The sequence below is a fragment of the Caloenas nicobarica genome, chromosome 3 (genome assembly GCF_036013445.1).
Source record: "Caloenas nicobarica isolate bCalNic1 chromosome 3, bCalNic1.hap1, whole genome shotgun sequence".
Classification (NCBI taxonomy): Eukaryota; Metazoa; Chordata; class Aves; order Columbiformes; family Columbidae; genus Caloenas; species Caloenas nicobarica.
This window is the reverse complement of record NC_088247.1, coordinates 86,712,816-86,784,904: the sequence shown is the minus strand read 5'-3', so window position 1 is coordinate 86,784,904 and position 72,089 is coordinate 86,712,816. Positions and strand designations below refer to the sequence as shown.

Here is a 72,089-nt window from a genome sequence, read left to right as displayed (position 1 = left end):
TAGATCCTGCACTCCAACTTGAGCTTGCTCTAATGATCTTATCTATAAATGATTAGCAGGTTTGTGGGATAGGAAAAAGTGGAATTTTCTCTGGTTTTCAGTACAACTTATGCCGAGAACATGTTATTTAGCATCCTGAAAAGCAAAATAGAACAGGAATGCATTTCTTAATATGAAATATTAATCTAAATTGAAGTATGTTTACCCTCTGGGGATTCTATTATGATTTTTAGTGATTGCCAAGTATCTTTACAGATGACTGATTTGGTGAGTGCTCTACCCAGCATTCAGCCATATAAGCACTAGAAATTAGTAATTGCATAACATCACAGACCTGGAATTTTGCCAATGAGACGCGAACATAAATTGCAAATAAGAAAAAAGATGTTTTTACCTTGTCCTCTGAAGAGTGTAACTTATTATGAGCCTGCCCTACACCATGTGCTATCCTACAGATGGGGAAACTTAAATCTAGAGTAAAGTCAGACACAGTTTTATCTAGTGTAAAAGGTGTAAATCTGGAGCAACTCTCATTATTGCCTTTTCCGGGTATTTCTTTATGATTTTAGAAATGGAAAACCGAGAGATTTACACAGTTGAACAACTGTCCACAAAGCCTGAGACATGTAGCTCATTAAAGCACTAAACACACTGACCATATCTCACAAGGCAGTTGCTTGGAAAAAACATCCACAGGTATAGAGACAAAACGATTTTAAAAGAAGCAGATTTGGGCCAAGAAATGGTACTATTAAAGAAACTGGTGCTACTTTGTACTCAGATATTAAGAGTTTGACTGCTAGTGGCGTCAACAGTCTTAGACCACAGCCAGTAAGAAAAGGTAAAATTTATGTCCATCTTAGAGGTCTACTCTGTAAAATGTATGTAAAATATGTTAGATGCTTATTCACAAATTTGGGGTGATGCTTCTCATAATCCTTTTGTTTTGGGGAGCTATTAGCAATAGCCCTTCTTAGGACTTGTGAGATCCTATTTTATGGCACTGAGAAGGGGAGCAGTTTACGTACTTTTTTTTAAGATACTATGACAAGACAGTGATTTTCATATATTAAATTTTAAAAGCAGAGCCACTTTCTTACCTGAGATGAGGTACATGTTATTTAAAGGGAATTTATATTACAATTACTAAGTAAAATCAATGACAGAAGTCTCAGTAAGTACTAAGCTTTATAGGCTTTGTAAAATTATGAGACATAGAAATGTTAAGAGGCTACTACAGAACAAAAATACATTATAATTTTAGCATTTCATTATGCTTTAATTTAAAAAAGCAAAACAAAAAAGCAACATGTTACTGTCTGTCAGTTTATATCTCCAATTGTAGTTACTCTAAGGTCTGGCAGAAAGGAGGGGTTTTTTGAAAGCTAGTCCAAAAAATATTCCTTATGGTTAGAAATAATGAAAAAAGAACACAGTATGTATGTATGCAGATGAGAACACAGATGCCTTTATCTTTCCTAAATTGAGCGGGGAAAGGCTCAAATGAAGAGTGAAGTAATTTTGGCAATTTGATGAAAGCTTGCAGTACACAGACAGACATGCCCTCTTCAGAAATAATACTGGAGAGATAATTGATAAGAAATGGATATCCACAAAATGCTGGAAAAGACCAGCAGAGCAAACAAAGAATTGAAATCCTGCCATCTCTGTATCATTGCCTTAAATATGGATTGAATCTATTCAGTGACAAAGTGATTAGGTCTACATGTTGCAGAGGAGCAGAGACTACTTTACTTTCATGTTATAACTATGATTCCATTTTAACTTACTAAAAATACCCATCAGGATACCACTTCAATATGTGTAAAATAAAGTACTAACAGCAGGACTTTACAGTTTGGAGTCCTGCAGTTTGCAGGCTCCATTAATTTCTTTGTGGGTTGAGAGTGGTGTGGCATAACATCTAAGAACAGGGAATCTCCTCGGACTCCATTCTGTCACTATTCTTACCAACCAACCAGTGCCTTTCATTCATGTCACTTATTTGTTTAAAGCCAACTGCGATTTTAATGTTAAACAAAGCACAAATTAGTTTTCAGAGACAGTCGTTGATACGGAATGCTAAAGAACATTTCTTTCCCTGTTTCTGCTGGCAGGACATACAATAGCATTTCATGATTGTCTTGTATTTCTCATTGCTAAAAGAAAAAAAAAAGCTTAATTTTGAAGCCATAGGAAATACTGGTGCTACACAATAATACTTGTTTGTAAATGGCATCAGAAAAGAAGACAAAAATTGACCTGTATGAACAGCTGTTAACATTTTCCTTCTGGCTTCGGAGGGTTATCATTTTCAGTTCCTCAGGGAAAAAGGTCATCTCATAGTCTGGACTTTTCATTACCCTCACACACCATCCCTAAAAGTTTTCTGTGGCATGAGTTGTACACTGAGCTTGCTGCAGTGATGCCATCTGCCTATAAGATGATACCTCCACAAGTGAATGTGTAGCCCTGCACATTGGGCACTGATTGACACTACGGACAATTTCTGCTGCACGTGATGAGGCTTTTCACCACTCACATCTTTGTGACTAAAGGTGCTAGACGTTGTGGACTAAGCTTTTTCAACTCACTTTCCTGCAGTTGCTGCATATAAAATGCTAGGAATAGAATTTTCTTACTGGGGGAAAAAAAATTGACTGAATTGAAAAAATGCTGCAGAGGAATTTGCTCCAAATTTCTTCCCTCACAGTATACATACAGAGAATTAATCTTCAGGCAGGCGAAGGATGATAACTAGTGTGAGCAGGCATGCACTACAATCAACAATGATTTAAATCCATTCCAGTTCTAGCATTTAAAAACATGATCCCTTCCAAGTATCATCAATCAAGTCCTTGTTTAGGAAATACCAAATTAGTTGCTGCTGCTAAAAGGCCATCGATAGATTTTTATATTTAGGGGGAATATTCCACTGGGTTTTTTTGTTCAGATTTTGTTGTTGGCTATTAACTTTTCAATAGGAATGTTACAAAAGGCTTGTTCAGCACATCTCTATCTTCAGACTTGAGATGGAAGAGAACCATCTGCAGAGTGAAAAGTATCCTTGGCACGGCCGTCCATCTTACAGGCAGCTGCTCTCCCATCCGCGAGAGAGGGAGCTGCTTTCAGTGCCTGTGATTTCCTTCCAAATTATTTGAAGTTAATGTCGTTCACGCAAGTGACTGGGGTTATTTTGGCATGTAAGTAATCTAATTAAGGTTTGATCACTAACTGGATAATTCTGTGGTTTACTAAACAGTCTAGTGGGAACAATAAATGTGTTCCATGCCTAGAAAGAACGAATAACAATGATAAGATTCTTCAGTTAGGAACTAAATTATTTAAATCTACCTAGAGATACCTCACTGAGTTCAGTTTAGCTTTGTAAGGAGTGGAGGGGGAAATTTGAGCCTGTTTGCCCTCTAACCTAATTTATAGTTCATCTACTTACACTCAGTTTATAGTAATTTTCTCTGATTTGTCATTTTACAGCTTACTTTTTATAAATAATACTACTGTGTTTGGACAGACTAGGTTCCAGGCAATTTTGCTGCACATTTAGTGGCCTCCTACACAGTAAGTATCCTGCAATGAGCGTCACATGTTTGCTCAGCTGAAAGGAGAATGGATTAAATACAGACAAAGCACGACCATTTGAAAGTGTGACTCCGTGTACGAGTAGTAGAAAACTCTATGAATATTTGAACTATTTTGTTAAGATAAGTGAAATAGGCATGTGTGAACAGCTGGTTAACTGCTTTATGAAAGGGCTGCCCCATCAAACTGATTTGAAATTGTACCAATTTTCTCCAAAAATGTCTGACAGCTGTTTCAAGCTCCAATTTTTGTGGCCCTGTCACAATGTCAAGATGCAGTGGTCCCCAGATTTCATCGTATTTTTCTAACTGAACACTTCAATCAGGCTTTAACTTTCGGTCTGATTCAATGCCTGTTAAAATCAAGAGAGAGTGTGAGAGATTTGAATAGGCAGTGAATATACAGAAGCCTTAAAGAGTTCTTCATAGAAACACTCCCTCTAACATTACTCTTAGTTAAGTTTAAACTTGCATTTTCTTATCTTGTTCCAGGATAAAACTACTATTATGGAAAGATTTGCAGGATTCCTATAAAATACATGGAAATCAAAATATACCCACTAATATGAAATGCAAAGTAACTTTCCTGGGGAATTCAGTTGATGGCAAAATCATTATCAGAAGTAGTACAGACATCTGCCTCAATCTCCAGGCTACAATAAAACACCTTTATCCCCATTAGCCTAAGTCAGCTTTTTCATCTGTAACACTGAGCATTACATTACACAGCAAGGATTATGTTGTGCTTATGTCTCTCTTACTTCATACGAACACGCCAATTAATACTGGTGTGTGCTCAGGTAAGTTTGGTTTCCCGGAGGAGTGGTTTACTGTGGAAAGGTTCAGAAAATGCAAGTGTCATTCACTATAATTACAGGACCAATCTAAAGGTTATTAGAAGGATAAACTGAAATTTTCTGATACATTTGGATACATTTATATTGATTCTTCAATGTAGTTGCGCATGACAATATCATCTCTGGAGGAATTAACAAGGGCATCCAGAAGAGGATCAGCTTTGCACCAGCAAGCACTGTAGTAGCAGAAGTTACTCTGCTATTTCTGTAATTTGCGAGCAGTGTACAGTCTTTTGCAAAAGGAAAGAATATGTGAATAGTGGATCCCCTCATCTTTTTCTCCTACTTTGATGGCTTAAGACAAGGAAGTTGTTGGTGGTTTGGTTTTGTTGTGGTTTTTGTTTGTTTGTTTGTGTATGTGGTTTTGTTGTTGTTGTTTTGTTTGTTTTGCTTATTTTGGGTCTGGAACTTTTTATTTTTGCCTATGCTCCTCATCTGCCTTCGAGTATCCTTTCTTGTAGACTCTTCTTCCCTGTGCCGCAATGTCTTCACATTCCTTCTTTTCCTTATCATTCCCCAAACGTTCTCATCTCTGTTTTATTTACTTTTGCTGTTATCAATAGTTAATTCAAGTCTCAAGTAAACTCTCCCTTCCTTACCCATTCCTCATATTTAGTGATGTTTGCCTCAGTCTCTAACCTAAACAGCTGTATACTTCCTCTGTAGTAATTTTCTATTATACCATTTCTAACTTCACTTCCATAACCCTCTCACTCTCCTGTCTTCCTGTTTCTACTGTCTTTGAACCCCTCCTTCCTACCCTAAATATAAGGAATAGTTTCTATTCCCTGTTTTCAGTTTCCTACTCCTTGTCTGACATAGTTTCCATGCCTTTCCTCCCTTCTTTCAAGCTATCTGCAGGCTGTCACATCTGCTCTTCCCTGCTCTCGCTGCTGGCCCTCCATTCCTCTTTCCAAACTCACACTTCTGTCAGTGCGGCTGTCGTTACCTGTCAATTCTGGTTATGGATCGTGTGCTCCCACGATCGGCACATGTGGGAAATGAGGCATTTTGAAGAGATTGCTGCAATTCGATTCTGAGGACAGGCACTGGAAAGGGAGAACACAGCTCCTCCAGCAGGGAAGAGACCAGTGCTGGATGTGACAGTTTGATTTAATAACCAAGACAAACATGAACACATCCCATGAATGCATCCTTTTCTATTAAAGACTACAATGTACCAACCAATCACAGAATCACAGAATGTTAGGGATTGGAAGGGACCTCAAAAGATCTAGTCCAACCCCCATGCCAGAGCAGGAACACCCAGATGAGGTTACACAGGAAGGTGTCCAGGCGGGTTTTGAATGTCTCCAGAGAAGGAGACTCCACAGCCCCTCTGGGCAGCCTGTTCCAGTGTTCTGTCACCCTCACTGAGAAGAAGTTTCTTCTCAAATTTAAATGGAACCTCCTGTGTTCCAGTTTATACCCATTGCCCCTCATCCTATCATTGGTTGTCACCAAGGAGAGCCTGGCTCCATCCTCATGACACTCACCCTTTATATATTTATAAACATTGATGAGGTCACCCCTCAGTCTCCTCTTCTCCAAGCTAAAGAGACCCAGCTCCCTCAGCCTTTCCTCATAAGGGAGATGCTCCACTCCATCATCTTTGTTGCCATGCGCTGGACTCTCTCCAGCAGTTCCCTGTCCTTCTTGAACTGAGGGGCCCAGAACTGGACACAATATTCCAGATGAGGTCTCACCAGGGCAGAGTAGAGGGGAAGGAGAACCTCTCTCGACCTACTAACCACCCCCCTTCTAATACAGCCCAGGATGCCATTGGCCTTCTTGGCCGCAAGGGCACAGTGCTGGCTCATGGTCATCCTGCTGTCCACCAGGACCCCCAGGTCCCTTTCCTCTACACTGCTCTCTAATAGGTCATTCCCCAACCTATACTGGAACCTGGGGTTGTTCCTGCCCAGATGCAAGACTCTACACTTGCCCTTGTTAGATTTCATTAAATTTTTCCCCACCCAACTCTCCAGCCTGTCCAGGTCTCGCTGGATGGCAGCACAGCCTTCTGGCGTGTCAGCCACTCCTCCCAGTTTGGTGTCATCAATACATCAAATTCTGCACATTGATAAGCCAGCCTCAACCTGTGAAGGTTCCTGCCTTATGGCAGGAGTCTTTGCCTGCGGAAGACATGCTTAAATACAATATACCTAATTTTGAATTACTGTATTGAAAGAATAATTCTGTTTCTCTCCTTTGAGGAAGGTATTTCCCCAGTGACAGATCACTGGAGCTCCCATAAAGAGAAATGCAAAAGTGTGTGTTGGTTAAGCTAAAGATTTCCTTTTATCAGTTCATGAGGACAAGATATTGTGACACATATAGCAGAAAGCTGAAATTGCCACACCAAGGCCTGGAAACACCGTCATCACTGGGTGGAATTAGGCATGTTCTGCAGTTGGTGAAACAGTTACTCATTTTCTGTGTGCTCAAAATATAAACATAACCTGCCACTTGAAAAAATTGGATTTCAGTTATCCTAATAAGGGAGAGCTTTTTCAGCTGAAGGGAGCTTCAAAATGTGAAGCATTTCCCTGCTGTGTTCTGGCATGACTGCCAGAACTGTTCCTCCCTGAAGCTGCTGCTGGCTGAAGTTCCTGTTGTAACAGATCTGTGGACCATATTATGGGAAGAAAGGTCAGAGAAGCACTGATACATTTTTCTAGTCTGCTTGAATATATCAGTAATAACCATGAGATTGTAACCTGGTGAGCTAGACTTTGTGCAGTTGCCAGATGCAGGAAAGTTTGTTCTGTTCAACTTTTGTTTCATTTAATTCTTCTCTCTAGTTTTTCATACAATCAACATTGCTTTCTTTAACATAATCTTGTTTTACAAATTGTTACTGAAGCAGGCTGCTCCAAAGTGATGTAAATGAACTTCTGACCTCTGGGGTGAAAGAAGGGAGGTAAAAGATAACTTGACCTGTGGCATTCTGTAGAAGATACGAAGGCAGAATGTTGCCAAGATGCTGGCAAGAGTTAGCACATAAAGCGAGTCAAAAAAGGGGGGACATGTCAGCCACAGGACCAAATACTGACAGGTGTCAAGAAGAAGTTTCTTTTACAGTGTCAATATTTTTGTTGTACTTTGTAAAAACATTTGTCTTTTGCTGTCCTGCAAACAGCATTATTAGAAACACATTTTTAAATTATATAAAGAATCATAACTGGAGGTGGTGATTTCAATAAAATGCATTTCACTTAATCTGGACACACTTAATTGGGACAGATGCTTTATTGAAAAAACTTCTAGAGAATCAATTAATGATAATACATAGAAAAGTCTGAGACTTAATTAGGACAGTAGTCACAAGTTTTCCTTAATGAGGTATATTTGGCCGCTGCCATGGGTTTACATGGTGCTTAATCAGGTGTTAAATACATGTGAAACACTAAACATCAGTCTTTTCATAGAAACATTGCCAAACAAATATTTAAAGAAGAACAATAAATTAAATTCAAGATTATTATTTTTATTTCCTTTAGCACTTCATTTCATTCTGAGCCCACTGCTCCCTTTTGTGTGGGTTTTAGTGTCAGGTCCGGGAAACACTACAGATTTCCACTTGTGTGTGTGAACGTCAACATCATAAAAAAGATAATTTCCTGAATAAGCTTGGGACCTGAAGGGCAGCAGGCTTCCAGAGCCTGGAAGGTCACACGTGTCATTCCATTTATGTTATTTTAGCTCTAATGTCCCAGTTCCAAGCCTCAAATTGCTCTTCAGTCCAGATAACTGTGCAGGCCTGAATTATTCAAAATTACTGAAACACCATTCAAACAGCTTTTTCTAGCAGTGTGAGGATTGGGAGTGCAGCTCTAGGTGAAGGAAAGTCAGCCCATAAATTCTTCCCCTGGTACCCGAAGGGCAAGGATGCATTTATTTCTTTCCATGGGTCTTCCACCAAAAACTACAGAGAGTGCTACTCAGGAAAGTTCAAGGCCTTTAACCATCTTCAGTGAGGTTTCCCCAAACTGTGAGATTTTAAAAGTAAAATACACTTTTTATCATTGCTTGATATTAACATTCAGAGGTCATATCTACACAAACTTCTGTACAGCCTGAGATGTGAATTCGAACTGATGTAAAGACAACTTGTGCTTTCTGAGCAAATAATTTGGTTTATTTTTAATATGTTATTTGATTTAGTTTGCTCATTTTGAGAACAGCTAACTGAAAAGTTGTTCTAAAATTTAATGTGCATAAGGAAAGTCCACAATTAGACTGGTGTCACTAGGGAAAATGATCCTTTGTTTTCAGCCTCATAAAGGATAGCACAATAAGTTAAAACTGGAGTTCTTATATGCCCTGTGGCAAAAGGGGTCAAAGAAGGATGGAAGGTTTGAGAAAATAAAGCACTTTTAAATAGGAGATGCTTCTTCAGTTTTCTGCTAAAGTACCTAAAGTTTTAAATCTTCTGCTCTCTTTATTCAGTGCAAGTTCTTTTCAAGGCATTTGGGTGACTAAACACAGGGGGTAGGTGTTGTGAACTCACAGCTAAATCCGTCCTTGGAAAACATGAGAGACAGCTAGAAATAATCTTTTCAAAAATCAACACAATACTGAAGTGTGTGATCACATTTACTAGTGAGAAACTGGGCTTTTCCCTTTTTGCTTTTCTTGGGGAAAACAGAGAACTTCGATGTCAACTTCTTTTTTCTCCTCGCTTTGATGCTCTCAGCTCCATAGACTGCTTGACCCTGCTCCAGTGATTCAGAAGAGTGCTGGAAAGAGGAACTCCAGTTGCTTTGCAGAGCAAGGGCCCTAAGAAGAAATGTTTTCCTATTCAGCTGTGAGCAAAACTCAGGAAACAGGAGGACAGAGCCATTCATCATGAGATGCTTTGATATTCATCCTGCTTTGCACAGTCTGGAAAATCTGCTTGCAATAGAAGAAGAGAGAAAGAAGGAGCAAGCTTGTGTGAGTTATTATGGATTTGAGCTGTCTTCACACGCTTTTCTAGGGACTGAAGGAGACATTACCACTATTCCGGCATGCTTTGCGCCCACCTGGAACTGAAATATTTTTTGGGATAACTAGAGTAATCTACTGAGGCATTAGGCAGTAAAAGGAGGAAAAGTAGGAAGCAGCTCAAGACATCAAAAGAGACAGAGATTTGATCTCTACCAATCCCCCATGTAAAGCCAGCTGTCCCTACAGCCATCGTGGTATACTCATAGAAGAGTTTTCCATACACATGAGCAGGAGACATACTCTTGAGGCCTCTCATCTTTTTTATTTTTGCAAGTCAAATCTGCAGCACTCATCTCAGTTCACATTTAGCAAACATGACCCTTAATGCCTTTCAAACTAATACACAAAGCAGTTATATTTGGATAGCAGCGTAACTGGAGAAGTGTCTAACAAAGTGTGCCAGTAGAACTCCAGCATATTTCCTATTTTAACAGTCTGTAATTTGAGTGTTTGTTCTCTTGAGTGCCTTCAAATTATGCCAATTTCTAGAGATTAGAGTCTAGGCTAAGTACTCTTCATGAACAGATATACAGTGGATCTCTGTTTTACTTGGAATAAGGTATATATTTGAACTGATTTCTCATTGTCTGAAAAAGCTATTCAGCTGGCTATAAAAATTGTGAGTTTGACATGGGAATGTTCCTGTGGCATTGTTTTACATAGCAGTGGTTGAATCTGAAACTTTAGATTCTCTTTGGACACTTCAGCTGTGATGTGGTTTGAACTGGAGTACCCAAGGCTCTCTTTCATTCCCTACCAAGGGAGAAGTAAAATATTATTGCATGTTTTTGATGTCCAGAGAAGTCTATGTTACTTTTGCTGCAGGATCACTCTGTTATGTTGCAGGTACATTACCTTCCTGGTAAGTAATGACAATTAATTTATTTTTCTGGTTTGGGAAACTGAATTAGAGTCAAGCTTATAAACTTGAACTTAGTCTAAACTACTTACTGGAAAACATTTCTGTTTACAGACAGAGTGGTGACTAAAGCTTAGTAAAAGTCTTTTATTAATCCTGTTTCATATACTGACTCAAAACATAATAATGGGCATAACCCATGACATCATCTACTTCAGGCAATACAGCTAGAAATCAGGTAAAAAAAAAAAGCATTGTGGATGCTGTACTCCATATACAGCCCGAGTGCTCTTTGAAAAAGTTCTTGAAAAATGTAGATTAAATGGGGACGTATTACCAAACAAATTTTGTGTGCATGAGTGGATTACCTCACCCCTTACAAAGTAATGCTGCCTTCTGACAGAAGAAAGAAATTAGGAAAGTCAGCTACTCATTTACATGAACATCTAGAACTAGAAAAAGACTAGGGAAACACATGTAAAAAAAGACTCTGGATTTTATTATTTAATTCTTTTGACAAATGGAGATGTCGCTCATTGAGGAAGACTGATAAAGTACAATTGCTGCAGATTAAGTTCACAAGACAGTGAGCATTTTTCAGACCATCTTATTCACCAGTCATTGTTAACACAAATTAGCTAAATATTAGCTAATGGGGAATCGTCTATTTACTAGGTTTCATCTCACATATAATTGGAACTTTATATCAAAGGAACTTCTGATGTATAATTTTAGCTGAGTTTTTCCATTCACATTACATTTGAATTAAACATTTTTGAACCATGCATGAGTAGTGGCTGAAAAAACGTGATCTGGATTTTTTAGAGTACACTGTGAGAAATATGGAACTGCTAAACTCCATTTCTGACTGTTCCTAGATGAATTGAGGCAAAATTTCTTTTGGAGTTTTGCCTGAGTAAATCCTATCAAATTTGGCCTAGCTTTGCCTGTTGACAGTAAGAACAACAGTGTCACTGTGGTCTGTTCTGAGTCTGTCACAACGCGAATTGCCTCTTGAAACAATGACCTACAATGTCGACTTCAGTACCCTGTGTGAGTATTGACTTTAACTTTATTTAGTCAAGAACATCATAAAAAGAAAACTGCAGATAGATGGAAAAAAGGCAGAGATTTAGAATGAAAAGATTCAGTTGTTTAAAAATAGGTTGGGTCCCATGTGACCATTTAAAAAAATGAAGCTGTAACAGCCATATTTTTAATAATAAAATAGCTCTACTGTGCAACTTCTGCTTTCTTCCAACAGAATGGTGGTGTGTTGAATTTCAAGGCTGACCCTGGGAAGCATCTTAGGTGGCAAAGCAAAGATCGAGGCCAATGTCAAATTTTTCTAATTTATATTTCTCCAATGCTTTCAGAGTCTGGAGGCAAGATGAAGTCTGACTGGACTGAGGGTATTATATTCCCACATATGTCTCATGAAGAAATTTCTTGGGACTAAGAAAATCATAGAAGAAAAAATCCCTTCTTCTCTTTGGCTTAGCATAAGAAGTGCATATGCGAAATGTAACTCAGACAAGGCTTTTCAAAATCTCTTGTTTCAGACTGATATTCATAACTGTGGTGGGTATCTTTGAATAATGAAATTGCTATCAGCAAATGACCCTCTTCTTCAGGATCACATGAATGCTACTGCGCGGTGCTGAAAGAAGAAAATGAGGTCGTATTTTACTCCAGGACAGAAGGAAAGCTGGAACTGGTTTCATATTTTTCCCCATATTTTCTTTTCCACTCTCAGTCAATCTTCGTGGCTGATGGTTAACAGGGTGCTTTGCTTTTATGTGAGGAAGCGTTTGTTATTGCTTGCTCACTATTTTCCATAGCAACACAATGTCTCTGCTTAAGATCCAGCGGAGATGAGCAAACAGTAAAGCCTTTAATAAGCAGTTTGTAAAAGAAGCTAAATTAAACTTAACTCTTTCAGGTTAACTGTGCAGTCTGTATTAATTATCGTATTTTGAAATGTCTTGTTGAGGGCCAGAATACTCTCAGTCTTTAAGCATAAGAATGGCCATATTGAGCCAGATCCACTGTCCCCTTAGCACGGAAAGCCATCTCTGCCAGCACTGGGTAGTGGATTCCTACAGAAGAACACAAAAGCAGGGCAGGCATGAAATGATAGATGTCCTGCTACACCCTTTCCCTTCCCCCAGTTCCTACAAGCTGCGGGTGAGGAACTTTCTTGACCAGAAGAGGTGTCTGTTTTTAAATGCAGGTGTGTACAAAGTGGTTGGATTGCAAATAATTGTATCCTTTATTTACTCCACTAACGGCAAGAGACAAATCATATTCTCTCTGTTTTGTTGCATGCTGCACTCATGGAAGATGTAAGAAAAAACAGGCACAAATCTGAGATGGGAATCAGAGAATACTTGAAAGGTCTAAATCATATACCAAATGCTTCAAAACAAAAGAACGAGTGTAGAAGTACATAGCATTAAAATAATTATGTTGATGACCACATTTTGTTTCCAAAGAATTAGAAGAATAAATTAAGACTCATGTCAGGCTGTGAAAGATGAAGTAACCTAGGGAGCCACTCAGTACATGCAAAAGGCTACAAAAACAACGGTAAGGATGCACACCACAAGCGGTTTGTGCCCCAGCCTGGAAGCTGAAGTATGTGCAGGACTTTGTGTTCAGGTGCTGCTCCTGTAGCAACATTTCTTAGAAGCAGTAGCCATTTACAACCCAAATTTCTTTAGAATCCTTTTCCCTACCATATGCAACATTACCTACCTGGTGATAGCAATAGTAACAGAGAGAGGTAAAGAGCAGGACATGGACAGTTTTTCCTGTCATTGCAAAAGCTTTTGAATTGAACAGACCATTCACCAGCACTGCCAACTATAATAACTTTTATTGTAAGCCCTTCCACACATGAAGTGTGCTTTAAGCCCTAAGTCCTGGAGTCATTTGCTGTATTGTAATATCTGCACTTTCATCTTCCTTTCCCTTATATTTATATCCATCATGATTGCAAACCACATACTCTAAAGCTTGAGAGCATAACTGAACAAATGAAAAGAATTAACAACGTTAGCTTCCACGATTAGCAAGCCAAACCGAGTTCACACGGGCCTTGTTCAGGCAGGCCTGGCAACACCGAACAGAGTTGTTTGACTTGCTACAACAGCCCTGACTCGGCATCAACCTATCCTTTTTTCTTCAGTCTCTGTCCAGGCAAGGCAGCTGTCATTACTTTGGCAATAGAAAATATTGTATTGTAGTCACGTACTTACTCTTCAATTTAGAAAATAAAAAATTGCCACTGCTTTGAAAAGAGTTTCTTTTAAAATAAATGTTAGCTAATCTCTGACTGCTTGCTTGCAGTTCTTGGGTTTATAATGCTCATTTTCTATTTAACAGAGGTAAATTTGGATTTAAAGTATAACGCTCCAGCATTTCTACTGCCTGGGAAAAAGGACACTGAGTACATCTGTGTATAAGGAAGTGTAAAGATTTAATTCTGTAAGCAAAACCATAAATTTTTGTCAGCCTTATCTAAACCAGTATAAGAAGACTATTTTCTCACATTTCTAGTTTTAGCCAACTTTATTTTCATGGTTTGTTTCATCACCAGACCCATATAACTAACATATGACTTAGAGCTACTGTACTGTATCAAAGTATTTATGTAGGATATTATAATTGGGATTTTTCCTCTGCTACAACAGACACTTTTAAATATGATTAAACAATCTTAATATGCCCAATGATAGAATTATGAAAATATCAAGCATCAGTGAATTATATATACTTTTTTACCTCAAAAACATTAAGCAACAGACTGACACAAAATAAGTAACAGCACAAAAAAAGAGTAGGCAGAAAACAAAGAATGCCCAGGAGTGCAGAACCTCACTTCAAGCATGCAAGAGCAACAGAACAAAAGCGAGAAGACACACAGAAAAGCATACTGCAATTTGTGTAAATAATTTCTATTTTCACAATCCAATCTGACAGTCTTTCTGTAATAGCTACAGGTGGGAAGTTTTTTGGAGTCGTAAGTTATACAACTACGTGTTTCTTGTAATAATGGCTTTCTACCCAGCAGGTCAATGTGATAAACATAAGGTAAAAATAACTGCCTAATTGATTTCTAAAATTTCTTTCATGTAGCTGAATCTATCATTAAAATCCAGACATGCTGACAAAGTACTTCAGATTCTGTGTGATATTAGAGCTGTCACCTTACTACTCACAGTCTCAACCAAGCTCATCTTTCAAACATCCATTCACAGACCCAACGCACATAGAATCCGTTGGAAGAAACCCTCAGGATCATCAAGTCCAACCATAACCTGACCTAACTCTGGCACTAAACCATGTCCCTAAGAACCTCGTCTAAATGCCTTTTAAACACCTCCAGGGATGGTGAATCCACCACTTCCCTGGGCAGCCTGTTTCGATGCCTGGACAACCCTTTCCGTGAAGAATTTTTTCCTAATATCCAATCTGAACCTCCCCTGGCTCAACCTGAGGCCATTTCCTCTTGTCCTATCACTTGCTACTTGGGAGAAGAGACCAACCCCCTCCATGCTACAACCTCCTTTCGGGTAGTTGTAGACAGCAGTTTGGGTCAGCCCAGCCCTTCACCCACTGTCTCAGTGGCTGGGGCAGGGGGTGAGGCTCTGCCCAGGGCACTGCACCCTGGGGCCGGCCACCCCTGGCTGGGCTCCCGCAGCTCTGCCTGCCCCTCAGCGGCCTCGGCATGGCTGGGCTGCCTCCCTACCTGGAGCTGCTTCAGAGCGGCCTCTTCTTCGCCTCGGTGAGAGATGCACACAGGGCCCCCACAGAAAGAGCGGGAGCCCTGAGAGACACTGTCTGCTCTCCCCATCTCCTCGCTTCGGGCAGCCCCAGCTTCTCTGGGCTCCCACTGTCCTGCAACAGGCCTCTTCATTTTAAGGTATGAACAAGTATTTATTCTTCTCTGATTAAAACTTGAAGAGTATGTTTTGAAAAGGCACATCCGGCTGTTGTCCTCAAGAAGGGCGTGCGTGGTCACCTGCCTCCTCTCCCCTCCTCACCATCAGGCTGGCGCTGGCGCTTGCCAGAGCCCTTGTTATGTCCCAATTCCATTAGCTAAAATGGCAAAAAAACCCACCCAAAAAACCCACGATGAAAAATTGAAATGGTCTCTGCCATACTAATGAGTTACATTTGGTCACAGAAGGGCACAAAGCGTGCCAGAGCAGATGTGAGGAAAGAGGTGCACAGCCAGCAGCAGGACGAGTGGGGAGAGGAGGGAGGAGAGATTAAGTCTCCTCTCAACCATGTTTGATCAGTTTATTGGATTTCGGTCTTTGTTTTGTTTTAACTCTGAAAACCATGTGTATCAGCCTGGCACTGTCAGTCCTTCCCCCTCCATCACGGGTCCGTGCCAGTGGAGTGCTGCCGCTGTTTTGGGGCCTGGCTCAAGCAGCCACCACTGCTCCTCTCGCTGCTCACAAGGGCTATCAGCAATGAGTTTGCTCCTTTCAAAGACAAAAAAAAAAATCCTAGGACAGGAATTACTTTAATGATATTTAGGAACTGATTTTACCATTATGCTACAGTGGCTAAAATGCAGCCTGAGCCCCTTTCATGACTGAAAAATAGAGCCTGCCACAATGCCACATTGTGCACATCCCCAACGTTTTGTTCAGAGAAACATCCTTTTAGAGAACAACGGTAGGTCTCCTTGTGCAAGCCAATGCACTCATACAAATGCCTGTCACTTTTCTAAAGTGGGATATGAATATTTTTCTTAAAAATCACACAATAAAACCATGAGAAAAATGCTGTGCTGAAGAAAGCATTATAATCTGCATATGGAGTAGTCTAATAACATGATCTAATAATGTGTTCATATTGGCATCATCTTGGAAAGCTCTCTTGAGTGTGATAAAATTTGGCAACTAATGAAACATATCTTTTTATGCCTCTCCTGGAAAACTGGAGAGTGACAATCCATTGCTTTTTAGTTTTACTCTTATCTCACTTCTGACCCCACAGACAGAATGGTTTTTATCAGTGTTGAACACAGACTGAAGAGTTTGTAGTATGAAGACATAAGCATAGCTAAATGCAGTGGCTGAAGTTTAAATCAGTGAATTTTAAAGAGGAAATAAGACATGTTTTTAATACTGAGAGAAATAACCACTGGAGCATGGAAAACTCAGCAATTTTTGTGCTCCTTAAAATTGAATTGGCTGTCTTTACAAAAAGATGGGGCAACCGTGGAAATTGTGCGGTAGGATCAGCAGGAGGTCAGGTCAGGCCAGACCAGTATAACCATTCCTTTTTACTACAAACCATGATTATCATCCTCTGTATCTAAAAAGCATCAGGCTGATAGCCTTCCAGACAAGCATGACATTTGCTAAAAAAGTTGACTTGAAAGGTGGTGCTGGAGTGTTCCTTCCCTGATGCCAGTGAAGAGTAGATGCCTTGAGTGGTCTGCAGAGCAGTGTGAATTGAAGAATACTCTATAGTTAAGGCCAAATACAGTGAGTTCACCTTACGTGACTATGGGTTTTAGAGAAAGTAATCAGCACGGACTAATGCAAGTGGTATACAGTCATGCATCTTCACTGTCCAGTTTCATTTAGTATCAAACACTTCCAAGAGAGTATTTGGAAAATCTTTTTTGCCTATATTGAGCAAAGACATATAATAGATGTCATTGATTTTAATTTCAATAAGCACATTAATTGTAATTATCCACTAGCAGAGTCTATGTTACCAAAAAAAAAAAAAGAAAAAAAAAGAGATAACTGAAACCTAACTTCAAAAAAACCTAATGAGTGTCAAGTCCTATTACCAGCTGACTTGAATAGCTGCACTTGATATGGGGTATTTTTTTTGTCTAATGTCCAGCTAGCAATAAATGTTCAGATAGAAAATTTGATAGAAAAGAAATAGGAAAAATTAATATGCTGTAAACATCAATACACAATGCAAAAGTATACAAGATTACTTAGCAACAGTAATGCAGTTAAATCAATGTTCTGGCATCAGTGCTACGCATTTCAGGATGACAAGTTTTGGTATTTTCCAGACTCGTCCACCTTATAGCTGCCCATTAATTACCTTCATTTGTCAGCTGGCAGTACAAACAGGGTACAAATGTTTAGTCTGCTGCTTGTGTTAATATCTAGGAGCTGCAGTAGACAGAAGGTTTCCAGAGCCCTGCTGTATAATCACCCTATGAAATTGCTCAGCTCTGATGTTTGCTAGCACTACTAGCATGTTTTGTTTTTCTTGCTAATAAAGTAACAGATGAAAATGTCTCAAGCTAAACAGTGGCTTGTCTTCATTCTTAACAAAACCATTTTAGAGCAAAGCAGTAATTGTACCTCAATATCAGTTTTAGATCTGCTCACTTACAAAGTTACATTTTAGCATTCAGTTTTAGGGCCAGAGTGATTTTACACAGTGGAAAATTTGCGTAAGCTGCCTTGTGTTCCCACCTCATGAGTAAGAGGACAGGAGGAAATGGAGGTAAAAGCAGATCCGTTTACTAGCAGGTTCTGTAGATCTTCTCAGGTACCGAAGCAATAGCGGAATGAGACAAGAAGTGCACTGCTGTGCCCCCACCAAGGGAAACAAACTTGATCTTAAGCATTGGCTCACACAGTCACTTGTTGGGGCAGAAAGCAAACCAGAGTATAAGCACGCGTATGCACAAGAGCTTTCCATCAAGCCTGGAACTGGACGAGGCCTACTCATTGCCACATAAGCCAGCCAGTGCAATACATCATCAAAACTCTGACTAGACAGATAGCATGTAATTCCTCTTCTGAAGTACCCATTTATTACTCAGCAACAGACAGTTCAACACTGAGAGAAATCCTAGCATAAGGCAACAGCTAGGACCCTGTGTCAAAACTTCTGCTGCCACTTTGTTAGGAGGTACCCTCAGCCTGTTCGCTCACTCAGCCAGGACCATATCCCTGTCAGCATTCCTTGGACTAGGCGTTTCTATGAGCAGCATCAACTGCTCTTAATGCCACTTCTTTTTTACCAGCTGGGAGCTAACTGAATAGATACGGATGGGATTCAGCCCTGTTCCTTAAAAGGCTTTTCCAGAGCATGACAGTGTGATTTTTTTTGATTTATACTTGCTTTCTCAGGGTTTTTTTGCACTGCAGCTGCAGAAAAGTGGTAATGTAATGACCTACTAACTTTTTCCACACAAAAAGCCAGCAGCAGCCAAACTGGCATATTAACATAGTTCCTCATATTGCAGAAGGCTGGCATGGATGTAACAGACAGATATGACAGATATCCTGATCTTGCAATGCTTAACAAATGTCACCTAGCATCAATAGATTTCTCATATATTTGAAATTAAACACAAGTTAATATTTGCAGGACTGCTGTTGAAGTCAGGCCCAATAAAACTATAGGTCTGCACAGAAGAGAGAATGTAAGTGGCCTTTGCTGTCTGTCCAGGTGGAAGTACATACTTCAGGTTGTTTGTAAGAACTACTGAAGACAGCAATAAGTTGGTTTACTTGTCTCTATATGTTAATGGAATATGCTGGAGATCTCTATCTTCAGCATTGTTGCTTCTGGCTCTTGCTGAGGCAGCCTGCAGGTTTATACAGCTGAACTTTCCTCATTTATTTAATACAGATTCTTTTTGTCAATATAAACACAGATCAAAGCTAAATGTTTTAAAAATGAAGCTATAGACAAAAGATGGCAGCTGGTCCGCAGAGGGAGGGTTCGAGCCCCCAGGTCAGAGAGACTGGGGAATTTCCTCCTTGTGTCTCAAAGGCTGTTGCTAAGGAGACCACTTTTTCTTTAGTCAGCCTTTGGGATGGACTAGTTGACATATATGCAATATTTCTGCTACTAAGGCAAAAGAGAAGCACAAGCTGTGGCGTCTTTGTCAGGATAAAGCACAGAAAGCCAACTATAAGGCCCTTTTCAACTACTCTACTTGCTCCTACTGACAAAAGTTGGTAACCTCACAATTTTTCCCCTTTCCTTTGCAGTCGTCTTTGTTTCAAATGAGAAGGAAAATGTTGCTGTGAATGGCAAGCAGATGATGCCTTACTACTAGCAGAGATCCAAGGCAAGCACAAGCTTTCAAAGGAACAGCTCTCCAGCTAGGCATAATCCTTCCATTACAATTTCAGCAGGTAATCATTCAAAATTTAGCACTATCTCTATGTTCTCTGACAGTATTCTTTTACAAGAACAGGACTTAGTATAAATGAACCCGAGCTTGCTTTACTCCAGATAGGGCTCTTGTGTTACTGAATAGTTTCAATGGTGCTTTTAAGTAGCAAAAATCTTTGGTTAGTTTTAGAGCTTAAAAGACTATTTTTACATTTAACCTTCGGCATTCCCAGTTTTGATAATTTTATGTTTCGTCACACTGACTTTTGTATTAATAGATTTGACATTCACATTAGTTGTGTGACCAAGGTCACAAGGCCTCTATTGTCCAATCTATTGTTTCCCTCTGATGATCTTTCTATGAGATAAATTAATCTTGATGAGGGTTTCCTAAAAAGGAAGAGAGAGAAGTTTCCACTGCAGGACTATTGAGAATCAAAAGGTCATTCAAATCTGATATACTTCTAAAAGTTTTACTGTTATTACTGTTTTAATTAGAATGGTACTGTTTTACCAAAATAGTTATATGCAGGAAAGCCCATTGAGTGGACACATATATGTAAATGCATTACACTGAAATAGCTAACACAGCTTTTACAATAAGCTGTATTTGAATAAGCATGTTCATCTGCGCTAAGAAAATTCTGTAAAACCTTGTAGCAGTAAAACTAGTGTAGATAACGCTCCTCTAGCAATCTATGGCTCACCTAGGAATAATAAACAATAAGCCCTCCCCCTGTTCCCTGAACCAAACTTTACAAAACCGTTGTACAACACGGGGGAAGGGTGTACAATTTTTACCAATGAGCTTCATTTTCCTGCCAGGTGAAGTGAATGTGACTCCCCCAGTAACAATGGTATATTATATTCTTCACTTGGCACCTGCTCCTTTAAATTAGGACTCACTTTTTGATCTTTAACCTTTAAAATGTTCTCTCCACCAGTGATGTAAAGTGGTTTGCAATATATACTTGAATAGCACAGACCTTTCGCACTGAAGAAAAAATTAAGCAAGTTGAGTGGGTAGATGGCAAAAGAGTATCCAGGAAGCCTTAATAATTTATTTTCAGTTCATTTAAGCTTTTATTTCACCGTGATAGACACATTGATGCTCAGTCTACAGGGAAATAAAAGTAAAAATAGAGTATGGCAAAACAATGTAGAGCCAATGTACTTCATTTCAATCATTGTCTATTTTTAATTCTTTAAGTGAAATTAAAATAACTTATCTAAACAACCGATTAATTCAACAAAGCAAATATATATATTTACATTTCTATTTTACATGTATTTACTTCTATTTAGTGATTCTAGTTCAAGAATGTGAGCATTATTAGCTTCGAAATAAACAGAAGGCATAAACTATTAGATTCCTTTATGGCCTTTTTCTTTGCACTATTATGCTTTGAGAGAAGAAAATCAGAATATTAAAGATGTAATAAGAAGGGTGCCAAACTGTGAAAAACGTCCCTCTTCCTTACCCGCTAATATTCCTACTGCTGAGAAGGAGCAGGTTCCAAAGCTGGCAGGTGAATGAGAGCTGGTGACAGCTAGAGAAAAGTAAGGCTTATTTAGTATGGGAGTGGCTGGTTTCCCAAGATCCAAAATTGCAGGAAGAACACCTGGAAAAACTCTTGAAATGACCTAATGTGCCACGGTTTGCATATATTTGTAAAGTAAGAGGTAATTTCAGTATTTATTTTAGGTTATTACTTTTCATTTTGGGGGCAGGCGTAATCAAGTTCTGCAATATGCTGTATTCTTGTGTAGCATTGTTTCATAAAATCATCACCGCCACGACGATGAGCTAGTAGGAAAGAACGAAATTTCATTGTAATGTCACTTAGATCTATCACCAATCAACTCTGGTTTCTTCTCAATTATTCATCTCATCCTAAACTATTTATATCTTAGAAATACTTGGGGATTTTTTCCCACTCAGAAGGAATGTGACTAGAACAACTTGAAAACAAAGGGAAAAACCCAAAGTTCCTTCAAAATGAGTGAGCATGGAGCTATTCCTCTGAAAACCCTTGAGCTTCTTGATAAATTATCAACATGTGAAGAAGAAAAAGCCTAAATATCAGAGATTTAACTGCAGACTTTTTTTGAGCTGAACATTTTTCCTTTTTAATGATTTATAGTGAAAGCACTGTTTTTTCCACAATGCATTAATTCTTACTGCTTGTAGAAATTATGTTTGGGAGGTATCATATTTTAAATGTGAGTTTCCCGTAATTTTTCCACGTTACTTCTTTGCTTATGGGTCTGTGCTTGCAGCCAGTAATATACAACAATGGCTTTATTTCCTTCGAAGTTGTTACGTTTTACATTCAGCTTCTCTAACATAGTCTGGAGAACTTCTGCAATACATGAAGCTGAGGCTTCCTAACACTAAACCAAAGTGAATAATTAAGTTGCTTCACACACGTTTAGAGTTCCTAACACCTTTGCTATTCCTGTATTTTGAATGTGTGGGGAACATTCTTTGCTAACATAATGTGATTTCAGCTAAGCTGTGACAGTTTTCAGCAGCTGAGGACAATTAAAAATAAGCCATGTGCAGATTTTTTGGCTTTACCAAAGAGGATAACAAATAGAAACTGTGATATTATACCTTACATTTAACATCCAGGCCATCCGGGCCCCAGGAAAGTAAAAAAGGAGTTTTACCTTTACTTTAAATGACTCAAAGATTTCACCAGATTTTGCAACTAGATCTGTCCAGATACACTCAGGATGCACTTTTTCCCTCTTTGTAATGGCATGAAAAAAATGAGAAATTTTCTCAGAAAATGCTGATCATATCCACACAACATATTCATAGCCACTATGTATAGAAGGGTTGAGAGCTACCTCTGTGGTATGATTCCATTTCCCCCAAAGGATTCTTCATGGGGGTTCAGTTGTATCAGATTCCAGCCATCCCAGATCTGTGGGACTCCACGACACCTTATCAATGAAGGACGAGATAGAAACTGTGTGGAAACTCTGAGATTTGTTGCCACCACAGATGTGTAGGAGGGCTGTAGCTCAGGTGCATCCTTTTAGTGCATGAGGATTTACTGGTGACAACAGCTCTGTGCTCCGTATCAGACCTGCAGAGAACCAACTGTTTTGCTTCTCGGCCTGGGTCACAGTGCGGGAGGGCAGGCAGCAAGGAGCATGCAGTACCAATAGTGTCCATGTGGATAGTATCCAGGTCTACAGAGTCTTCCTTTCAAGTGTACACAGCACAACCCTCCAAATCAACCACTGCTTTGAGAACAGCCAACTGGAAGTGAGTGGGACACAAAGATGGCTTTGTAGCAAGAAGAGGGAAGTCCTGTGGAAAAACATCTAATTCACCCAAGTGCTCAACAACTTTTAGGTTCTTTCAAGCATTTCAGTGCTATTAGGTATCCAAACAATGTCTGCCTATGCCTAAGGCTGGACTTCCCTCTCAGAAGCAGGCTTGACCACAGTGATCTGTAAGCTCAGGAATTCAGGACTTTACCATAACACTTAGCTAGGAATAAAAACACACACAGTAATGTAGCCTCTAACTGGTTCACCGCATGGCAGGCTTTTTACTTAGCAACAAAAGCCAGCACTAGCATCTCACTTGACTGCTTTGCAGTCTGTAGTGGCTTCTCATTTCATGCAGGACGTAGGGAATCACTGATGCTAATCAAGGCCCAAGAATCTGGCAGGCTCTTGCAATACACATTGGAAAGTTCAAGCACTAGTGAAATCACTTCTGCGAAACTGCATAATCATCTATGTACAGGAAGGGTGAATTTAAACTGGAAAGTTTGCAGAAAAGAGCTGGAAGGATCGTAAGGGAATGAAAGGCCTTTTAAGAGATTTGAATAGAGCAGCTTGTTTAGTCTAGCAAAATGAAGATCGAGAGAGAAAAAGAATGCTGTCGTCGACAAATACACTGGTGAAGGGGGTTAAACACTAGGAGGAAAGGCTATTTAAGGTAAAAGACAGCACTGGCACAAGGGTACAAACGGACCCTTAATGATTTTAGACTGCAAAAACAAGAAGGAGGTCGCTGCAAGAGTGAAATGCTGGAGTTATGACAGCAGCAGTAGAAACAAAGGGTTTAGGATGGAGTTTGACCTAGCTGTGAAAAGGTCTGTGTAACAGGACTAGCTATGATGTGAGAGATTGGTCTTGATAACTGTGATACTTCATGCAGTTTTATCTTTTTAAGACCTAGTCTACAAACAAATGTACTGAAATAACTCCAGCCATTGCCTCTCCAGCTGTGAGCAGAACCTTCACACAGCAGTTGCATTCCACAAGAACAATGAAATGAGTCCAGGCTCCCTCATGAGCAAGAGAGACGGGGACGTGGCTTTACTACATTTGGAATATGTTACTTGTAGAACTAAGGGTAAGCTTCAGATCTCACTGTATTCATAACTAAATATAAAACAACCTGCTTGATTTTCTACAGTAAGCTTTATAGGCACATCAACACGTTCTGATTTTAATGCTCTTTTTGTTATTTCTACAACTGGGGAGAGGGAGTGAGTGGGGAAAAAGTGTGGTTGTAATTTTCGTAACTGTTATAAAATGTTCATTTTTGAAACTTTTTTTGAGAAATGTAGGCAGGTGTCTAACTTTAATGAAGTATTTTTCACCATTTCCTTAGAGAAGTTTCTTCTATGATATGTGTTCTTAGACATCTTAGGAACTTAGAAAATTAATTTCAGAGCTACTTCAAGTTTTACAGTGCTGTATTAATGACTAATTTGGCAAAAAGACAATGCCTTTACATATGAGCAGGCTTATGATTGTTCCTAGAATTCTTTTTCTGTTTTACCACATCTGGTGACTACATAATTTCTTAGAATCTCGTCATGGCTTTGCATTCTCATGCTATTGATGAAAGTCCTCTGATCCTCTCATCAGAACAGATAAAAAGAGTCTCTAAAGACTATTTGTTTTTTTCTTGTCCTATTGCTGAAGGAGACCCAGAGGTGCTTGCTGGGCTGCCACATTTTCATATAACACAGCAAGGCCTTGCTTGGTTTTGTGACTTGTCTTAAAATGACTGACTCCTCTTCACAAGTCTTAAACAAACAGAACCAAAGCATCAGAGCCTCATCTCTTTATGATCAGGTTTAGATTTGCTGGTTTTAAATTCCTTGTTATATTTTGTCTGATCACAAGAAACTGTTCATCTAGTACAGTAAGTGCTTGCAGGCAGACTATTAAAGTATCAGTTATTCTCTTCCAGCATATTCAGCTGATGGGTAATCTTACCCAAAGATCTAAACTATTTATTTATAAAACACAATAAAGAAATGATCTCTTGGTGTAAAGCAGTTACTGTAGGGAGGGTTTGGGCCAGTTGGATCAAGCAGTGTGAATAAGAGAAGGAGAAAACAATCCTATAAATGGATGAGATGAAGAAGATTTATGAGATCATCTTGAAATTCCCCCAAGATAAACATCAGGAATAAGTTACCATAGAAAAGAAGTGGTGATTATCTATGAGTTCAAGAAATACCCAATTCTTTCTGAAGAAATACTGAATCATTATTCCAGAGCAGGATCCTGTCATGGTTACATTTCAGATCCATGGTCTAAACTGGGCTGAATGGGAATCTTCCAAGGGCACCTATGATTACTGGAAATATAACCAGGAATTCTGTGAAGGATTTCCTAACTCAGTATTCATTTCTGCATACATTTCTTGTGCTCTAGACTGGTCAAGGGGTGGGTGGTGGGCAGAAAAAAGATACTCAGTACTTTGCTGTGGCCCTGTTGCAAGGAACTGGGAGGAAGAGGAAGGGGGCAAACCCAGATCTACTGGAGCAGTAGAAACAGTATAAGCTTCCTACAGACAGCTCTGTTTTCTGATTACTTTGTGACAACCAGTCAGGTCTAAGAGATAATATATTTTAAAGTGATAATTCTTCCTTCATTCCGCAGGAGCTAAACCCTGCTTCACTGTAAAAACGATCTGAAGGATATTCAACACGAAACTTCACAGGGCACCACGGGCTCTGCTTATCCTCAGTTCAGATCTACAGCTTTCAGTTTGTTAAACAGTTTTACAGTGGAGAAATACTAATATCCTGAAGCCTAACTGGTACTGTGAGAGTCCCTCACAGGTGTAAATTGTGACAGCTTTATGGATGGTTCTGAGGTATCTCTTTGTTTCTTCCTTTTCTTTATCAAGTCCAGACATCGCTGAGTTTTGTAGAACATATGCAAAATCCTATTTAAAGCAACAACTTACATTGTGGAAGGAAGAAAAACAACGCAAACTGTGTCATATTTTGCTTTTCAAGGTATTCTTTTGCAGCCGAAGTGGTGAACTCTTGGTTTATTCAGTTAGAATATCTAAAGGTATTTCCCAGTAGCACAGATTTCTAACTGTGAAAAAAAGCTTCATGCCTTTTTGAACTGTCCCACATCATACGCACATTTTTTACTAGAAAAACACTTTAACTGGACAGGAAAACACATTCAAAAGAAATGTAGATTTAATCAGGAAATGTGATTGAACGGATTATTGCATGAGTTTTAGAAGGAAAATGTTCAAGTTCAATATTTCAGATTGTGTGTCCTCTCCAGACTTTTGCATACATAAGTGAAAAGATGTCTGTTCTGAAAAGCTGGCATGTATCAACTAATATTTTTAATACAAATTTAATCATTGTGGAAAGTATAATTAATATGAACATGCAGGTATAGGATGTAAATAACAGTATATATTAACCTTCCTTGAATGAAGATGAGTAGAAGTCTGCCCTGTCAATAGATTTTCCCCTAAAAGGAAACAGTTCACAGAATCCAAAGAATAGCCATGCACAAGCCCAATTGTGCACATCTCTGCCAGACAGTGATGAACTTTTTATGAGATAGTTTAAATTATATCTTTAAGACATTTCCTAAAAAGGAAGAGATAGAATTGTCCACAGCAGATTAAAAGATGTTTTAAGAAACAATGAACAAACAATCCAAAATTGGACTCCATAGTACTTAAATTTATTTGCACTTAGCACACTTCTGAATATCAAAACACTAAGTCAAATTCAGCATCAATTTATACTTTGCCTGACTTCCTAAACATCAGTGTGGGATACAACACAGCACACAATTAGGCTAGCTTTCTAAAGAATGGGGTTTGGAAATCTCCCTGTGAGTTCTTATGTGTGTGAAATCTTGAAGTACTTTTGAAAACTTTGGTCTGTTTCAGTCAGTTGATGGACAGGGAAATGGTTCAGTGCTGTTTGCCACAAACTTGATGAAAATAAGCAGCTAGGCAGCAGAGAAAGACCCTTTTAGCATGCCTATATTCCCCCAATTCAGGAAAAGGTGTATCATGAAAGAAGCCTTTTTTAGACATGAGAGAATCTGCCCAACAGGATTTCCCTCTGCTCTCAAAGACATGAAAGCTCTTATAAATCATGACACATTAGCAATGCTGGATTATTTTTAAGTGTGCAGGTTTATGTCTTAATATGCATATAATGTTATAGATTGAGTTTTAGTCTATACTAGAAAAAGCTGCATTACCCAGTGGGTCAGCCACTAATTTATGTTCTTTTCTCAGATCTGCCCACTGGCACGATGTATCTTCCAATACACCAAGGACTAAATGATTTAATGTAGTAAGGAAGCTTTCAGAATGCACCTTGCAAATGCAAGCTAACCGTGGAGAGAGGCAGGCAGTAGGACTTTTTAAAAAATCTGTATTCAGTTTTCAGAACTGCAAGAGGAGCCCTACAAATGGAAAAGTGTGTCATTTGTATTTTGCTTGCTGTCATGTCATGATACACAGAAAGCAAGGCACAGTGGGCACACTTTCATCTGAGTGACACTTTGCAAGGTGCATGGTGAAGAGGCAAAGCCTGCAATTCCAGCAGGGGAAAGCTCAAGGATTGTGCGTAAACTGGTGTGCTCTTGAGCTTCTGGCTGTGGGCATATGCCCTCCCAGCAGCCTGAGATCAGAGGAAGACCCATGCAGACATTCATTTTCCATTCCTATGCTCACTTTTGAGCAGAAGGAACTGAGCTTACAGGGTGAAGGGGAGCTAGGCATGCTTTAGATATCTCTTGACGCTGTTCCACTGAAGGTTCTTAGCTTTGGTGCTCACTGCCTTTCCATTGCTCAATGCCAACACAGTCTGAGTGAATTAATTTCTAAGCAGAAAAGCCTAGAGGGTTTTTAAGTTGGTGTGAAGTCGTTGAGACTTAGTGAGCAACAGCACAGCCTCCTGCAGATTGTGGGACAGCTACGTGTTGGGCTCGCAGAGCCATTTTCCTGTTGCATGAAGTGCGAAGTAATCCTCTTGCTATATGACTCCCTCCTGCCCTGATGAAATGATCTGGTGAAAGGATGCCACCCCCATGCAGACTACTTACAGTTTTTCTCCTTTCATTCAATAACAGTAGGAAAGGAAAGTATCATTTGATTGCTTCCACATCAGGGAGCAATCCACAGTGATGACAGGATAAATATTTTTCCTGATGCAGCAGTAATGAAGGATGTCCGTTTTGCTTGCTTGCTTGCTTTAGGAATAGTGTCAGATACTCTGTGGCTACAGGATGGCTTAAGGTTGCGAATACCACTAGGGTAAAGTGTCTCATGCCTCATTTAGAATGACTTAACCAGAGAGCTATTTCATGGTGGTCTGGTTGCACCTGTTCACACTTAACTGATTCTGCACAAATTTGACCTCTGCCTGACATCTCTGCTAACATGTCATGGCACAGTGAACACCCCTCTATTGCTGGACATGTGTTGGATTATTTCTTGAACTGTGGTGACAGCCATGTTATTCTAACTGCTCTCCAGACATTGGATGAAACAGTCCTTGCTCGCCAGCGCAGTTCCAAAAAGACAAACAGTAATAGTCAAACAAATAAATTAGATGCCTTGCTGGTATTCCCTGACTACTCATTTTCCTGAAGCCATCACCATCCCATCTTGCTCTCTTTCTTTTCCAAGTCATGTAATCATATTGCCTTATGATTTATTATATTTCAAACTGAGAGCAAAACCTAGATTATTTTCTTCAAATGATGAAGTTTTTCATGGGAGTTTATAGAAAATATTATTTTAAGGCATCTATCATTGAAACTTTATACAGTCTGTTAAGCAAGTATTGCAGTTCCATGTAACAGCAATCCTTAGATACTCCAGCTAATGCTCTTAGCCTAAGTGGGGCCCCCCAAACAATTTACCTGCAAACTTTTTCATCTAATTTGACAGAACAGACAAAAGTTGATAGAAGCACAACGTTATCCTTCTTATTCTAGAGATGTCAGTCGCAGCTGTGGAGGGATTAAATTATTTGCCCAAGTTCACGTCCACAGTTCAAGTCTGTGTTAGAGCCAAGAGAGCCTAGAAATTCAGGTTGATGCTGTGTCAGAGGAATCTTTCCCTTGTTCTTCCTATTGGTTGGTTTGTCTGCCCTGACTATGCTGAGGAGAACTCCCTTCCCTGTACCAGTCCAAGCACATCTCTCATCGGTGCTGTTATTTCCAGTATGAGAAAAGGCATTCCCCAGTGTGCACATCCTCAGTGTGGTTGGGATTTCCCCAACACTGTCACAGGATACAGGGCTCACTATAGAATTCTAGTTAACATTTAGCATATTTCTGGCTGACATTCAAAAGTAATTGCATAAGCTGAACGTAGTGAAAGCTCTTGCAACTCTGTGGATGCAGAAAGTCAACATTTACGGTCAGCTTGTTAAATTGCTGTCTCCATCTGCATTTTTCTAGTGAGAGCAGTTTGGATAAAATAACAAGTGATGTGAAGCTTTTCTGAATTTAGAAAACACTTGATGATTAAATATAAATACATGAACATTGAATTGCAGATACGTGTATCTGCCAGGAGAGGAAATGGAAATATTATGAGTAAGTCTTTTCTCACAATTTTTCCAACCAACCAGATAAAATTTACTAGAAATGAAGACGGAGGAAAAGAGAATACATTCCCAGAATTTTTTTCTGTACTGCGACAGAGCGCTTTGTCAAAAAGAAATAGGTGGAAGCCCTGAGAGACAGAGATAACCTCCCACAGTATCATTGAGAAACAGAAAGTAATGGCTAGAATTCTGTGTCCTATAAGGAGAATAAATATTAGAAAACAAATAAGCCATCCAGTTATTACATTTTAAGATAGATGGCAATGATAGCTCTTTGGGACTCCAAGCATTTAAAATATTCTCTTTTTATTCTGGTACGGGCAACATAAGCCTGGGAGGAGGATGTCCTGGAAGTCTAAAGTTGTTGGATGTGGGGAGCTTCCGTGCACCAAGAGAAACCTGGTGTTGATCAGACCATGACAAGCACAACCAGCCAGCTTATGGCAAAAGGTACAGTCCAGAGAGCCAGACATCCCTTTAGGCAAAGCACTTGAGATCTGCAACCGTGCCCAGAGGAAGAAAAAACAAAACCCTCACAGTTGACAAAGCAGTTCAGAAGGCAGGACTCCTAACATGAAGCAGTGCTGTTCATGTAAGGTTCTTAGTCCTGTGGCTTCCAACTAGACCTGGTCCTGGACCTTTCTCCTGCTTTCCCACCACTCTTGCTCCCCAGTGACTTATTGTGTTTCTGGTCAAACAATTGCTTTAGCCTTGCTCCCCTGCCTTGGAAGACTGGTACTGTCTTGAACAAAGGCTCCTCCCTGATGATCACTCATGTATCCCTTGTGTTCAAAACTTGAATCTGCCACTTGACCAAGAACACAATTGACAGTAAAGCTAAACACTCACGTACTGAGGGAACCTGTTATTCCCCATTACCTTCCTGAGGGTGAATCTTGAAGGGCTAGTCATGGGCCTACTTCAGTCTAGGTCCTCAGGATATGTGTTTGGCACAAGAGATGGCATTATTTTTCATAATCCCAGTGATGGGCCTGTTCCTGGGTGTCTCCTCCCAGGACTTTCAACTGATCTGTCTGATGCCAGTTGAGATGGCAACTGGTAGCTCCCGGTGACCATAATTGCTGAGCACGTGGTTTCCACTACAGGTAGTTCTGGCTCTGGGTTGGGGTCAGGCCTGACTTGCTTTCATTAGGAACAACTGAGCAAACTTAATACATATGGAAGAATCTGGCATGAAGCAAGGAAAGGCCCAGGTTCACTGATCTTTTAAAAGTGCATGAGACAGTATCTTATAGTGTAATGTGAGCATCTCTGGGGAATATCTGGGGACTGTGACCTCAAAGCACTTACAGCTGAAAGGAAGAAGGGACTGGCAAAAAATCTACTTGGGTAACTGCTGACATGTGGTATTTTGTCGCGATTGAGAGACGGGGACGCAGCTTGATGCAAGCAAGATGTCCGATTTATTGAGCTAACACACATACATTTATATGTTCTAAGTTAAGCGTGTCTTAAGGTGACTGGCTAATCATTCTAGCACATGCGCAAGACTAGCAAGACTACTTAAACAATAGACTATTTAAACAGAGTTTTTTGATTAGGAGATGTTCCCGCGACTATCAGTCGGCCACCTGTGGTCACGGGTTATTCCTTGTCCTTGGGTGTAGGCGTTTGCTGATAACCACAAATTCCTTGTTCCTGGGCCTTGTCTGGGCACACTGCGTTCCTTGTCTATTGCAACCCTCGATTTTGCAACAAGCTAGCATACAGGCCTCAGGCCCAGGCAACAGCTCTCGCTAACCCACATCTCCCCCTTTCTGTTTTAATTAAACATTTTGGCTATCCCAAGGTCGATGACCAACTAACTCAAGAACATCTTCTCTAACTAACATTTCCATAAACGAATCGCCAACTTGCGCCAGGGACAGACAAAAGTCTGTAACCCCAGTGCGATTTGCCCATGTAAGCCATACATTAGTACGGGGGCCAACTTGGTGCAATTCAAATCCCATGCTGACATATGTAAATACCCATAGGGCAACCACAACTATTCCCTTGCCCATCTCCGTAGCTTCTAAAACAGAGTTCATTCGAGGGCGGTGTCCTCTTCACCGGGCGTAGAATCTGGATTCAAGATGTCGTCAGAGGGCTGCTGCTGTAGTGCCTCTCGAAAGGGCCTCACATTTTTCGCTGGGATCCAACGGGGGCCTCTTTCTGTGGAGACACAAGCATAGCCTCTACCCCATGTAACGAGGGGATAGGGTCCCATTACTTTACCTGTTTCAGGGTCCCGAATTAACACCGGTGGCTTGATTCTGGGTTCCAAGAGGGTGTTTGTACTAAAATGTCGAACTATGGGAGGATTACTGTCCAACAGAGAACAATTCAAAAAATTAAAGACATATAAGGCTTTCTGTAATCGCTCTTCTGGAGTAGCGGTCCCTACTACTCCCCCTTTTTGTTTTTGTAACAAACACTTGAGGGATTGGTGCGAGCGCTCTATTAGGGATTGGCCTGTGGGGGAGTAAGGAATGCCGGTGGTGTGTGAGATTCCCCAAGAATTTAAGAAGGAATTTATTGATGAAGAGACATAGGCAGGGCCATTGTCAGTTTTAATCTGTGAGGGTATTCCTAAAGTGGCAAAGGCTCGCGTCAGGTGCCTTTGAACATCTCGCGCTCTTTCTCCTGTATGACAAGAGGCAAACAATGCACCCGAAAAGGTATCGATAGAAGAATGTATATACTTCAAACGACCAAATTCAGGAAAATGCGTAACGTCTGTTTGCCAAAGCTGGAGACTCTGTAACCCTCTTGGGTTAACTCCTCCGGCAACGGATGTAAAAGAATGTCTTTGGCAATCAGGACACACGGCAACAATATTTTTTGCCTGCTGCGTGGTGAGGTTAAATTGTCGTTTTAAACCTCCAGCATTTTGATGAAAAAAGGAATGGCTAAGTCGAGCTTGCGCTACACGATCGGGTAATACCTGCACAGGTAGCGTAAGCATATCAGCCTGTCGGTTTCCCTCGGCCATAAACCCAGGTAAAGAGGTATGGGATCTAATATGCATAATAAAATAGGAATGATGGCGAGAATCTAAGAGAAAGACAAGCTCCTGTAGCAAGGTAAACAAGACTGCATGAGAAACATCACGGAGCACTGAGGCTTCTGCTCGTTGAACAATTCCTGCAACATAAGCAGAATCAGTAATTACATTGAGAGGGATAGACCATTTCCGAAAGGCGCGAACCACAGCTGACAATTCTGCTATTTGAGGAGAGCCCTGTACAGTTTCTACATCAGAGTCCCAATGTCCAGACTTATCGTCCCACCAAAGGATAACGGACTTGTGGGTTCTACCCGATCCATCTGTGAAAACAGTAAAGGCCTGTAGAGGCTGATCGCTTCTTTTTGGCATCGGCAGAAGGTGAAAATCAGCGTGTAACAGTTTATGAGAAGGTGGATGCGAAGTAAGTTGGCCCGTATAATTGACTAGAGCTGTCCCTAATGCGTCCGATTGTTGTAATAGCCATTGCAAATAAACAGCTGTTACTGGTAGACAGATAAGGGTAAAGTCTGTTCCTGCTAAAGTCAACAGTCTTTGTCGAGCTTTGACGACAAGGGATGCAAACATTTCATGCTGTGTCGAAATAGTTTTTGTGGCTTGGTTGGGTAAAAAAATCCATTCAATAATCAGCAAAGGGTCCGGTTTCTGGCTATCCCACTGAAAGATCAGTGCATGAGGTTGCCGTGAAGGATTCAAAATGATGAGTTGAAAAGGTAACTCAGGTGCCCATCGATGCGCTTGTCTGTTGGTAATTGCTATGGCAACTTTCTGTAGGGCGTTAACAGCCTCAGGATTAAGATTCCGTGGGGCACAGAGATCTGAGCCTCCTTTGAGCATTTCAAATAATGGGCTTAGGTCTGCATTAGTAATGCCAAGCAAGGGTCTGACCCAATTGATTGTTCCTAACAGTTTTTGTACATCATGTAAGTTTTTTACCTCCGTGGCTATTTGTAAAGGCTGAGGAATAACAGTTTGAGCTCGTATGCGCCACCCTAAGTACTTCCACGGTGGCGTCTGTTGTACTTTTTCTGGGGCAATACAGAGGTTTGCCGATTTAATGGCAACCATGACAAGGGCTACAGCTTCCTCCATGACTTCATGGTGTTCTGCTGCTACTAGAATGTCGTCCATATAATGGTACAGTAAGGCATGGCGCATCATGGTTCTAATTGGACTAAGTATCTTAGCTACATACCACTGACATATCGTGGGACTGTTTTTCATTCCTTGTGGCAGCACAACCCAGTGGTACCTTTGTAATGGGGCTTGCATGTTGACGCTTGGTACAGAAAAGGCAAATTTAGGGGCATCATCTGGATGCAAGGGAATATTAAAAAAGCAATCTCTAAGGTCAATGACCGTTAAATGCCAATCACGAGGAATCATAGTAGGTGATGGAAGTCCTGGTTGTAGGGCTCCCATGCTTTCCATAGCGTCATTAATTTTCCGGAGGTCATGGAGCAGGCGCCACTTGCCAGTGTGTTTTTTGATAACAAAAACCGGCGAATTCCAGGGGCTGTTAGAAGACACAATATGTCCCTTCGATAGTTGTTCTGCAACTAATTCTTGGAGGGCGTGAAGTTTTTCCGTAGGTAGGGACCATTGATCGACCCAAACAGGGGTTTCAGTTTTCCAGATCAATTTTAGGGTCTCACGCCCCTCAATGGTCCCACCTAAAAATGTGTCTGGGTAGTTTGAAGAGACATACCCCATTGGGATAACACGTCACGCCCCCACAAAACCATAGGGACAGGTAAAACAAACGGTTTGACAGATGCTGTCTGGCCGCTTGCATCCTGTATCTGAATTAGTTCTAAGCTCTGTCGACTAGCTCCATATCCCCCTATCCCAGCTAACGCTTGGGAAACATCTGCTAGGGGCCATTGGGGTGGCCATTTGGCTTGAGAAATGACAGTAACATCCGCACCCGTGTCAATAATTCCGCACAGTACAACCCGTTGATTCCCACGAATAAGAGTACATCGACATGTGGGGCGTTTCTGCGTGATAGATTGGACCCATAAAATCTGCGGTTCTCCTGTGGAGCCAAAAGCTCCTTGCCTCTGTGGCATTAACTGGTCACTAGGCAGAGAATTATCAACTTTGGGCATTAAAACTAGTTGTGCAATCCGACTTCCCTTCGGTATAATACAAGGAGGAAACGGAGTCCAAGCCATGATTTTAATCTCTTGAGAACTGTCAGCATCTATTACCCCAGGTAATACAAAAAGTCCTGATAGCGTCGTAGACGACCTTCCTAACAACAATGCCTGCGTTGCGGGTGGTAAAGGACCGACAATACCAGTGGGCAACAGATGGACTGAGGAATCAAGTAGCGTTACTGCATAGGAGGTTGCCAGGTCCAAGCCGGCACTTCCTGCTGTTGCTGGGTAGAGGTCGGCAACGCTACTGCGCCCCCCCCCTGCGCCCGCGGGGGGGCCATCCGCGGAACTTGTGTCTGCACGCGCCGCGGCCCCGCGCTCTGCGACCGGTTTCCCTGTATCGGACGTCCCTGAGAGTCATGCTTAGACCTGCATTGATTAGCATAATGCCGTCCCTTCTGGCATTTAGGGCAGATCCCGGGTATCTGGGGACGCCTCCAAGCACTCGTAGCAAGGCAATCTTTCTTAAGGTGGCCCGGCTTCCCACAGCCGTAACAGTTTCGGGGCGGTGGAGTGGGGTTAACTTGCCCACGCATGGCCGCGAACGCGGCAGCCATAACCTCAAATTTATGGTCCATGGTGCCGATCCTGTTACAGGCTTCCACCATCTCGATTAGGGTAGGATTCTGATTCGGGAGAGACCTTAAGAGTTTTTTGCAGTCAGCGTTAGCATTTTCTACGGCTAACTTAAGGAGTAGAATTTCTCGGGCTTCCGTATTATCAATCTGTCTTTCTAGGGCTTGTTTTAATCTATCTATAAACTGCATATACGGTTCACGAGGTTCTTGGGTTATAGTAGTAAATGCTTTCTGGGGTCTGCCTGAATCAGGAACTTTCAGCAGAGCCCTTTTCGCTTCCTCTCGGAGTGCTTCTAAAGCTTCTCGAGGGATATCCCTAGCTTGAGCGACAGGGTCTGAGAACCGTCCCGTCCCTGTAAGATGTTCTATGGTCAACGCAGCTAAAGCAGCATTAGCATGCCCCGCATACCCCAGCAAAATTGTTTGCAATCCTGTTCTCCATTGAGATTTTGCAACAAGCTAGCATACAGGCCTCAGGCCCAGGCAACAGCTCTCGCTAACCCACATCATTTGACTCAGCATGAATTTTACCAAAATATAGTTACCTCTGCAATATGTGGGATCAACTTTCTTCTTGAGAAGTAGTTTTGCCAATCAACACTTTGTCTTGTAAAGCTGCAGCATTTTTTAATAAGATAGTTAGGTGCCCTGGAATGGCATTAGCAATTTGCTAATAGAGCAAATGGGTTTGACTTTTCTTTGCCAGATGGTTCCATCCTGCATAGCAAACAGGGAACAGCCCAAGGCTCCTTCATTTGTACAGAACCAAAATCTAATAGCATGTTAGATGGCTTCTGTGACTATGACCACTGAAGATAAAATTAAGCTTCATCTCTCAGGTCAAATGTATTACCCACAAAAATTTGCCAGAGGTGTCAGGGTTCTCAAGTGGGACCCCACCCCTGTCCATCGGTGCAAGAGCCCCATTTCAGCTCAGCCCAGGGCATTCAGTCCCTCCCTGAGCGATGCCGGGTACAGACTGAAGCACAGGAGGTTCCATTTGAATATGCGGAGAAAATTCTTTACTTTGAGGTTGCCAGAGCACTGGAACAGGCTGCCCAGAGAGGTTGTGGAGTCTCCTCTGGAGACATTCAAAACCCACCTGGACACATTCCTGTGCAATCTGCTCTAGATGAACTTGCTTTAGCAGGTGGGTTGGACTAGATGATCTCCAGAGGTCCCTTCCAACTCCAACCATTCTGTGATTCTGTAAATATATGAATATCTCAAGAAGCAAAGGAAAGAGCACATGTGAAAAGTCACTCACAAAGCTAAAGTCCTAGTTTCTCTGAGCACAAGCTAAGAAAGAATTGTCTTAGACAATAAGGAAAAGAAACAGATTGAAGAATGTGTAGGATCATACTGCAATGTATCTGTGAAAAATAATATTCTTTCTGGTGTAAATATTCTGGGAAATTTACATCTCCCTGGGAATACTCTGGTATAAATGAGAAACTGTGATTCTACTGGAGTTATGTTAATTTATACCAGGAGAAAATAATTCCTTTTGTAATTGTTATAGTGAGAAAATAGATCACAATATTCTAAAGCGAATTAAGTATTAGTTACTTCCTTCATTTTCTAGCACTTGTAATATGCTATCTTAAGAGAAGCAGTTAGTGATGGACCCAGCCTTACACTTGGAGTCAGGAAATCCCTTTAAAAAACACATAAGTTGGAAGTGTTCATAGGAAACAGATACACTATTGTACTTTGTGTTCATATGAAAAGCAAATGGATGAAAGGAGAACAGTTAGGTCACTGCTAATTTAATTAATTTGCTTACAAGAACCATAAATTTATTCCCTTGGAATGAAGTTCAGTGTGTCTCTTTCTTAGCTGCTTCTTGCATCATCTGAACTTTATTTGGCCTCAGTATGCCAGGTCCAACACCTTCCCTGCTAGGCTTACATTTGGGTTATTTATATTTGACATATCAAACAGCTGCTTCCAATACTGGGCATAACTGACATTCTCAAAAAGACAACCACTCGAAGTGTCCCTTCTCTCACTAATTCTAGCAGGACTGAAAAAAATTTTGAGCCGATACACCTTCTAGAAGTCAAATCCTCCTGTTTTTCTTGAAACTTGGCCTCAGCCTATTCTTGTTGATTGTTGCAAAATTTCTACACAAATTAGAGAATGTCCTTCAGCCCTAACCCTGATCAATAGCTTCCTTGTTAACACCTGTAAATGCAAAAAGGGAAAAGGACTATGAAGTAAAATCATCCTTAAACAAGGTATTGTTTATGACTCTCTTTAGATTTTTTTTTTTTAGATTCTCTGCCCTTTTCTGTCACGTTCACATACTGTGCAGTTATTTATACCCATTTGCCAGCAAATCCAAATGTTTCAGTCCTGTATACACTTTGTACTGGTTTGGGTAAACAGGTGAAATGAAATGGATACCTTCAGTACATTAAAGTTTCAAGACTATGAATTCAAACAAATGTCAAGGCTGAGCAATTTTTATTAACAAAATGTAGCTTTTTCAATGTGGGGAGGAAAGTGAGGTTGCTGTGGAAATCATTAATTACTTGATGTACCTTTGCAAGGGACTTTCAAAAGAAACTGTGTTTGCATCAACCCCCTGTCTCAAGGTTTCTGCTAAGCCTCCCTGTCAGGCTGTTTGCTATCATCCAGTTGTGATCTAACTTGGCGGTTTGTTTTGCTTTGCAGTTTTCTCTAGGGCATTGCATTTGGTCCTTGTTAGAAAAAGACAGAGATCAATGTGGGGTTGTGCATGTCCCAGTACTTGACTTGCCCTTTACCTCTCACTGACATCCTCGGCAAAATGCTGATTACTCCAGTTAGGCTGGCAGGGGAACTGGGAGAGGGGTTCAAGGGCTCTTGAACTGGATGATTATTGGACTTTCTGATAAGTTTTTGTATTGTATTGTACATAGCCCAGCTTGTAGGATTGTACAGATGAAGAATTCAGCAAATACTCATGCAGGAACTAAGTATATGCTTTGTGGCTTCTACTTTCTTCCTCTGGCACATTTAGATTACATCTTGAGGTCTTCACTGTACTGGAAGACTTGTGAAGCATCTGTGGACCTTTCTGGGCAGCTGTACAGTTAGCATACTTTTCCCCATGACCACAGAAAATTGATGTTATATCCAAGGGAACACCTTCCAGTCCTCTCTTGCAGTCCGAAGGTCAACTTGCAGCATTATCTTGGTTTTCAGGAAATTGCTGTGTAACTCCCCCTGGAAAATTTCCATTAAGAATTTTATCGAGGCTTCAGGAAGGCAGAACTTCTCACAAACCAGAAATTCAAGGTTTTAATCTGACAAGCTGTATTGTGACAGCTGAGATGCCGTATCAGATTACACAAAGCAGTATTTTACAGACGACAATGTCAGAACAGAAGCTAAGCACATTTCAACTTTGCATCTCCTAGGTCTTTACATGTAAGACTGAGCAGATCCGAACAATTCAAGAATCCAGTTTCTGAAGGAAGTAACAAGAAGGCTTTAAAGGAAGATGAAATCTACTTTGCTAGTGTAAAAGTCCTGCTCTTGACTTGAGCAAAAGTTCTCCACAACACAGTAGTTCTTTCTGCCTGGTGTGATGGTTATTATTTTAGTTCAGACCACCCACACTCATCACAAGACCTAAGGATTTACAAATTTACAAGAGCAATCACATAGGAAGGATAATACAGACCAAAAACCTCCTGCAACAGTGAGACATTTTTCAGCTGACTAAGCCAGGAAATCAAATATAAAACAGGACAAAGTAAAAATATCAGAACTGCAATAGCTGCTGTAAGAATCTCTTTCAGCTTTCTAGAGAATACTGACTTGAAAAGGCCTGCAAGATTATGACTTTTCATTCAGAAAATACTTTTATTCTTCTAATAATGGTATTTGAAGCTTGTCTACACAGAAAATGTCTAATTCCCTATTTCACCCAAACTTCCATTATGCTAATGACTGACAGATTTTTCCAGGGGAAGTTTTGGCCTAAATTCTCATTGGGTTCTAAATCCCCAGGTCCCAAAAGAAACATGTGCCCAAGCAGAGCCTTGAACCTGCTTTCAGGTCACAGAACCACCATTTTTCTTGGATCATGAATGCACTGGAAATTTGATTCAGGCTTATACACACAGAATATGAAGTCAAAGGCAATTAAGCATTCTTTTAAAAATAAACACAGTTCTTGGCCATTCTACATCTCTGTTGCTCATTTATAGGAATAATATGGGAGACTGTAGCTGCATGTCTCATTAATGCACAATAATATAAGTGCTTAACCAGAAACAGGGGTAATGACTGCGTTCCTAACACCCTCTGAAGGAATGGAATTAGTTGGCATTGACTCCCTAGAAATGTTAAGGGTAAATATAACACATATTAAATAATGCATGACTTACATGTTCTGATACAAAGACACAGATAAATGTGATTATCTAATGAAGAACAGTCTACAAAGTGTGTCAGGATCTTACCTAAAGACTTCAGTGAAAGGTGCTGGAACTTTGCCATTAACTTCACTAGGACCAAAGTGTTACTCTCCTGTCTCCAACTACTTAAAATGAGTGTATATCCCACAGTGTCTACTTGCTTGGAGTTAAACTGAATTGGAAAAGTCAACTGAATTACGATAGTAGAATTGATCTGCCCCTTGGTCCCCTATTTCTGCAACTCTACTGCAGTCTGTTTCATTACAGCAGAAAACAAAACTTCATGTTTTGGTGAGGTTATGTACTGAATCACAAAGACATAGCAATTTAAACTTTCTTTTTATTGTATTGCACAAGATATCTATGCAATTCATGTAGGTATTGTATTAAAGGATCCACATTTCCCAAAACATTGGCTGTTGCAGCACACATCACAAGCATTGTGAATAACCAGTGCCTTCTTCAAAAATTCAAATAACCGGTTGCAAGTTTAAGCATGTGTAGCAATAAATGAAGGAAAAAAAAAAAAAAAAAGGCAAGTAGTATCAATACATATTTCTTTTCAAACATACAAATATACAATTTTCAGAAGAGCACCGATAACGCCAAGCGACTATTTTGACGAGATACTGTATGTGTAGGCTCTGCAGTAAAAAGCCAATATGCACACAAAAAAAAATATTTCAACTTTTAAAATAATTTAACCATAATATCTTGCATGTGTCACCTGTTTACAACATATCATTTCATATACAATGTCAGGCCCAAGCCTCAACTTCTGTAAATTTGTGCATATTCATTTAAAGATGCTGAGACTCTGGACTAGGTGTTCAAGCTGAAAAAGCCTTCAAATTGTTCACATCTGAATACAGAGTGGTAGTGTAAGACCGAGAAAGTAGTTACAGTGAAGGTGTAACAGAAACAGTACTACGGAAAATGAAGAAAAACACTATCAAACCCTCAAACACAAGGTTCTAGAAAGAGGCCTACATGTAAAGTGATGTCATAATAATTTATAAAAGTGAATAATTAATATCAGTCTCCTTTCTGACACTTAGAGAATCTCGTATATTCAGAAGCCCATAGAAGTGAACTAACCAAATGTCACAATGAGTATCATCCTCAAACTCTGTTTTTTAAGTTTCTGATCATTAATACTGGTACTTAAAAACATTTGCACTTGCTGAAAACTGTTATTAAAATTTACCTTCCTGCTATGAGAATTTAGTGTAATAAAAACCATGAAAAACAATAGGTAAAAAAATAGTATTTTAAGAATATTTTTAGAAAACCCGTCAAACAACTGTAAATACAGCTGATTTTTAAGTGTCTCTACTTTTGAACTACTTTTTTGTTTGTTTGTTTTTGTTTAAATGAATCACTTATAAAGAAGCAAGGGAGTACCAGTTCTAAGACTTGTTCTTGTCCATTACATTGAGGACCTCATCCAAAAGTGAAGGTCCCAAGTCAAGCTGTAATGATAGAAGAGAGCCTGCAAGATCTGAAAGGGATTCTTCTGACTTAGTCTTTGTCTTGGTTAGTTCACATGGAAGTCGACTGTCATCAAATAAATCAACTGTTTGCCAATCAGTGCATCGTTCAGAGAAGCTGGATGAGTGGCTGTCTCTACCATTAGTAAAATGCGAAGAACCACTGTTTTGCTCCCATATATCATCTTTGTATGTTTCTCCATCCTCTATCTGTTTACTTTTCTCCTGCAATTTTTCTTCTATTACTGGCTCACAGCTAAGCCTAGGATTTCTTGATGATCTGATGGATTCTTGCTTTGAATTAAATGTCACTGGTGACAATAAGGGCAACGTAAGGGCTTGAGAACCCCCAATGGCAGGAAGGGAAATAGCATTTTTGAGCACTGGTGATGGAGTTTCTGTAAACATGGATTCAGAAGTGCTGTTTGCCCTTAAGAATTCATTGTGGCCACCAGACTGGCTAACTCTGGTTTCTCCATTTCCAGGCAACAGCTCATAGTTGCCCTGCAAAAAGGAGATGTCTCCAAAAACATCATGTTGTCCCTCTTTTCCAATGTGTATGGTATGACGAAAATCTCCAAGTGGTGGACTGATCATATCAGGAGACAAGATATCCCTTAGTTTGAATTTCTTCCCTTTCTTATTGTTAGCAGCTTTCAAGTAGATGGGTGTTTTGGCAGGCATCTTGCTTGTAGTTTCTGAGAGAAGCAGTTATCAGGAAAAAAAAAAAAAAGGAAGGGGAGGGAGAAGCCCCTCACAAAATAAGTTATTCTCAGGAGACCTTCAGCGTTATCAACATTACATCATCATCTTAAATCACTCTTGCAAATGAAGTCCCTTTCTTCTGATGGAGAGAGCTGTAGGGTATGTGAAGGTGAATGCCTCCCACTGCAGATCTTTCCAAGGTGAAGCACAAGTTTCAGGTTAGTTAGCGACCAAGTGCCCTGCTACTTCCAGAACTTGAAAAAACCTGCATGGGATACAAAATCAGGTTATCATTAATTTATTTTTCATCGTTCATTTGGTCTTGTTTAAAAAAAAAAATAGTAACGGTACTAACAGTTCCAGCCTGCAGATTAGCTTTATGATGTTGCTTCCCTTCATTAGGCAAGATAAAAGAGTTTAGATTAACAAGGGCTAGCTAACCTTTCTCTGACTTCATAGCTTTTTTGAAGTCAGAGTTTCTTAGACATGGTTGCTGAGCACAATTCATTTGATAAATATCACTAATCTCGATCTTTCTTCTCCTTATTCTGGCATTCAAAATGCTGGCCTTTGAGAGCACATGCAGAAACACATAACATTCAACAACATTAAGCTTTTGGTAGACCCAGGAAGATGGACAGAGTCATTCAGGAAACCTTTCTGGAAATGCGGTAGACCACCTTGGATTAGAGAACATCAGATGCCCCCATTTAGTGCTGGAACCCTCACAAACTGCCACCAATAACATTTCTGTTAAACATGCCCATTTAAAAGGATAGTTTTAGGTACTTGAAAAAAGTTCTAGTCCAGAGCATCACAGGTCACTCCTCCTCACCAGAATACTCAGCCCCAAATCCCTCACACTCTGTCCATCACCATCTTCACTCCATAATCGAGCTTGCCCAGTAAGAATAACCAGTTTTAAAGCTTTGTACTGTATGGCTGTACAGCCAGATTGTCAAGAAGTATTTGAGCATTTTCACAAATCCTTTAACCCGAGTAATTAGTTTTTACAGTGGGGTACTTACCCATGCATCACAAGGGGAGCTGGGAATCAAGCCAGGTTAGTATTTTGGGTTTTTTTATTCCCACCAGATATCTACTGCACTTCAAAGCTTTCTTCTACACAACAAAATGGTAATTCATTAGGATCTATAGAATACTAGGAGATTCACATTACATACCCAAACTCCACCAACCAAAACAACCACCATGTCAATACTGTAAGATACAAAAGTAATTCCTAAATAAGATCTCTACTTGTGGCACACCCCATGGCAACAAAACTGACGAGTCAACTGAGTCACTTTTCAGTTTTAAACTGAAAAATTCACTGCATTGCTTCCCCCATCCAATTACCATTATACCTAAGCAACCCATTAAGCTAAACAGAATGTCCTCAACTCTAAAGAGAAGATTATTCCTAGTGAACAAAGCTGAACAGTGGGGTTGTTTTATGTTTATCTAGTGAACTCAGCTCTATCTTACTTCTCAGGAATAACAGGCAGAATTCCCCAATTCAAAATCCTCATTCTTTTCAGATCTTTTAATCTAGAATGAATGGCAATGTAGTGTCCATGTGGTCCAATGTCACACTTTTTGGTCATCAGTTTAAAAATGAAAGACAAATACTAGTTCATTCATGGCTTCCACCAGTTTGGGTGTGTACCAGAGACCATCATCACCAAACTCCACAAAGGATATTTCAAAGAAACCCGAAGGACACAATGAAACATCTGAACATCAAGAAATACTAAAATCAAGTATAAAATAACTTCTAATATAAGTAAAACATTTTGGCACAAAAGAGGACCACTGTATTTTATTTGGCTCATAGGTCAGGGGAAAAAAAAAAAGCAAAAACCCAAAACAGAGTAAATGTTTGGGCATTCAGATCTCCTTCAGTTCTTGCACTATGAGAGAGCCCCAGTAAGGGGCAGTGTAAAACCACACTTTCTCAGAGGATGCTGCAAGAGACTGGCACCAGGAATTATGATCCCTCCCTATACAGTAGTCCCTATATCTGTGAAGGCCTTGCCTTTCATTTGGTCTGTGCAAGAGGCTTTACATTTGGAGAGAACTTTTGCAATTACATGCTTGCTGCAAGCATCATCTGCTCTGCTGAAAACAAATGCTGCCACCACTGCAGATTTCACTACCACCCTATTGAAAAATCTGCAGATTCCACATGGTAAATAAAAGATAAGGGTTCCCTCCTCAATGGACGTACACTATAACATCAGCTTCAGAGAATCTATACTTTGTTACTGCATACCTATCCTCCTTGTTAGAAGCTGCCCAAAGGAGTACAGATTTTAAGCTACTTTGAACAGCTGAAATATTGGGTTGGTGCAAAAGTAATTGCTGTTTCAGACTGTGAATTTTAAATCATTATAACTAGACCCAAATACATCTTTATTAATCTAAATAGGAACCACTGCAATCAACATATTTTTGCCAACAAGTTTTTTTATTCCTGTAGCATAAAAATCGGTGCTTCAGCAGTCAGTGAACTCTTGAAAAGCATTTTCTGCATCCTGCTGGTTGTGGAATGTTTGCCCTGCGAAAAGTTGTTGAGATGCTTGGAGAAGTGGTAGTTGGTTGGCAAGAGGTCAGCTGAATATGGCAGATGAGGCAAAACTTTGTAGCCCAATTCGTTTGACTTTTTAAGTGTTAGTTGTGCACTGTGTGGTCGGGTGTTGTCATGGAGAAGAATCGGGCCCTTTCTGCTAACCAACGCCAGCTGTAGGTGTTGCAGTTTTTGGTGCATCTCATCAATTTTATAGGCATCCTTCTCAGATGGAATGGTTTCACTGGGATTCAGAAAGCTGTAGTGGATCAGACCAGCAGCAGACCACCCAACAGTGACCGTGACCTTCTTTTGGTGCAAGTTTGGCTTTGGGAAGTGCTTTGGAGGTTCTTCTCAGTCCAGCCACTGAGCTGGTCATCAACAGTTGTTGTATCAAATCCACTTTTCATCACACGTCACAATCCGATCGAGAAATGGTTCATTGCTGTTGCATAGAATAAGAAAAGGTGACACTTCAAAACACCAATTTTTGGATTTTCAGTCAGCTCATGAGGCACCCACTTACTGAGCTTTTCCACCTTCCCAATTTGCTTCAAATGCCAGACGACCATATAACGGTCAATGTTAAGTTCTTTGGCAGCTTCTCATGTTGTTGTAAGAGGATCAGCTTCAATGATTGCTCTCACTTGGTCATCATCGCCTTCCGCTGGCCGGCCACTATGCTCCTCATCTTCAAGGCTCTCGTCTACTTTGCGAAACTTCTGGAACCACCACTGCACTGTATGTTCGTCAGCAGTTCTCGGGCCAAATGAGTTGCTGATGTTGCAAGTTGTCTCCGCTTCTTCATGACCCATTTTGAACATGAATAAGAAAATCGCTCGAATTTGCTTTTTGTCTGACATAATTTCCATAGTCTAAAATAACTATAAAATAAGCAGCAAGTAATAATTCAGAAGGAAAAAAACCAGAAAGTGAGAAAAGCACATTAAAATGATGTATAACATAACCACATTTAAGAATTTAACCAATATCAAATGGCAAATTTCAACAATGCAAAAACCGCAATTCCTTTTGCACCAACCTATATATCGTAAATCTGCAAATATTCACTTAGCCTAAAATACTGTTGTTACTCATATTTCATTTACAATTAAATAAGGAAGAGTCCGTATCAAAATATAATATGAGGGGTGTTTTTTTTAAGTAGTTTTTTCAGTAAGAAAAAAAATTTCTAACTTTGGCAAATGAAGGCAGGCTTAAAAAGACTATGCCTCCAGCTCAACTCCTGCAAAACTAAAAAATTAGTCCACAGAATTTTCACAGAAACCTTACACATTCCCTGCATTCAGCAAGATTTAATGAAATCATCAGTACACACAGGGTAAGAGAAGGGACAGAACGCAGTCCAATCTCGATACCAGGCCATACAGCAAAGTTCGCCTTGTCTTAAAATGAGACCTTTTCCTGATCTTGCTGCTAAAAGAGTCTCTGTTTTGACTAATTTGAACTCAGTAACTAAGTGAACATGTAGCCAAACTGGAAAGCTGAATGAGAAATTATCAGAAAACCAAATACCTAACGAAAAGTCCACCATCCCAGACTGCCAGTCTACAGTGCAAGGCCTTAATTTAAGAGAAAAACAACATGAAAGGATTTTTCTTCCAGTTGAAGACATATCCCTCTCCTAAAAAGAACCACAGAATCACAGAATGTTAGGGATTGGAAGGGACCTCAAAAGATCATCTAGTCCAATCCCCCTGCCAGAGCAGGAACACCTAGATGAGGTTACACAGGAATGTGTCCAGGCGGGTTTTGAATGTCTCCAGAGAATAAGACTCCACGACTCCCTTAGGCAACCTGTTCCAGTGTTCTGTTACCCTCACTGAGAAGAAGTTTCTTCTCAAATTTAAGTGGAACCTCTTGTGTTCCAGCTTGAACCCATTACCCCTTGTCTTACCACTGGCTGTCACCGAGAAGAGTCTGGCTCCATCCTCATGACACTAAAGCTTGAACGAAGCCAGAGAAACTTCAGCCCAGCGAAACCTGAAGTTTTAGTTTGCCTGTAGCACTTGCTCATTTTCATTCCTATCACTTCACACTCTCATATAAGTGTTTTGCTTGGTAACAAAGACTAATATTTTCAGAGGCACTTCTCGATCTGCCTTGCGAACCTTCTGTCCACTCAGCAATCATCACCTTCCACACAGCTCAGTTCTCCATGGGTGCCTCAGTTTATTCTGCAGTCAGTTTTAAAAGGACAGACTATCAGCAAATATCTTCACAGCTAAGCTTACAAAGCCAGAGACAAATAAGGGCCAAGGTGCAACATTTTATTTGTGCACAAACCCCAAGAGACCTTCCTTAAGCAGTGTCCTAGGCAAAGTCCTACTTCCACAGAGCAGGACCAAAAGCAAATGTGCACTCTGGGAAGTCTATGGCCTTTCTATGGGACAATTGGCTAGAAACATGTGAACTTTAGAGAAACCCATTGTTTAAAATAACATTGAATTATCTTGTGGAGCAAGTCACTAGGAGAAAGTAAAATCTGTACATTATTTAAATATCCAAATAAGAATACCGTAACATAGCACAAGAGAGATCCAAACTGTGCAACAAGCTGCTGCAACTTGTCTACACAATGAAATATCTGCAAGTATAGAAAAAACTAGGCTCTAGGGGTTCACTTTAAGTTCTGGTTACCAGCGGCTTTCAGCAGCACAAACAAACTGTTGAGAACGTCCTTGTCAATGCTGATACTTTCACTATGCCTGAAACAACATCAGTGCAAACCACTTTTTTTTGTTTTCTTGGTTTTCTGTTTGTTTGTTTGTTGGGGTTTTTTTGTTGTCATTGTTGCTTGGTTGTTGTTTTTTAAACAGGCTTGAACTCATGCAGCTACGATTCCTGAATTCAAGTAAAACAAACTCGCACTATAACCAAGTCTTCAGGTACAAGAAAAGCAGCAGATGATACACCATAGAGCTTACCTCTTGTGTTCCTGTGGACCTGGCTGTCCATATCAACTGACAGCCTCTGAAGATGAGAGGCCCCAAGTCCGCTCACTTCCAGAGCGGGTCACCAGTAACCTCTGCTTACAGAGCCGCCACAGGCTGAGTTGCTTTAACCAAACCAGGTGGTAACGCTTCTCCCTCCAGATTGTTCATCTAAATTTACCTTGTTTATAAGAAGCCCAGCCTTTGAATTCATCTGTATTAAAGTCAAATTCCCTGATCAGATTACAAGTTCTCACCCCTTTGTTTCTCCCTCCATCAAAGAATTTGCACCTTTCTGATTAAAGCTACAAATTTAATTACTTTATAAAAACAATCAAGCTAATCACACTTCAGCTCAACTGATTTTCTCAAACTGCACTCAACCTACTTTCCTAGATCAAATCTAACCTATTTGATCCCATTGTCACATACACTTTTAAGAAAATTAAGGAAAAGAAATCCCCAATCCTTCCCACAGCTACAGAAACACAGGTCAAGACGGGACCCTATGATGCCGTTCATTCATTCATTTTTCTGTCCATCTGCAAAGATCCAGATGCCTTCTGCTAGCCCTGGAAGATGTATGTCCACCTTCCTCTTAAAATTCCCTACAGGTGCAGGCTGCAAATATTACTTTATGTCACAGAGGCCGGTCATCAGAGAAGATGCATCAGAGAAGTCGTCCCTGCTCCAATCTGGGCCCTGATGAATACTGCTCATTATTTTATGCATCCTGTATCTCCTTTCAGCCTTTTCTTTTAAGATAACACAAATGATTCAATCTTGCAACACAGGTCATGTTTTTTGAAGCTTGAATAGCTTCCCTCCACCTCCATTTCTGGTCTTCCTCCCCTCAGCTCAAATCTTTCTCTAAATATCCCCAACAGCAAACATAATATTACAAGCTGAGATCTCAATTTCTGTCTTAATAGAGTGTCTGCATTTTTATTTCAGCATCACAACGTTGTTGGCTTATATTTAGTTTGTGGTCGCCTAAAAACCTAGCTCCTTTAGCTAAGAACTGTTGCCTAGCCACTTATTCTACATGTTGTGCTTGGCTATGCCCCTGTAGCAAGGCCTCCATACTCACTGCATTGCATTCTATTCATTTCAAGCACTTCAAATGGTCAGAATCACTTTGAATTTTGATCTTGGCCTCTACAGCATGCAGGTTTAGCATCATCTGCAGATGTAGTAAGCATACATTCAAATAATTCATGAAAATATTATGTAGTAACAGAAATGGAAGGTAGCCCTGCAGAGTTCCACATAATGTATCCTTCCAGATTAATAGTGGCTAAATACTCCAAGGTACTGCTACTTGAAGCAGCTTGAATTCTTGAAACAATTGTCTGCTCATGGCTAAGTATGGAAAACTTCAGCTAGACACTAGCTGGAGAGAATTTTTTTTAAGCAAAGGAATTCATTCATTAGTCATCTTTGGAAGGAAAAGTAAAAGGCAAATGCAAGAAAAATCACATAAGGACACATTTTCATCTCCCTTGCTATAAACACTTTTTCCCACATAAATCAAAGGTACATAGTACCGTAGCTGTGAGCAGTCTACCTGAAGAAGTGTTAATTAGCATTAAGTGTAAGCACAGACAGGGACAGGCTGCATACAGTGTCTTTTTAGGTATATTCCATTTCTCCAGCACCGTCCTCTTTCCCCCTCCCAAAACCTAAGTTCACCGACAAAGAAAAACCAAAATAATTTAAGGAACTTAATTGTTGACTGCTTTAAATCTTGCCACCTTTCCCTGCACAGTACCCTTTCAAATGGATCAAGCTGGAGTAAATCATATTAGCCAGGGAATACCTTCAACTTTGAACCATTAAAGTACTTGTGCATTATACTGAGTGAGGTATTTCACATATTTAAGATTTTTCATTTTAGCTTGTAAGAAAAAAAAATAAAGGAAAGCCAACCTGGTTTCATAAAAAATAATTTCCATGGTTCGTTGTATCCTTCAAACAGTTGTACCAGCACAGCAGGAAGGAGCTGCTGAAGTTCTCTAATTTGGGTCTTCTGTCTAATTTGAGCAACTGGCTCCAGTCTCCAGTTATTATTTTGTTCTGTGTAAGTCTGTGAGATTACAAAAGCCCTTTATCAAACAGTAACCTTCATCCCTGTTAAGGTACTTGAATACTAACTGAGTAGTTTCTCAGTCATCCTTTTTGATCGAAGTGAACAGGGGGAATTCCTCATGTGCTGATGGTGGGGGAGTAATTTTAGGCTTTCAAATACATCTCTCTCTCTCGCGCGCGCACACACACTTTGAACCTTCTCCAATTTTCCAACTTCCTCTTCAGAGCAGATCAGAATTAGTGACAACATTTCAATATCGTTCTCCCTAACAGCATATACAAAGATAAAAATCACTTCTTTCTTCCCATCGTTGCTGCCCTGTTTATAAACAAGATCATATTTCTGCTTTTATATCCTCACCATCTTACAACAGAAATTTTCCTACATTTACAAGATAGCATTTTATTACAAACCATTTAGGAGTTCTTGTGCTGGTATAACAAAATGAGCTCTCCAAGCAGAATAAACTATATCAGCAAAAGTAGAAATTCCTTATTGCTGCCATTTCTTCATTCAGAGTGGGCATCCCCATTCTGGTTTTTAGGATATATACATATATTCATTTAATCAAATTTTGCCAGCACAATAAATACTGGTGCTCATATTACACTGTCCAGTAAGACTCTATTCCTCAAGAAAAGAAAAAGGCTTTCCAAGCTACCGTTCTCCAGCAAATGATCTGGATTTATGTTGTTTAGGATAAAAAGTAAGGCCATACATCAGAAAGAAAAAACATTTTATTTGAATGTGCTCAAGCTGTCAATTGATAAATCAGTTGAGATTTCTCCATCTTCCTCACCAATCTCCATCACCTGCAAATTTGTATCACAACAATTTTATACTTCTTTGCAGGCTCCTCATAAAAATACTATGCAGCCCAATGCTGTATAAAAAGGTCTCTGCATTATTTCAATAGAAATACATCCCTCTTTGATGTCGACTTCTTTCTGACATCTACTGTGAGATTCTAAAGGTTTTTGATGCATGATTTGTTGACACTGCAGAAGACTAATGTTTAAAAAATTTGGCTCTGACGCAATATTAAGTCAAATGCCTTAGAGCCTGTTTTTGCAGTTGTGTTTTAGACCACTCCTTAGAATGTCTTATATAATTCCTACTTTTTTTTCATCAAGCAAATTTTTTTTCACCTTCCAACAGTTTTTGGTCACAGCTTTCTTTCAGTTTTGTAAAGTTACAATATTTTCTAGAATAATAAAAGTCTTCTCTTCTCTTCTCTAGAGATGATAGGCATTTTAATGAGCTCACTATATTCTGTTGTTCAGCTCCATGCACTGAAACAGGTCCCTCTTTATTACCTTCTTCTTAGCTTTGTTGGATGGTACATTCATACATATGGATTTAATACCATAGAGTTCAATCATCAGCTTTCAAAATTTGGGTGAGTGCAAGACTGTGCAGATTTAGGCATAGGTACATGTCAGTACAAAGTCTAGCACTTTAACTCATGCAGCCAGTGAAGGCGAGGTTGTGCTACGTCAGACAGACTGTGCACTGAAGCACAGTCACACATTTCCTCCTACAAAGCCAGCAGATCACATGAGCAAACATCTGGGGCCATAAACTCCTAAGGCACAAGAGGGAGAAGCTTAAAGACTTGTCCATCAGTTGTCTTAGGCTAGGGGAAAACAACTGTCAAATAGGACAAAAAACCCCTATAGCCTGAGCCCATGTGCCACCTAAGAGATTGGGTAACTGCTCTGCTTGAAATCTCACCTGCTGCCAGAGAAGAAAGGAACAGTTTTTAGCAAAGCAGCTCCCTGATGCAGCTCAAGGCATGTCCACTTGAGTGCTGATATTGCCATTGGGAAGAACTTGGGAGGCTGTGGACTGAGGCAGGCAGCACTGCCCATTTTGATGTCAGCCAGCAGTTTTTAGTGGATTATGAATCCACACCCTTTGTAATTCTGAGCAGGTTGGCATGGATGGCTTTGTCTTTTGACACAGAGGCTGGAGTTCCCTGGCCCAGCTCTGCTCTCAAAGCTGGTTTAAGAAGTTCCCACTCTGGATTCCTCACTCCTCGTTCCTGGTTCTGCACTGCAGTTCCTTGTACCCTCCGTGGGCAGACAGACCTATAAGCCACACTGCACACAGGCCACAGCAGCAATTCTCCCCACTGACTCAGTTTCCAGTAAAGGCTTACCAACAGCTGCAGTGTGACTGATGGCAACGCTGCCAGTTCAAGCCAAATATAACTGTTGCTGTCAGGAAGACATTCTCCCCTTCCCCCCCACCGTGTGCACACACTTGACCCCTTATAAGCCAGTTCAGCAGATTGAACTGGGTAAAAAATAGCCAGGAAAGGGGTGTAAGATCACAAGGCTAGGAGTGAGACTTCTACTTTCAGCTGCAACAAATAAGTTGAAAAGCTCAGCTAGCTCAGGAACCATCATTCTTGGAGAGGAAGGAGTTCTGGCAGAAGGGATGGGCAATTCTTAACCAACTCTTGTGTAAGGAAAAGTGTCCATGGAATTACATCCAGATTTTATTCATTTCTGATGCAAAAATGGTTTGGTAGCTCCACTAGCTTCTGCCTTAGGGTTCCCAAAGTAGCAGTCATGTTGAAATGAAGTTTTTCCAACTATAGTTAAGAGTTTATTATTACTATTTTTAAAAAGATCCTTAGTTTAACAATTCTTTAACTGGTAGCTCCTAACAATAGGCAATCTAAAATGAAAGCATTCCACCCCTCAAAAAAATCCCCCTATGCTGAACACCCCACCTCCAATTCTCAAAAACCCTTCATCTCCAAGTCAAATATTCTTTATCATCTCCTTGAAACACACTAGTGACATAAGCATATTATAATCACCAGTTCACCTATTATTCAATTCTCAAAGCATTTCACTTGAAATAAATATTTACCATCTTGAAGTAGCTGATAAACTAGGTTTAAAACAAACTTGAAGGCCAGAGAGCCCTCTATATGCAAAGGCTAACAATGAGTTAGAGGTACAAAGCTATGGAAAAATATAAAACAAATAAGTCCTGTGCAAGTTTATTACATAGAAAAAGGATGAACCCTCTGGTCTGTTGCAGTTCTTCTGCCTCCTTCAGAGAGTTGAATGGTCATCAAGATGAGATCAAAAAGCATGGGGATGGGGTAGGTGGAAGAAAGTAAATTCTTCAATGGATTACAAAAAAATCTTCACTGATTTTCTCTTCTGGTCCAACTCATGCCCTCTTGAAAGAATGGGGAAGAAATCATGGAGTAAATACAACTTCTAAGATTTTGTTATCTATACACAATTCAAAGTAGACTGTTAAAACAACCAAAGTAACTGTTATAAGACAAAAGGGAAAAAAAAAAGAAAAAAAAAGTAGAAATTACATCTTCACTGTGAGTTTCAACTCTACTCCTAACAAAAGAACTCTACTATTTGAAGGCACCATTTCAGCAGAGGTAAGAACCTGGAGGAATATGTGACAACTGAAAGACATGTCATATTCTGGCTCTGCTGTGTAGCTTGTCAGTGACACCTACGACGTGCCCCAGTTGACAGGGACACATCACACTGGACAACAGCTCAGGGAGTCCCCGCTTCCTCCTGAAATCTCTTTGCAACAGATACTCAGTTCTGTTAACTTGAGCTGCTTGTACTAAACCGATCAGACTTCATTTTTTCTGGAATATATCGAGTAGTATCAGAGTGCATTCACTCTCTGTGCCAACAGTCATATTTCACATAGTGCTCTTAAAATCAGGTGGAGTTTATCAGTTTAATTTGAAAGAAATTAATATACCCAGCACTTGCACAGAGGTATACTGTCTGAATATTCAGAGTGACACAGTGACAGTTCAGTGCTAAAGCTAGTTTACTGATGAGCAGCTGATATTTCTTTCAGACTCTAAACCCCATGTATTTAATTAAGCTGTCTGAAATACTGCAGTCCCAAATCCCACTAAAGCTACCTTCTCAACACTCAGGGTTTTACCTCAGCCAATACTCAGCACCCATCGTCCCATTACCGCAGCCATATTTCAAAAGACCAGTACAGCTCTTAAGACACAGCTTAAGCCAAATGGTGAGTGAGATGACACCATCTGTATGTAGAGAAGACTGAAGCTCAAGCTTGCATGTACAGGCAATGTGACAAAATAATTAAATGGGTCAGGGAAACATGCTGTATCCAATGAACCCAAGCAGACCTAATGTACTACAAGTCAAGTCCTGTCCTTTGCAGCTTTCCAGAAAAGCATTTTGCAGACACTCATGTTCTCTCTGCACTCTGCAGGGGCTCCTGCTCAGAACTTTGCCTTGAGACTGCAAGAGAAAATAAAACCCTCTGTTTAAAGTTCAGTATTTCAAAGTGCTCCAAAACGGACATTTGTTTTCAGAAGTAGTGTCAAGGGAAAGTGTATTGGCAGCAAAAAGAAAACTTCTAGTAGGCAGTCACCTTAGGGTAATGTAATCATGACTCACGCTCCTCACCCATTTCCTGACGAGGGCTGTGCATGATCAAAAGAAAACCAGCCACAGTAATGCTGCCGCTCGTTAATGTCAGTGAGCCTGAAAGGATTATAGACTACCAGCAAACAAACTCATTGCAGAGCGTCCTATTAAAAGCCTGGCATAAATTGACCGTGACAAACACAATGGCGTAATACCATCCTCAACCAAAACAACAACTTGTCTTTGTTGCGAGAAACAAGTTACAACTTTTAATACCGAGTTCTCCTACCTGAACAAACCCTCTCACATGGCTTAAAACACTGTAAATCCTTGGCATGTGTATAGGGAGGGCGCGGCAATATCCAATTGCTAGTTAGTCTGTAAGTAAGTACAAGATACATGGCCCTTTTGAAAAACATCACAGCAAACTCAGACTGCTATAAAACAACTACGCCAGAAAGGCTGTAAAAGAACACACGCACCAAAGCACAAGCTGGGCCTAAGTGGTTGTCACGTTGTGAGAAAGGTACTTCAAGAAGCAATTTTTGTCTTGGTGTTCAGTCCTGTTGGGCAGCCTGAGTGAAGTGTGAATGCACTTAATGATGAAAATTGGCGTTCATTTGTATAAAGAGTTCTTCAGCAGAAAACAAATTTGAGGTCCTTGTAGGGACCTTGGTCAAATTTAACTTGTTCCAAAACCCACATTAATGAAAACCTCAAAATTAATCAGATATTTCAACAGAAACTAGGCTAAACTTTATGTAACACAGATGACAACACCCAGCTGCACCTCTCGGCAGCCCTCACAGGCCAAACAGAATCACAGAATCATTTATGTTGGAAAAGCCCTTTAAGACCATTTAGTCCAACAAGTCAACTCTTCTCCTCCCCTTCAGAAGCAGGGCCCTGCATTTGCAGGTCACTTGCCTTCCCCTTTACAAACACCAACTAACTGCTAAACATGCTCCTCAGCACCACTTACCATGTTCCTTATGCTGCTTCCAACAAGGGAGATCAAAGGGGAGAGAGATCCTGAAGTTGATCATTAATATATATAGTGCATTGCCAAAACCATTGTCAATAGAATTAAGACCGACCAGCAGTCACACTCCACTTCCAGGATACTGAGGAGACCTATACCAGGTATCTGACAGCCAAATGAAACAACAACCTGACATTTTAGTAGTACGTCAGCTTGCCTCTTACAAGTCTCAGACATTTTGCGCCTCACATGATACAGAGTACTGGGGGACAGGCAGGAGAAACAATCAGTTGCACAAAGCGAAAGTTGTGTTTAGGTCTGACTAAACCAACACCAGCTAAATCTACTAAGCCAATACTTTACCTAGGTTGCACTAATTACTTCGGAGTTGAGAAAAGCTAGTTCTGAAACAGAGCACACATATACCAAGGCCTTACATTGCATTGTGACGGTTGCTTCTAGACTGTTAAAACTCTGCTTTTTCATCACACCTTATTTATACAACTCTTAACAGCACAGAGGTGAGGAGCAGCAATCCCCTTGGGCACAGATGCACCTCTCTCGACCAAGAACAAGCTGTTACCACATGCTGCAAGTTGTTCATATACCAATTTATACAGCTGGTATGGAATGCAGTGGGATGTAGGCAGACAAATAAGAGAACATAATTTGGGGACCTACTTTCCTGTGTAAAGGGCACATTTATTTACTTAATCCTTTAATAAGTGGGTAAGATGAACTTCTGCCTGTACTGAAGGCTATTTCAAGCAAATTTCCAATGGCTCTTGCAAGCTCCGGGGAGCCAGAAGTCGAGTTGTGGAAGAAGGAAATTGTTGAATTGCTCACCAACTGCTACAAAGATCCATCTCAGAAATAGTTCATCACCACTCGTATTGCTATGTCTTACGGTTCTTAAGGTCTCTCAGAACACTAAATATGGGTTATCCTACGATAATTCAAATATATCTATATCTATTTTCTTATGCAAAAATCCTGACACTACTGTTAAACTCTTGCCATTCCTGAAAATACCATAATCCATTCACTTTAGAGAACAAAAGTGGGAAGGAAAAGACAATTTAGCATAGGAAGATAAGAAAGGCCCAAACAAAAAGAAAAAATCTGCACCTAATCAATAAATCATAAATCCATATACAACACCTTCGCAGCTTGTAGTAGAACAGTTAACTTTTAATAGTCACCAGGTTCCCAGGTTAGTGCCTGCTGATAAAGAAAGTTCATACCTCACAAAGTGAGTGTTTCAGACCATCTGAAACAGGGCAGCAGTTTCGCCCTGGGTGCCAATGCAGGCTGAGGGAGCATTACATCTCAAAGCAAAATCTCGATTTTAAAAACAAAAATATTGTGAATATCTGAAAAATCCAGAGAGACTCTTCATCTCCCTTGCATTTTGGCTTTTACGTTCCCAGTGACTTATCTAACAAGATTAACTCAGTGCTGCTCTAGGACTTGATTAAGCCTAATAAATAATGAAACTCCCTTCATGCATCTTACCATTCTACTTTCTTATGCAAAAGAAGATACAGAAAATGTTCTTATATGTTTTCCCAGACACCAAAGTATTCTTCTTGGGCTTTCCATTGAAAGCCCATCATTTACTGGGTACCTGGAAATAGGTATTTGCTCCTTTGACAGACTTAGCAGAGTACAGAGTTTACCGATATAACAGATATAACAGAGTTTACCGATATAATCCACACCTTGGTACACATGCTGCATTGGAAAGCAACAACCCCCCACCCCAGGGAGTACAAGAAACTCCTGTTCTTTTTGGCTAGAATATTCCAATATTAAATGCAAGAAGCAAAAATGAAACAAAATAAGTTGAAACACTGTAGCAGTTGACATCTACTAATGACATTTTTCTGATAGCTCAAAAAACAACAAAGGTTAACTTTTTGAGTCACTTAGCCCAGATCTCTCTCTCTCAGCAGTAATTAAAATCACTGTAATTATTGGGGGCTATAATTACTGCAAATCAGATCAGAATCAGAACTCTTGCTGTACTAAATAAATGACAAGATAACAAAACCAATATATCTGCAATGGAAGGACAGGTCTGTACAACACCCAATAGACACAGCTGCTGTTCTGCCCAGTACATCCACTCAAAACCAAACGAATGTTATTTTTTCCTGTCATGGAATTATACGTCAACTGTGACTTCTTATACACCAGGTTAACATGCCTGATTTCATAGGAGTTTCTCCCCATTTGTACTCCGTAAAAAGTTAATGTCACTCCCAAGTCAGATTGATGTTACAAGATGTTACAAATTGAAGTTGTGGCATTTTTTAATATGGGTGTTAGGACTCATGTGGGCTTTCTGCTGAGCAGAACAACTTCCAACCTGCATTGCCAGTGCACGCTCTTAAACTCTTTGCCTGTATTTGGCCATCACCATGTCCAGCCCCAGTAGCCACAGTTCCAAGAGAATGCCACTAAACAAAAGGGGGTTTCAGAAGAGCCACAAGACTGATACTGTCACTTAGTTTCCTAGACTGAAGCTAGACAAAGCAAGGTGAGAAAGAAAATGTACCTTTTCATAACAACAGGAACAATTTACCAAGGCTTGTGGTAGATTCTCTATTGTTTTGATTTTTATTAGAAATTTTAAAAATTTTCTAAGATCTGCCCATTTTCTAATTCAAACAATTCAGGCAGAGCCAGGAGTCATACTGACAGAGACTGGGTAACAGTTCAGGAAGGGCCTACATTTAATCATAGACAGGTTCCAAAAGGTCTGTTTTGGCTTTTCACATTCAAGATATGAACAGTATTTTTTCCTAAATATGTGACATTTCTCTTAAGAATTAAATATTTTGCAAAATATTTTTATCTAGGGAAAGCCATACTAATATTTTTTAGTCTTTTTGTCTACAGATTGTGTTTTCTTGGCCATCAAGATGATTAAGAAGGTTGAAAGGACAAATCTCCTGGAAGCTATCAAAACAGAGCTATCATCCAAACTGTTGTGTTTGGAAAGCTCTTGTCTTTCAGCACAAAATAGTAGAAAGAAAAAAAAAATTATATATATATATATATTAAAAAAAAAATCTATGTTTGACACTACTTCAATCCTGGATGGAAAACTGAATAAATTCTTTCCTGTCAAACTGCCATGAACAGTTCGAGATCTGCAAACTTTAAAAGCTGTTTCTCCTCTGACACTGTGCAAGAAGGGCACACATTTCACAGCAACTTAGCCTCTTCAAAGTGAAAAAGCAAAGCTAAACATTTTAAAGTACAACTTTCTAACAAGGGTATCTCAAATGCATGACCAAGCAGAATCCAGTGTCCAATTTCAGATACTCTGTTTTGAAGAAAAGCACAATGAAAAAATTAGATGTGGCTTCATTCACTTTTCCTCGAGAGAAACTGAGATAGTTCTTGAATTGTGACATTATACAGGAGATGTGGCTTGAAAAGAAATTGATAGTCATAGAGAATGTTGCTGCTGTAAAACTTGACTTTGGGACCACATTTGTAGTTTTAGGGTATTAACCCAAGAACTACAAACTTTGAAATGCAGAAAGCCCAGAAGCTCTTGACAGCTACCTCACCAGATGGTCTGAAAGAACACACTGAATCATAGCACCTGAAAACTTACCTGGTACCATTTCAGACAAGGATCTTTAATGCACACACACACGGGGACAGCTGTTCCTACTTCCACAGATAAAACACTGTTTTATTACAGAGAGAATACACACAATTTCTCAGATGATGCCTTTTTAACATGTCCACCTACCCTTCAGATGTCTTGGAAGCTTCCAATTTAAAGCTCATTTTCAGAGTTGTTTATAAATATCAGATTTTGCCATTCAAGACAACATTTTCTACACTTCATCTGCAGCAACCTGTATATGTTCGTTTATTGGGAGGATTAAAAAGAGGTGGGAGAAGTTTAACAGCAGTTGTTAAACTGTTTCTCTAATGAGACAAAACAAAATTATATACTTCCACTCCTCTGCTCCACTGTAATGCCCTTTACTCATGTGCATACAGAACCCGTCAGCCTTGTTAAAAAGTTCTGCCACTTCTGTACTTTTAAAGCTAGTCCTGACATTCAAATTTTTATCTGGGAATGTGTCTTTTCCTATCACTGTGAATTACCAGGATGATCAATTTTAAGGTGTTTTAATTGTACAATTTTTGCAAGATTCAGTAACTTAGTGCCTGCCAGCAAAAATCTTCCAAAATCTGCACTCTATTAAAAATACCGTCCCTCCTGTTTACTTGCTGTGTACCTGCAAACAACTCAGCAGGGAGGAATGACCATCAGCTGAAATTCAGAGGAAGGACAGAACCTCTGCATGAGAACTGGGGATGTGGAACCAGTAAATGCAGAACAGTGGAAGTGGCGAAGGGATGGACCCTTACGCACAGATGCAAGGGAGAAAGATGTAAGCAGGCTTGATGCAGGAAAATTAGCTGGAACTTAGCAATAGGAGTTAATTTCATGTTTAGATTGCTCATCTGGGCATTGAAGCCTGCTTCTTTCCTTACAGATTTTTCAGTTTTATGCAGATTACACCTTTGTATTTTCAGAGATCACTTGAATACACTTAAAGATTTACATTTCAATGGATATATTGTTCTCACCAAAGGCAGTGCCAAAAAGCTTCCAACTTCTCTGTTGCTGCTTCTCCTGTCTCTTCCTCCTGTAAATTGTCAGAGCATAACCCAGCAATTCGCCTGTTATATACTATGCCACAAAATACCTTATTTACAATGCATATTCCTCTGCCAAAGTAGAGGTACTGTTGTAGTCTCAAGGCAAAATAGCTACTGAAACTAAAAGTGAAATTTATGCTGCAGACAGCTTTTATATTTTTGTCAGAACTAACTACTTGATTGTTCATCACTTTTGTTTGGAGAGGTGGGGTTTATTTTTGTCCTCACAAATTCCTTTAGGAACTCCTACAGATTCCTAGCCTACTTGGGCTCTTGCTATTGTAACTTTTCTTCTTTGGGACTAGAAATATGTGTTTTTAAGAGAGTTGTACAGCCCACTCTGCCATAAAATGAATGACTTTGTTGTCTTTGCTGTTGACCTTAGTGGATCTTATCTAAAAGACTCTGGAGACCAAGATGGATATTCAGCGTGCCTGAGGGTGGATACAGAAAAAAAACCAAAACAAAACAGAAGAAATATAGCCTCCCTTCCCACTCAAATCATATGGTGCAAGCGGGAAAGGGACATTCAAGAATAGAGCAGCTACCATACGAATTACTGGACTGCTCAGTTCACTATCTTGTTCCTAACAATAGATTTTTCTATTCAGTCTGTATGACTTCTCTTACCACTAATTATTTTGCATATCATTAATAAGAAACAATTTGGAGCAGATATGATAACACAAATAATCCAACTTTTTCATTTAAGGCAGTAACTACTCCTGCATTTATACAGTCCTAAAATTACATTTGGCCATTTGAAGGCAACCACGAGGCTGATGTGGCCCCCAGGGAAAATGAGTTTGACACCCCTGATTTAAGGTTTTTTGTAAACTGACTAGATTCTACCATTTACTTCTACAGAAAGTGACCAAACTGAGCAATGTAATACTATAAATTTGTATTATTGCAGCATCAGGAGCCCTAATCACAAGCCAGGTATCTAGTATCTTAAGAATTACGCAGACATAAAATGACAATGACAAAAATCTCACAAAAGACAGTTCTTCAGTTCTTGTATCTTTTGGGACAGGGAATACTGCTAGCTTCGTAACAGAACCGTTAACTGTTGTGAGCACCATCTCCCTCCTATTTCACCTTTCCACTCCAGAGTTTGGACTGAAGTAAAATACGATTCCATATGCCATATATACAGCCTGTGCAGAGATAGACCGTTCCATTCTTTACCTCCATATTCCCATCTGATTCTAAACATCCAAGGAGAAAAGACCCCCACCCAGATACACTGCATCTTACCCTCTTATTAAACATGATTAATTCTTGCAAGGTCATCTGCAAGAGAGCCACGAATAAGCGAAGAACCAGCTTAAACTTGATGAAGAGCAGTAATATTTTGTATCTGGAGCAGGAACATGTGAGCTGCATCTGACATGCAGGACCATCAATGGCACTATTCCTTCCTTGTCCCTCTTTCAGTTACCATGTAGCTCTCCAGCTGTTCACGTCTTCCTTAAATTAGGCTAACCCCTGACATTATTTGTAGAAGCCATGCATCCTTAAAAGAAGGGAAACACCAAAGACTACGCAGCCACATACTATCCTCCAAATGAATATAGACAAGTCATGCAAAAGCTAAAGATAAGTGCCTTTCCAAGGACCAGAGCACTGGGGAGAAATAGTGCAGCTGGCTTTTATTACACATCACACTACAAAAGGCAGAACCTACATTTTCTTTTTCCTTCACCCTCGCTGTGGCACATGCAGCTTTTAGTGTCAGAGATGCTTTTGTTTTTACTCTTTGGGGTTACGGAAACAGACTCTCAAAGAACAAGAGTCACCTTAAAGCTTCAAATGACAGGGAGCTTGTAAAATTAAAATTGATTAAGCTATCACTTGAAATTTGAACATTGAGAAGATTAGCCTAATCATTCTCTGGAGATAAATTTTAACCAAACTGAAACTATACTTCAGTTCCCAAAAGACAGTTTGTCAAATAATCAAAAATTGAAGACCAAAAAGTAATACTGATGAACATTCCTCAACAGAATTCATCATTAAAAGCAGTGGCAAGAGTGCCTGAACAAGATGCTGTTCCTTAATGGTGGTCTGTCACATTGAAGACAGGATATTTATGGTGTGCATCTTGAGCACAGAAAAGGGGAGAGAAAAAGCAAAAGGAAACATTCACCTTAAGCTCCACCATATCTTGGACTAATCTTTGCCTGAGTTTCAGATCTAATTTACCCAATCTCATGAAAAAACAGAATTAAAGTCAAACTAAATCAAAGTACACACTGAATCATATTAACTGAGGCAAAAAGGTAAAGTTAGAGGTTTCTAGAAAATACTTAGACCTTCATGAAAAAGATATGTAAACACACATGACTTAGGCTTCACTTAACTAGAGCTGAAGATACACATAGAAGGAAAAATGGAACTTGTTTCTGATGAACACATAGAAGGAAGAAAGAATGGAACTTGTTTCTGATCACAATATCTTGCTGAATGCAATTTAAAAGGCTAGATTTAGTAAGCATTGGAATTAAGAGGAACGTTCAAAATTGTTCTGGTATCACGATAATTTTTTTAATGTTCTCAATTACTTGAGTATTGATTTTTGTAAAATTTAAAAGCTTTCTTAATGAGACAAATCCATTAGTGCTCTTGTACAATTCTTGACAATATAAATAAAATAAGGGAAGAAATAAACAAAAAGGCAAGAACGTAAACGTGGGGAAAAATCCCCAACAACACTGATGTCATGCTCCTGTACATCACTTGGTAGTAGTGCATCACTCAAGCACTAGAAAAAACAACCAAACAAAAAAACTGTCTACTACACAGGAGCTGACCCCGTCGTATGGCTTGAGAAAACCACCTTCTTGAAAGTCAATTAGAAGCTTTACTAGAATAAGAGAAAATGTTTATCAAAGCAACAAGATCCATCAGCCTCTTCTTCACTAAAGACTTAAGCCTCAAGTCTTGTCTACCATCTCGTTCCTGCCTCTTCTTCACCTCCTGCTCAAGATTTGAAACTGTATTACTCATACTCTTACAGGTATCAGGGTTTCTCCTTGTGAAGATCATGACAGAGAGCTCTGCCAGCTGGAAAGCTCATTTCACAACATCTTTGGAGAAATGCTTCATAGATGCTGACTGTGGTGGCAGCGAAGCACCTTTGATCTTCCTTGGAGAGTATCACTGAGAATTCTGAACCCCATAATTAGAAATATCATATGTGGAACACTAAGGTTGCAAAGTCAAAGAACGCAAAGTTAGGAAATCCCAAGATTATACTACTTGTGCAACCATCATTTGGTTCCTTCACCAACCGCATTACAATGTTGCCCAGCACCATCCATAAGCCCTATGACAGAGCAGGACCTTCAGCTTTAGCCCAGGATTTCAAACAGATCCTCTCTTTTTGTTCCTTCTCACCTCATTCACCCCACATACTGTTTGAGGCAAGAAGGCTGTGAGAAATAATGTGACCATAATGTACTTGCATTTGTGTCACTATTTTCTACAGGCATTTTTCAATTTATGGATACTTGCTTTTGCCAGTATAACAAGCTTTAGGTTTTTGGGTTTGCTTGACTTCACTGTTACACTGTACAGACTTTTTCAAAAGTTAACTGAAAACAAAAAAGAAATTAAACCTGACAGTTTGCTTTTATTTACTATTTTTGTTATGAAAAAATCCCACATTTGAAATGAAGACGCAACACCTGTTTCCTTTGTTAAACGCACAACACAAATATTCAGATACACATAAAATTTCTACACCTAAACAGCTAGAACCAGACTTGAAACACCTGGTATTTCAAAGGGATGGAATAAAAAAAATACACCAAGCCCTACATTGTAGATCTTCCAGCAAAGGCATAAAGAAGTATTTATTTTTAGAAAGTTCTCCACAGATGACTTTAAAAAAAATTAATTGCCTTCTAAATGCATCTAAACCACTTTGCAGAGACCTGACTAAGCAAGTCATACCTAGTTTGTGACCACAGTTCGCCATCAGCACTTGTATCTCTCCAGAAGGTCAGCTGCTGTTTACACATAACCACAGAAAAGTTCACTTAGCTCACTCAGAATGAGCCCCAGCACAATAACTCACTGTATCAGTCCATTTAATTTCTTATCTAACTTGTTCTCCGTTGACCTTTATGATAGAAATCAAAGCAGTGTATCAGACTTGGTGAGCTTTCTTCTATTATTTGGTACAAGTAAACAACATTAACACAACATTTACATAGTTAAGTTGTATGTTGTTGTCCCACACATGGTGGGGGTTGAAACCCTTCATGTGGCTCCATGGCATTCATGAGATACTAGTCATCAAGCTTTAAAAGTATTGTGCAACTTGCATAATTCCAAAGATTAGCAAAAGTAATTTGCAATACTGTCATACTTAACATACACTTCAGTAAAATGGTCTCACATGAAAAGCTACTATGTTCATGAAGATACCATTTAGTTTGAGTATTCAGCTATCGCTTTCACATTTTCAGAGCTTTAGGTATTAAAAGGTGCTACTCCAACGCAGGCTCAGCCTGTAAATGGCCTGCAAATAGCTTAGCTCCCCCTTAAATACCAAAACGAAGGACACATACAAAAAGGAGTAAAACACATTCAACAGTTCACTAGCCTCTCAAAAGAAAAATCTCACAGTTGCTTACAAAAATTACTAACTGTGCTCTTGTGGACTTAACTAGTGGCATAACCATAAGGCAAACATTTATTCCTACACGCAACTATTTATTCCATAAATATCAATGAAACCCAAGTAAAGGTATATTTATATCTTGCTACCCTGGCCAACTCTGTCCATTTGTGATCATCTCATTTTATCTTGGCAGTGGGTTTTCTGAAGCTCTACTGCACCGTGATTTAACCCTCCAGCTATGAGGAAGCTATTATAGTCATCTTGTCAGCCAGTTCCAGCTGCTCTTGTTATGCTCGTCTCCCCAGGAGTCACCCTGCTGGATCAATATCTTTGCTCAATAACATTATGAATGCAAATACAGAACATTGTAAAATATTGTAAGCAATGCCTACGTTCATGAATGTTATTCAGAAATCTTTATTTGATGCAGCACTAGAAATAGATCCCTTCTTCAGCATGAACTTTACCTGAGCTTGTACTTGGTAGCTGCACCTCATTCTGCCATCATGCTTCACACAAAAGCCTCCCCTGCGTAGATGGTTCTTCTAATCCGTTCTCACTGCTCTACCCAGGCACTTCCAGCAGCACCAGCCACCTACCTTCAGTGGCTCTAACTGCTTTGCAGTGAGAGGAAATCACTTTAGAACACCCCTCCATCCAACACCTGAATACGGTTCTTCCCACATCCCCATTTAAGTTCAGACTTGAGTTTATTTGAGAAACTCACCTTGCTATGACACAAACAAAAACAAAAACAAAACCAGTCAACCACAGGATATACCTCCAACTGCCACCCCTGTAAGGGCTGTACCTCTGCGGATACCATATCTGTGCAGCATGGCTACACCTATTGGGCACAGACCACCCAATTAGTTCAGTTTTACCTCTGGGCGAGGGAGAGGCAGCCAGTTCTCCCCAGAATGCTTCAGATCTTGAGAAAATATATTTACTCTGCCGTGATCATGATAAGGAAAAAAAAAGGAAAAAAGAAAAAGAAGTGATGCCTTTTTGTTAGTTTGTGTTTTGATGTTTGTGTTGTTGTTTTGTGTGTGTGCGTGTTTGATTTTTTTTTTCCCAAAAAAGTAACATTTGCATGCAGAAGGGTGAAAGCTGTGGTGTTTTACATCATTATGAAAGGCCTAAATGGGCACTAGGTGACTTGATCCACAGCAATTCTGTCAATGAGGGTAAGGAACAGGAGGAAGCATCGCTGAGCCCCTGGGACACAGCTCACTGGCAAGAAGCAAAGGAGAACTTGATGGCAAATTCTGCATAGCAGAGGGAATTTGTTTTTAAATGCCAGTTCCTTCTCGTACCCCAAACTATTTCTCAAGGCTTGGGCAGAGGACCAGAATTTTTTCTATAAGAAGTCATCTAGCTTAGAAGACCAAAGCAGCATACCTAATTACGAAAAGCTGAGAGCAAAACATGCTTTGCCATGAACCATGGCTTAATTGGTTACAGTAAAGCTGATATAAGTGGTTTGGAACAGTTTTAGACGCCTCTTTGAAGTCAAAGTGACATTTAACCACAGCAGTCATATAGGGACGGTGCAGAGCTGCACTGCCTCAGGGAAACAGTGGCTCTGGGCTGCCTTTTAGGTGATACCCATCTCTTTCCAATATTCACCCAAGCCACCTCCTGGCGATTCTGTCTGGTTTTAGCTACCACAGAAAAGGGGCAGAACCACAGGGGTAGTTTCTGCAGCCTGATTTTCACTTTTGTGGATGCACAAGGTGCCCCTGAGAGAACAGTAACTGTGATTATCTTCAGTCTAAGGATGAGATAGGCCCCATTGTTTCCTTCACAGATACCGTTGGCTTATGCTGAGGCCAGGAAAAATAATTCCCTTCAGTACTATCCTACTGGTCAAAGAATCTGCTCAGTTTTTCTCCTCTGCATGCTGTAATATATATATTAAAAAAAAAAAGTTTAAAGCAAGGAGTGCCTTGAACAGAGGAGCTTCCTCTTACTTTCCTGAATGCTTCTGCCGAAAGACTATTTTTAACATGCCATTGAGCTAAAGTAAATCTTAATGCTAATGCTAAAAAAGGCTGGACCCTTTCAGTACAAGACACTTTAAAAATAAATCCTTGCGACAGTAATCACCTGCTGATACATGCTTTTATGTTTAGCCAGCTGCTGAGATGCCACATCTGTCACTTCTTGCTTCCAGAAACGTTCTTTCCTTTTCTGTAGGGAAAGAAAAAATTCTGCTCCTGGAATTGCGCAGAGTATCATGATGCCTTTTTTGGTATCTCTGTCATTCCTCTAAACATCTGAACCACAGCACATGGATTATAAGATTTCTGGTACTGTGTGTCTTAAGAATTGTTCAGCTTTAGATTTTCATACCTTAAAGCCTCTGATTTTTTCCCCTACACTTTGCTGAACAATGTTACATACTTATAACCTATATGTAACTGAAAATAATGGTCTATGCATGAGTAATTTCACTCCCGGGAGCTTTCCTTGCATCCCTCTCTCAGATATTTTTCAAAGGAAGGTAAGATCAGAATCATATTTTTTGCATTATACATTTCATAATGAGCCCTATTCCTATTTTTAAAACATAACAACAACCTACAGTGACACAAGTCCCAAATTAATTACTTCCTCTATTTTGGTCTCTTTTTAACTTCAACTGAAAATAAATCAAGTCCCTCTTACTAACCTCCCGCCCGCATTTCTTCATCAGCAACGCAATACAGATTCTTATTTGACTTCCCGATCCCAGCTCTGCCGGGCAGCCAGCATCGCACCGCTGCCCTTCTCCCGGCCCCGCCCGTGCCCGCGGTGCCGCCCCAGCCCACGGGAATTTTGGAACCCCTGCGGAACGGCGCCGCAAAAAGGGACATCCCGTACAAAAAAGTGCCCGCTCTGTGTTCGGGGCGATGTAGGTGTGCCTTCTGCCTCCAAGGCAGGGCACAAAATCAGGTATGTCAAAATACACAGGGAAGAAGATTTAAACCTGTTATAGGGATGAATTTCGGCTCGGAATTTCAGTGATGTAGAAACACCCCGAGACGGTCTTAGCAATGCGATTGCTCCGGCATAAATCCCCCAGGCAGCCAAACACGAGGATTAATGGATACTCTCCGAGGCCACCCCGAAACGCCTGCCTTCCCTTCCAACCTCCCTCCCTGGCCCCCGAGCGGGCGCGGTGCGGCTCCGCAGGGAAGAGGGGCCATGCCGGGCCCCTCGCCGCCCCCCGGCCTCGGAACCCAGCGGCGGCGGCGCTCCGCGCACACGCTGCCCCCGCTCCCCGACTTACAGCTCGGCCGGCTGCTCCCCCGCCGCTCCTCCTCCCCTCCCTCGCCACCTCCCTCCCGCCGGTGCGGAGCCGGGAGGGCAGCGGGGCCGCCCCTCCGCGGCTCGGGGCGTGCGCGGCACCTGCGAGCGCCCGACAGTGCGCGGGCGGGCAGGCGGCGGCGGCGCCCCGTGTGCCGGGGGCGCGGCGCGGGGCCGCGGGCGGCGAGCGGAGCCGCGGGGAGGCGGCGCTGCCGGCGGGGAGGGCGGGCTGCAGGGAAATCCTGGCACCGCGGAGCGCCGCCTGGGAGGCGGGCAGGGGAGGCGAACAGCAACCACAGTAACAATAAAGGGGGTTTCTCTCCCCCTTTCCCCCCTTTTTTTTAGCTCATTGCGGGGGTGGGGGCGTTACGGGGAGCGCCGGAAGGCCACCTCCCAGCCCGGCAGTGCCCCGCTGAGCCCTGGGGTGGACAGCCTCCCCCGAGCACGGCCAGCTTGGAGAAGTGCTTAAAAACCGATCATTTTTCACCCAAATCCCCGTCCCCCTCACCTCGTCGGTGCCCCGGTCCGTCACGGGTGAGGCTTTCAGCTCACTCTCCGCAGCCGCGCCGGCCGCACTCATTCATTCTGCCTTTCCTCCATCATTTACGCGTTTTTAAGGAGCGCTCAGGCTTTCATGACTCCACGGGCTGCGATTTGCAGGTAAATGGCAAATACTGCGAGAGCTGGCGAGGCGCGGGGGCGTCTCCTCCCGCCCAGCGGCGGGGCCAGACCGGAGCCACGGCGCGGAGCATCCAGCATCGGCTCCGCGGGACCCGCCGGGGCTAAGAGCCCTTTAATGACAGATTTCAGGGCACCTGCCCATCTGTTTTATACAAGTGAAACTGCCTTGCCCAGAACGGGAAAGGGCTCAAAATAGCTGTTGGCAGTCCAGCAGATTGCTGACTACGAAGCCCATAAATACTGGGCTGATGTTAAATTTTTTTACAAGTTCCTTGGTTGATCCGGATAGAGACCCCGGTATTGTTTCACTTCCTCCAGTAACATTCTCCCAGAGGTTTCTGTTGGCAGGTACCTGAACTCAACACTCCGCATCTGACAGTTTTACCGAAAGGTCATTTATCGAAATGTTACATTTGGCACTGCCACACAAGCACTGCATGTGCATTTATTTAAATATTCAGTGTGGTAAATACCTTACCCAAGCTAAGGTATTTTTATAAACATTTGCATGTTTTTCATTACATATGGCATTTTTAAGTAAGTGTAAACGGTGGATGCGTTGTATATAAATGTATACTTAGTTTAAAATACGTTTACATACCCACATCTGGGTGAGAGAATTTTTCCCTTTGCCCTCTTTCCATTGTTAGCATTGGAGCACTTCAGTGCTAAAGCACTTTACCACGGGGCATTTGTATTTTCTTTTCTGTAAATACAGTGCTCAAGTTCAGAGAACACTTTCATTTCAAGGTGTCGAGACTGTAATATTCAGCATGCCTGGAGACTGCTGTGCCCTTACACATACAGAGTGATGTCTCTGGGCAGAAAACATCAGGTCATACACAGCAGTTTATACCCTGATCTTGCTATCTGGAATAAAACTTATGCTGAAAATACTGTCCTTTCAACACGAAATTTCTCATTGTTGAAGTATTTTCAATTCTATGAAAACCCTTTCAGCGATTTGATCTACATAGCATGATTTTTTGGGGGTTTGGTTTGGTTTGGTTTTTAAACCCAGGCCCTCCACATGTCAGTTATAATAGCTGAGAGTGAAGTTGCTTGCTCCATAGGAGCAAGGGCTTTGTGCCTGCAGTCCCTTCCCGTGCCTGGTGTGCAGCCCCCAGCTGGGAGCAGGCACTGGCCCAGCCTGGGGTTGGAGGGGGCAGCTCCACTGCTGCCCAAGGGAGCGGGTCAGCTCTGGGCCCCAGCCTCCGACGGTATTGAAGGCATGGCCAGAGACTGCACAGTTCCTGTAATTCTTAATTGCTATTGCAGAAGCCAAAGTAAATTTGAGAGCGGCCCAGAGGCTGCTCCCAGTTTATGCAAAAGGACAGTCAGAGAAAACAGCTATTATAAAGTTTGTGTAAGCAAAAGAAAAAAGAATTCTGTAATAAAATGTGGCTTCCTTGGATACATTTCCAACTTTGCAATTATTCAATTATTTATCCTGCATGAATGCGCTCCACGCTACCTTTAATCTACCAGTTCTACTCTTGAAAGTCCTGAGACTCTCATTTAGGAACCTAATTTAAGTGGTTTAAAATTTTTAAAAGGGACACTCTAGGGATGACATTGCTCACACTTCTTTCTAGTTCAGAAGGGACATGTGTAGGCATGCATGTGTGTAGCTCCATGTGCTGAAGCTGAAGAAAATCCACACAACGGTTTCTTAGAACAAAACAAACACACAGATTCATTTGCTATAATAACAGGCTGGCAACATTCTGCAATTGCACACTCGAAATCTTGTCCCAGTCATGTCACAGATCTCTGCTGCTTCCGAATACTTTCCCTGGTTCTTCTTTTTCAGAGCTGGGTTTCAAACCTCAGTGTGTCAGCGTATTGCAGCCCAATTGGGTTAACTCAAGTTTCTCTCTTGTGCTTTCGTATCATGACCTCCCGCACCTTCGACCTGCAGCACCCGCTCCAGCTTTTCCTCTTCAGTTTTCCCTTGTCTTTATCCCTTCTGAGATTCATGCTTGTTTTCACTGTGGTGAGGGGATGACCCGCTTCTATTTAGCTCTAAAAGTGTATTCGGCCCAAAGCCGCACCCACACCATTTCTGCTCTTCTTGTATCATGGTTCTTTCCTTTTCCAATCCCATGTTAATCGCCCCAAGGTTATCAAAGGCAGGCTCATTCCCCAGTACAAGGAGCATGTTCTTTACCCTGCACTGTGCCCAAGTGTACCACCACAGGCCATTATCATAGAATTGTTTTGGTTGGAAAAGACCTTTAAGATCATTGAGTCCAACCGTTAATGTAGCACTCCCAAGTCCACCTCTAAACCATGTCCCTAAGAACCTCATTTAAGCATCTTTTAAACACCTTCAGGGATGGCGACTCAATACTGGTTTGTTCTTTTATGAAGAAGCAAAGGACGTATTAATAGGGAAGTGTTATGTGTAAACATAAGTACAGTTAGTGTTTTGAGGCAGTAATGGTTTAGAGAAAAGTTTCAGTTTCTCTGCAGAAAAAAATGCCAATCCCTTCCCCAGCTTAGCATATCATGGGAGACAGAAGTGCAGGGGCCAAAGGGAGAATCAAGATGTCTAGGAAAACCTCAGTTCTGAATTTCTTCACCTTCTAGCAGTTAAAGTATCAGCATTATTAGTACCATGCAGATTTCGAATTGATCACCAGGAAGGAGTGATGAGATCCTCTGCTGTTCAGTCTCTTTCCACCACAGATTTATGCTGTCTCTCCTGTCATTTCAAACCTCTCTCATTAGGAACTAAAGCTGGAGTTTAAATCATGGTCTTAAGGTTCCTAAATGGCAGGCATGCTTGAATACTTAAGTACTTGAATACTTAAGTCCCTGCGATATCTAGAGAATGTGAATATCTCTTTAAGTGCTTTGCCGAATCGGGATGACTTCTGTTCGTCATAATATTGGTTTTATTTATATATGCCCAACTCAAGTCCGTGGTGCTTTTGCATTTCTTTCAGCTGGAGCTAGATGATGCATTTAGTGAGGATTGCTAAGCAGTCTGTTATACTTTGAAATCGTCTGTTTAAAAGCTGTACTTTGACAAAGGTTTTATGATCTTTAAAGTACACGTGATTAACTTAAGCTCTGGAAGCTAACAAGTTGAACTATTTAATGTAAACACTCTTCATACTATTACCATAAACAAGAAAAAGTCACTAAAACCTTTTTCAAAAACTGTCTAATACTATTTTCCAGGATTCCTGAAGATTGCATTCTGAAATACTATTGCTAAAATAGTGTTTAGCAATACTATATAGGAATAGTCTAAATATTTTTCTCTTTTTAAATAATTCCAGTGGATTACCCATGCACACGTATCCAAACACACAGCATTTCTGATAAGTTACTTTATAGAGTGACAGAACTGTAGGGTCAGAAGGGACTTTGAGGTCATCTCTTCCACATTGTGCCCTGATGCAGGATCAAGCACTCAGCTTTTAAAACCTTCCAAAATCTCTGGACCTCGTCATGCTCTTTTCCAAGAGGAAACACAGCCCCTTTAGAGTTCCCTGAAAGAGGCTGCTATGTAGCACATACAAGCTCATCTCCTCAGGCACCTTTCAAAGTCCCTCCCACATCTCTGTGGCACTGTGGGCAAGTTGGGCAACCACACGCCCAGGCTATTCTTACACGTGTTCTTTTATCCTCTGTTCCTAAAATCATCCACTGATGGAAATTACACAAACTCCCGAGGTAGCTCCATAGTCTCATCCCTTCGCTGTCCATATTTTTTCTGTTTTCCCAACAGATACACAACTTACATCTCTCTTTGCTGCAAATTAGTCCGCTTTCTTGTCTCACTGTACCCAGAGAACAGTGAGACCATGTCCTTTATAACAATGCTTTTGGGAGGCTATTTTTCCCAACTGTGTAGTTTTTTCTCACCATTTGCTCTAACCAAGTTGAGACAATGATCAGGTCTACATAGTACAGCTTCTTTTCATGGAAATTATTATGCAGCGTTGGAAAGAAAGAACATGATCTGACTGAGGGAAAAATCTTCTGCAACTTGTTTGCCGCAGATTATTTCTATAACTGTCACTTTGGGAATTTCTATAAATAAAATCACTATCACTCTTCTGAGA

At 40.6% G+C, this 72,089-nt stretch overlaps 1 protein-coding gene and 1 pseudogene across 4 annotated transcripts; both read right to left on the bottom strand.

Moving 5' to 3' along the window:
* Window positions 1-39,828: 39,828 nt before the first annotated feature.
* On the bottom strand, window positions 39,829-68,131 carry CDC42EP3 (CDC42 effector protein 3). 4 transcript variants are annotated; one of them, XM_065632470.1, is made up of 2 exons: window positions 67,838-68,131; window positions 39,829-41,966 (listed from the first exon to the last, which is right to left on the bottom strand). In XM_065632470.1, exon 2 carries the CDS (start codon window positions 41,678-41,680, stop codon window positions 40,916-40,918), a length of 765 nt encoding a protein of 254 aa, XP_065488542.1. In that variant the 5' UTR covers window positions 41,681-41,966; window positions 67,838-68,131; the 3' UTR covers window positions 39,829-40,915. The 4 variants fall into 4 exon arrangements, with proteins under 4 accessions (XP_065488542.1, XP_065488543.1, XP_065488546.1 ...); XM_065632471.1 differs by lacking the exon at window positions 67,838-68,131 and adding an exon at window positions 67,313-67,480; XM_065632474.1 differs by lacking the exon at window positions 67,838-68,131 and adding an exon at window positions 67,010-67,193.
* On the bottom strand, window positions 44,120-45,142 carry LOC135986445 (histone-lysine N-methyltransferase SETMAR-like; annotated as a pseudogene).
* Window positions 68,132-72,089: the final 3,958 nt, after the last annotated feature.

Coding starts and splice junctions, on each gene's coding strand:
- CDC42EP3 (XM_065632470.1), bottom strand. CDS start 41,680: ATGCCTGCCAAAACACCCATCTACTTGAAAGCTGCTAACAATAAGAAA.